This window comes from Camponotus vicinus, unplaced genomic scaffold, assembly GCF_025532165.1.
Source record: "Camponotus vicinus isolate PSW18456_S1 unplaced genomic scaffold, iyCamVici1.0 SCAF_10, whole genome shotgun sequence".
NCBI classification, from domain to species: domain Eukaryota; kingdom Metazoa; phylum Arthropoda; class Insecta; order Hymenoptera; family Formicidae; genus Camponotus; species Camponotus vicinus.
This window is the reverse complement of record NW_028141946.1, coordinates 12,038,011-12,101,454: the sequence shown is the minus strand read 5'-3', so window position 1 is coordinate 12,101,454 and position 63,444 is coordinate 12,038,011. Positions and strand designations below refer to the sequence as shown.

General features: G+C 38.8%; 3 protein-coding genes, 1 long non-coding RNA gene and 1 pseudogene across 4 annotated transcripts; 4 read left to right on the top strand and 1 right to left on the bottom strand.

The window, feature by feature from the left end:
• Positions 1 to 9,259: 9,259 nt before the first annotated feature.
• Positions 9,260 to 18,848, bottom strand: LOC145960286 (uncharacterized; annotated as a pseudogene).
• Positions 18,849 to 29,440: 10,592 nt separating this feature from the next.
• Positions 29,441 to 31,922, top strand: LOC145960665 (uncharacterized). Its single transcript, XR_014435440.1, has 3 exons — positions 29,441 to 29,564; positions 29,628 to 29,709; positions 31,895 to 31,922. It is a non-coding gene; the product is annotated as an uncharacterized LOC145960665 (long non-coding RNA).
• Positions 31,923 to 32,559: 637 nt separating this feature from the next.
• LOC145960664 (uncharacterized) lies at positions 32,560 to 35,179 on the top strand. The gene is made up of 7 exons (XM_083080277.1): positions 32,560 to 32,681; positions 32,773 to 32,874; positions 33,067 to 33,141; positions 33,273 to 33,535; positions 33,670 to 33,829; positions 34,171 to 34,273; positions 34,375 to 35,179. The coding sequence occupies exons 1-7, from the start codon at positions 32,669 to 32,671 to the stop codon at positions 34,466 to 34,468; spliced, it is 810 nt and encodes a 269-aa protein (XP_082936403.1). The 5' UTR covers positions 32,560 to 32,668; the 3' UTR covers positions 34,469 to 35,179.
• A 9,869-nt stretch (positions 35,180 to 45,048) lies between these two features.
• Positions 45,049 to 46,759, top strand: LOC145960051 (uncharacterized). The gene is made up of 2 exons (XM_083079322.1): positions 45,049 to 45,083; positions 45,157 to 46,759. Exons 1-2 carry the CDS (start codon positions 45,049 to 45,051, stop codon positions 46,757 to 46,759), a joined length of 1,638 nt encoding a protein of 545 aa, XP_082935448.1.
• Positions 46,760 to 47,530: 771 nt separating this feature from the next.
• On the top strand, positions 47,531 to 48,563 carry LOC145960050 (uncharacterized). The gene is made up of 2 exons (XM_083079321.1): positions 47,531 to 47,726; positions 47,779 to 48,563. The coding sequence occupies exons 1-2, from the start codon at positions 47,531 to 47,533 to the stop codon at positions 48,561 to 48,563; spliced, it is 981 nt and encodes a 326-aa protein (XP_082935447.1).
• The last annotated feature ends 14,881 nt before the right edge of the window (positions 48,564 to 63,444 follow it).

The window sequence follows — 63,444 nt, the reverse complement described above, 5'->3', positions numbered from 1 at the left end:
GTGTTTATTTGTGTCGTTGTTGTACAGATGGTTGTGTAACAATGTGTATGAGTGTGGTTGTGTAACAATGTGTATGAGTGTGATTGTCGGTGTGTGTATTCGCAGTTCACCTAATTCGCTAGCGTTTCGCGAGAATCGAGGATTCCGATATATATATATATATATATATATATATATATATATATATATTTCGCGGCTCTCGGCCCAGACGGCGTCTACGTTTTTTACCGCTGTTTTGGTTGCGTTTTTGCGGCTAGCGCGCGTGGTCGGAAAATCAGCTGGTGGTCTTTTAAACGCGTGTGCTTGCCCGCGATTATAATTCGATTCGTTAGCGGAGTAAGTGTAGGGACGCTTATTTACAATTATTGTACGTGACGGTGGACGCGCGGTGTGCGCGTTTTGTCTAGATTTCTCGGGCGCTATTATCGCTTGTGCGAGTAGCTGCGGCTACGCGACCGGTCACGGGCCTGTTTGGAGGCTGTCGCTAGGATACGCGGGAATCCCGTCCCCGTTAATGCGATTGGAAATGGTCTAAGAGGACGGAGCGTGTGGACCAGAACGCGGACGAGAACACTCGTCGGAGGCGCCTCTCCACCCCGTGAATTATTGCCGTTCTGGTGTGCGTGTGATTTAGTCGGTCGGTCGAGAACGCTCGGCAGGATCGAAGCGGCCCTCCGATCCTATGCGACGACTATGAGTAGATGGATGCACGGCTTATTGTCGAGAACTCTCGACGAAGGCGGAGGTACCCTCTACCCTCGGCTTCGAGTCGTGCTTCTTGGTCAGGATTCTCACACGATACCCGTGTGAGAGCGGATCAGGAAGAAGTGTCTTTTCTTGGGCCGATGAGCCCTTCTTATACTCGAGTTCTGGACCCGCGTCGGCGCAGAATCAGGATCCCTCTACCGAGTGTCGGAATCGGTACAGGGTACTCGGCGGGGGATGAGATGCCGAACGCGGGCTGTTCGCTTGTCGCGTCGTCGGGCCTCATCGGCCGTTTTCGGCGCTTTGTACGGCCGTTTATTATTTAAAATAAAATGTGGGCGCCCCTGCCCTTGCCCGACCGATGTTCGTCGGGCGGCAGCTTCCGGCTGGTGTACGCCGGGAATTCGTAACGATGGGTACATCGTTACAAGCTTCCATAGATCCAAAGTCTCGGCGTCCCGGGGTATAGCCGGCCTAGCAGGTTGCCCCGAAATATAAATTGGGAGACGAACCTCACTCGCCTGCAAGGGTAAGTCCCGCAGATCTGTTCCTAGAAAACAGAGAGTAAGAAGCGTTAGGACGTGACAAATAAATAAATTTTTGGTGGCAGCGGTGGGATCTGCCGAAAGGATCTAAGCTTTTGGGAGAGAAATAAAGTGCTCTGTAAACAAAACAAATAGCTAAACCCATTCTGCAGACTCGCTCAAGCTCAACAAGTTCTGTAGCCACTGGGGTTACCAAGAAACACTATACCGCTGAAGAAACCGACATTATCAAGCAGAAAATGAATGAAAAGGAAAGGCAGCTGAAGGAACAAGCTGAAGCCTTACAAGCCAAGCACGATCAATTAACAAGAATGCAAGAAGAAATTAATAAAAGAGAGCTCACTGGAGCCCAGGAACCGTCGGGCATGGATCAATTATTAACTTCCATGCACACAATAGCTAACCAAATTGAAAGGATTAATTCAAGGCTCACCAATTTAGAAGCTTCACAAAAGGAGGAGAGATATATTCTGCGTGAAGATCAACCGCTCTCGCATCAACCTTCTCAACACTATGATGTGGTGGACCAGCCTTCTCCTATACGACTTAAAGATGCTATCGATACAATCCCGAAATTCGACGGTCATAAAATGTCCGTATTTCACTTTAGCAAAATTTGCGAGCGTGCCCTTGAGCTAATACCACAGTATCATGAATACTACCTGGTACAACTCATCATTAATGAATTACAAGAACACGCCTATTCAGCTATAGAAGGAGCAGAATATTATACTGTGTTGGAATTAACCAAGCGACTGAAATTAATTTTTGGCTCAAACAAATCAGTGGATCAATATAGAGGAGAATTGGCAAACATATTTATGAAGCATAACGAGAATATTTTCGACAACATAAAGAGAGTGCAAGAATTACGTACAGCAATCATCGATGGAGAATTTGATATCGCAGGAAATATAGACGACATGACCGAAGATGCAATCGAAGCAACTACATTGAACAGCTTTATCAATGGACTTCCTTCGGAGCTACTAGTTAGAGTAAAACTTGAACATCCGCATACCTTCAAGGAAAGCATAAGCACTGCTATTCAGCTATCAAAAACAATTGAGACGGAAAATATACGTAAACGAACTATTTTCCGCCCTCGAACTTCCAACCTCGTGCCGACCTTCCGAATAATCATACTAACCGTCACGTCAAAACCCTGTGAATAGCAACGCTGATAATCGCTATCGTCCCGGCAACGGCAACACGGCTTCTTAACCACCGTTCCCTTCAACACCCGCTAAACCAATATCTTCCGGACAGCCTCAGCTGAATTATCAGACAAAAATCTGTAGATACTGCAAAACCCCTGGACACCTCATACAGGAGTGTCGGAAATTAGCCTATAGAAGAGCTCAAGAAGGGACCCAGCAACCTAGGAATTCGGGAAACGCACAAAGCGTTCCGATAAGAGCCGACGTCCGCCGGAATGACCTACAAACAGGACGTCCGACTTTCCATATCCAGAAGCAAGCCAACTTGACAACTCCTCAGGAGGCACCCGCGCAAGCCTTCGGATCTGCCAACTAAATAATAATCAACAATCCATGGAGTTACCTACAGTAACTTTCTCTTCTCCTGATTTAACGACGAAATGCAAATTTATGATATTGTTACGTCCTGCAACAAAATTTTTATTACTTATTCAAATACGCAAAACTTGCCTCTATAATCTTTAATCTGTAATCCCATCGGTGAACATATCAATCTCAATCCCACCGCGTTACATATTATTGTCAATATAATTTCTATTGTTAATTATAATCTCACCGCGCGATATATTATTGCCAATATTTCTTATTATATCATTCCACCGCGCAATGTATTATCGCCAATATTCATAATACATCAATAGTGTTCCACCGCGCAGTATATTATTGTCAATATTTCTGAAAATAATCTTTCTTTATTAAGAAGCTTGCTATATATAACATAACCTCACTTAAGAATAATAGAAATAATTTTAAGGTAGTATTTACCCTCACAAAATTAGTAACATTACCGACGTACCGATATAAAACAAAAATGTTACCAATGTTACCTACATAAAAGTTACCGACATATGATAATTTAGTTTCTTACCTTACCGACAGAAGATAACATTAAAGTTACCGACATATGATAAAATAGTTACCGACAGAAGATAATGTCATTACCTACCTTACCAACATATAAAATTACAAACGTAGGATAACGATGTTACCTATCTTACCAACATTAGATAATGATGTTACCTACATTACCGACATAAGGCAATGATATTGACATAAGGTAATTTATCCGCTTACCGACATACCGACAAGAGTATACCTCCTTTATTGGGATGTTACCCTGATACTATAAAACTCAAATGCTGAAATTCAAAGGACTTTGTTAGGTTATATATACATATATGTGTATATATATATGTCTCAACGCCGAATATGTCAGTAAAGCATATTTAACCATATTAATTTTAATAATTATACTATATATATATCATTATTTTGAGACATAGTAATACAGATACAAATCTCGTAATAATTTTTACTTAAAGAGCATAAAAAACTAAGTCGATACATACATATATATACAATATATATATATATATATGTATGTATCGACATATATATATATATACAGGGCGATCCCGAAAAACGATCCGTCTATAAAATGACGTATTCCTGACACCATTCTAAGACAATTTTTCCTTTACCAAAATTTGATTTGAAGCGTAGGTTTTGAATTATTAAAGGAAGTAGTTAACGTATGACGGGTCGAATACAAGAGGCAGGCAAGGATGGCGCGATTCACCGTCAGACGCGGGTGCTTACGCGGGGCGCCTGCTGCGATCAGCTGGTCGCTATACACATACAGACACACATGCGAATACATACATTCTCTCTCTGTCTGTCTGTCTGTCTGTCTGTCTCTCTCTCTCTCATTCGCTCACTCACCTGTAATTTTCTATTTTTTTTTTTACGAGAGGGGAAAATGCATTTTATGCATACCCACCGGTCGATCCAGTGAGATATGTGGGACTCGAATACCAAGTCGAATTACCAACTCGGTACTCCCTACCCACTAAAAACCCCTCTCTTTTCACGAATTTCCTTTGACACACTGTCCCTCTGACTTCCCGAGATCTGTTTTCACATAACGTCAAAAAATAGTTATCATTACCTTGTTCGATGACTTTTGATGTATTGCTGTAATTGCTTGAAGGAGAAATGAATTTTCCGATAGATCGTACGTTCTCAAATTTAACGTAGATATCACGTTGCAAAAGACAAGAAATCCACACTAAATTATTAACTGAAAGTTTTTCTTCTTTCATGAACTGTATTCTTTTATAAACTTTAACGTAATCACATTTATTTACTCACTCGATGAGACGAAAAATTTACTAATGACTCTATCACTAATCACTAATCACTGTCGAATAATAACTGTTGGCGATTAAAAATCACTCGATGAAAGAAACACGCGCGGACACGTTACTACACGACGCGACGACGCGACAATGCGACGATAATTACTCGGCGACTGCAAGCAGTTTTTTGCCATGGTAGGTTGCGGTAGGTTAAGGTACTACTGGCGCTATCGAACGCGATCATGTGTTCGATTGAAGAATGCGGTAAACATAATAAACATTTAACATATTAATATTATTACTATCATGAATGTGTGTGATATCCATACATCGTATGATATCTATTTAAAAATTAATTAGATTAAATAAGTGTTTTTAAAATATTTATTACTTTTACTATTATCATATAAAATATTAATATTAAATATTTATTTAACTATTTTATTTATTTATTTATGTATCTATTTCATCTATTTATTTTTAACTATTTATTATCAATGATCGAAAATCGGTCATTGATAATAAATAGTTAAAAATAAATAGGTGAAATAGATAAATAAATAAATAAATAGATAAAATAGTTAAATAAATATTTAATATTAATATTTTATATGATAATAGTAAAAGTAATAAATATTTTAAAAACACTTATTTAATCTAATTAATTTTTAAACAGATATCATACGATGTATGGATATCACACACATTCATGATAATAATAATATTAATATGTTAAATGTTTATTATGTTTACCGCATTCTTCAATCGAACACATGATCGCGTTCGATAGCGCCAGTAGTACATTAACCTACCGCAACCTACCATGACAAAAAACTGCTTGCAGTCGCCGAATAATTATCGTCGCATTGTCGCGTGGTCGCGTCGTGTAGTAACGTGTTCGCGCGTGTTTCTTTCATCGAGTGATTTTTAATCGCTAACAGTTATTATTCGACAGTGATTAATAGTGATTAGTGATAGAGTCATTAGTAAATTTCTCGTCTCATCGAGTGAGTAAATAAATGTGATTACGTTAAAGTTTATAAAAGAATACAGTTCATGAAAGAAGAAAAACTTTCAGTTAATAATTTAGTGTGGATTTCTTGTCTTTTGCAACGTGATATCTACGTTAAGTTTGAGAACGTACGATCTATCGGAAAATTCATTTCTCCTTCAAGCAATTACAGCAATACATCAAAAGTCATCGAACAAGGTAATGATAACTATTTTTTGACGTTATGTGAAAACAGATCTCGGGAAGTCAGACGGACAGTGTGTCAAAGGAAATTCATGAAAAGAGAGGGGTTTTTAGTGGGTAGGGAGTACCGAGTTGGTAATTCGACTTGGTACTCGAATCCCACATAACTCACTGGATCGACCGGTGGGTATGCATAAAATGCATTTTCCCCTCTCTCGTAAAAAAAAAAAAAAAAATTACAGGTGAGTGAGCGAATGAGAGAGAGAGAGAGACAGACAGACAGAGAGATAATGTATGTGTTCGCATGTGTGTCTGTATGTGTATAGCGACCAGCTGATCGCAGCAGGCGCCCCGCGTAAGCACCCGCGTCTGACGGTGAATCGCGCCACCCTTGCCTGCCTCTTGTATTCGACCCGTCATACGTTAACTACTTCCTTTAATAATTCAAAAACTACGCTTCAAATCAAATTTTGGTAAAGGAAAAATTATCTTAGAATGGTGTCAGGAATACGTCATTTTATAGACGGATCGTTTTTCGGGATCGCCCTGTATATAATCATATAAACTTCAATTTTACTAATTCTATAGGCAAAGTTTTTAAGCGTTATAACATATTTTATGTCTTCTTATAAGCGCTCAAGGCTAAATGCAACGTGCTATTTTCGCTTCCCAGAAGCGCCCGAGCAATTGCAATTCTCAGAAACGCCCGAGCTCGTCGCATTCCAAGCTCAAGGCCAAGAAATATTCCGCTCGAATATTATTTCATATGAATATTATTAAGAGACATTTTATATTCTTAAATGAATTTATATTTAATACATATTAATACATACCGTTAATACATATATATATTAGAATTAAGCACATACAATAATTCTTATTAAATTCAAGAACTCAATGGTTATAAACATTAAAATTAAATCCAAAGAATAAAAATTGTTGCATACTTACTTAATGAATAATCTTTATTACTAAAATTATATTCCACCGCGTGAATTAGCTGCACAACTAACAATTTACTATCAATATTAAAGACAATTAATTAACATTACTTTATCTCACGGTGAATTAAAATTACATTCATATGAAACGAAATTAAAATTATATTACTCTTTTAAATGTATCCCACCGCGATACAAAGTAAATTATTGCACGCTAAAATATGATTTGTTCATATATACATATCTATATCCCATCGCGTAACTATATATATGCATATGTTAAAATAATTGTAATTATAATAATTATGGTATCAGAATTTATTAATACATAAGGAAATAAAAATGAACTTTTGAACGGAGCATGCTAGAAACTCCATCGACATTTCTACAGTTAGAGCTTAAAATTCTACCTCAGAAAATATATGCATATGAACTGCAAAGAAATTCTGATAGCTTAAATAATTATTATAAAACTTATATGTCAAAATACGATGTAACCAGTATAGCCGATTCTATACTGACCGCACCGCCACCCCCACTCCAACTCGGAAGAGTCCCACCATCTACAAGCCCCACTACGCCCAGCGACGCGCGCATCCAGCCCAGTCTATGCCCAGCGGCGCGCGCATCCAGCCCGGAGAAGGGAACCAATAGCGACCGCGTCGCCCACGCCTGAGGCGCGCGCATCTTCCGAGGCGCGCGCATCCAGCACGTCAGAAGGGGCCAATCACAATTCGACGTCATCTTCCGAGGCGCATGCATCCAGCACGTCAGAGGGAGCCAATCACTAATCGACATCGAAGCACGTCTTCCAAGGCGCGCGGATCCAGAGCAAAGGAGGGAACCAATCACAATTCAACTCCCTCCACATCGAAGCGCATCCTCCACCATTAAGCCCCAGACGCAAAGTAGGGACCGACGACTATATAAACCCATGCAGAGCGGTCCTCCTCGTATTTGACCCTACGCTCTCGAGAAGACAGTACCTTACATCTACGGAGCCAGACACATAATCCAGAGAGCTTGTCAAATATTGTATACCAGTCTTCATTTAATAAAGTGTTTAAAAATATACTGAGGGATAATCTTCTGCCAGTCATTCATCACCGGCTCCCTGAATCTTCTCCAGAGACATCGCCGAGGCTGATAGTCTTCCACGGAGACCAGTCGTTCTCTACGCATTTTGACAGCTGTACTCCTGACTTCTTGGACTGCAACCCTCTTCCTGAGCCATCACCGAGGTAGACGGCATCCAGTGGAAGGAAGTAGTTTCCACTCATCAACGTACAGCAGATTTTGGCAAGTACACAGCCGAATGTCATTTATCTAACTTCTTTATTCAATTTCACTCAAATCTACTACTTATACTAATCTGAATAATTGCATGATAGTTTTAATTATTCGGGAATCTATACCTTCAACGATCCATATCCCAGCATCCATACATTCAATAAATTTAAATCTTATCTCGAACTTGAAAGACTTTTCTATGGGACTTGTCTCCTTGATATGATAACTCGATGTACAGTGAGCAGATTCGGCAGGACGAAACTGCTTCCGGCACAGTGAAAAGGCAATTATCTTGAGGGATTTATCCTGATGATAGAGGTTTCCTTTTGACTCGGAGCTGGAGACGCTTAAAAAAACAGGCAAAGGTAATTATCCTGAGGGATTTATCCTGATGAGGGAAATTGCACTTTGACAAAAAGGAATAGAAGCCTCCTGTCACCGATGTTTGATTGCTAGGCAAAATACAGCAGAAAGCAGGGCGAAACTGCTCTTCGGCCCGGTTAAATGGAAATTATCCTGAGGGAAGTTTCCTTTTGATTTTGGAGCTGGTTGACGTGAATAACGTCATGTTGAATCTAGCCTTGAATTCAAGACACGTGACACATCCCAGAGATTCGCGTAAATTAAGAGCTTAGATACAGTCACAAGGTCGAAAAAAAGCAGTTTTTTGATAATTTTTTTTTAAGTTCTGAATGGATGTATTTATTTAAAAGTTTTCCTACATAAAAGAGCAATATTTACAGAATATTTAAGAATTTTTTCTTAAAAAAATATGGATAATTAATCCACTGGTAGTAGATTTTCGTAGACGCTTCAAAAAAAAGATGACTTGCGGTGCGTAAGATAACTCGTCACAGGATTATCTAAAATAAAAAAAACAAAGAGATTCTGTTAGTAGATTAATATATCTCTCACTTGAACGAATTTATTTCAAAAATTATTGAAATTTCAATTTTTGGGACTGCTTTGAACCAAAAATGACGATTTTCACCCAAAAAAATCGGCCTACTATTGCTTGTAAAATAGGTTAAAAATAAATAATATAAAAAAACCATCGTTCAAGTGCGAGTTTTATTCATACTAAAGATGTGTGTAAAATTTTATCAAGATCGGTGCAGTAGTTTTTGAGTTACTTTACGCACGGGCTTCAAAAATGCAGTTTTGAGATAAACGCGTTGAAAGTTTTCGGTGTTGATAAAAGTATGATAATTATTTTTTTTTTAACTTACATAGAATTATCGATCCCAGGGCTATACTGGGTATCCTCAGCAGCAGTTTGAGCGTCCAAAGATTTTTTTTTCTGTTGCCTAAGAGAAGTTCTTCCCTTCTTGGTGCTCTGCAACGCCTGGCGCTCGGCCTCTCGTACTCGAGCATCGTCCTCTTTCCGGGCATATTCGTGTGCAGAATGACCGACCTTGATTCCCATGGAATGTAAAATAGCTAAATGAGCACTGGTACCTTCATTGAATTGTGTTGTGCCCGCGCCGTGGGGGACGGAACTTCAGGGTTATTCGCCCAAAGGATTAGGACCCAGGCAACAAATGTAGACACTCCGTACTTGATAGTAAAGGAATATATTTCGGTCGTTCTTCTTACACTGGCCTTACACTACTCTTGTGTTTGTCTTATACGCTAGGGTTAAGCGTAGCGAGCCTACTTTAGTCATTGCGGCGGCTTATATTGTTGATGACTTCAGATTTCTTTCTGCCACCCCGTCGTGATGATCGGTTTATATATCGTTGGGTACAGGAAGGATGAGGTGTCCCTGGGCCGGAGCGCGGTTCGTGCTCCGTTTTGTTATGCTTATTCAGATTTGGCCGTGACTTGCTTTTCTTTTCGTCACGTTTTATTTTTATTTCTTAATATCTTAATATCTTATTTCCTAATCTCTTTCTTTTAGTTTAATTAAATTATTATTTCGTCGGGTTACGACATCCTTCCCTACTTGGGGAAAGAAAATTTACTGGCGGTAAATTTTCTTTACCTGTTTTCAATTATATCTATTTTGTTTAGTATAATATTGCTGTGTTGTTTGTCGGTGAGTCTGGTTGGTAGGGTCTGTCGTAGATATGTTCTCTTGATACTCGCGGTATGCTTATTGGGTTTAATATTGCGTTGACTGGTGCTTTCTTTTTCGCTTGGTTCTTTTTTATCGCATAAGTTATCGCTACAAGGCTGACTATTATTACCGTCCCTGTGATACTTAAGATCGCCGGGTATAGTATATGTTCTCGAATCTGTAGGTTGTCTTCGTTTATTTGTTCGTCTATGTCGGTCAATGTTTTGCTGAGTTCCATTAATTCTGATGGGTTTTTTATTATTTTTCGTAACTTAATTGTCTCGATTCTATTTAGTAGTCTGTCTGTTTGTTTTTTGGGCGTTAGTGTTAAATTATAATCTGGTATGTGTGTTTTGATGTACGTTACTAGTGTAGATTTTTTCGTTCTTATTATTACGTCGGGTGTTACGATTTTACATTTCCCTCTAATCGTTAACTGTCCCGTTCTATCAATCTCGACTTTCCGTGTCGTCTCGTTCTCGCACGTTATCTCTACCTGCTGTTTCGCTCGCGTGGAATATATCCATGTGTTCGCGTTACTTAACGTTGTCCATATCGTTGTGTTCGTGTGTACGTATTTTATGTTACAGTTGTCTGTGTGTTTTTCTAGTTATACATATGTCTGTATTTCACACAACGCTTGGTCATCTACATGATGTATCGGATAGTTTTGTTCGCATACATATTCGTTGTTATTTCGCATACATTTTTCTAATTCGTTTTCCGTGGTTGTAAAATATGTTCGGCTGTCCATGTCTACCGCTATTATGGGTTGGTTTACCTCTATACATATAAAGGTGTTGTTTTGTTTGTGGGTGGGTAGGTGTTGCCTTTATTATATCATATGTGGGGTACATAATTAGTGGGAGTTTTATTACCGTAATTATGCCTTCGTTATCGTAGTATGCGCTAATCGCTATAAATTTTTCGATTGTTCCCCAATTTTCCTGTGTTATTTGAAAGGGGAAGTGCGTTCCTTGTGGTACTTGTGTCGCGATTTCCTTAAGGTTATCAATAATTGTTTCAATCGGTATTAATCTTATGTTTATTATTCCACTTTTTGTGCTGGTTAGATGGTCAATAATGTCTGTAGTATCGATTATTAGATCTCTAATGATTGCATTTAATACGATGAAGTGTTCGTCCATCTCTTCTCTATCTCCAAAACTTGCTGTCGTTCGTAGCCAACTTTGTCTCATTTTTTCCGTTATATTTAGAAATCTTTCTTCGTTTTCTTGTATAATTTTTTCTGATTCGTCCACATGTGCGATAGTTGCGTTTAATCTATATAATAAATCTAAATAATAAACTCTTACTTGATTTTTTAATGCGTGCTGCAGCGTTTGTTGTTTTCCCTTTATTAATTGTAATTGTTCAGTGATGATCTTTTCATCGTCGGCGTCCATTGTGCCGAATAGCGTTTGCTATTGTTCCGAGGCCGTTTATTAGCCCTCTTCGTGTTTTCTTCGTTAATTGGTAAGTTTTCCTTAATCGTGTCAATAAGGTTTCTGCTTTTTTATATTCCTTCTCTGTTACTTGTAGTAATATGCTGGATGTTTCTTTCATTTTTTGTTCTAATGGCTTGTCGTAGCATAATGCTCTTGTTTGTGCCATATATCCCGTTACTTGTTCTTGTCGGTGGTCCATTGCTGTGATGTCTGCTCTGATCACCATTTTCCATGTGGACTCGACTTGATTAATTTTTCCTATTTTTTAAAAATATATGCCTGGTTCGTGCCGGAATTTTTTTTATTTGCCAGGTCTTATAGGTGTCAGGTTCTTCTGTCCTGCCTCCGCTCAGGGCAGTGAGACTCCTGCAATATATGGGTATCATATTACGTCGTTGCGTTTTCCTAAAGAGTTTTATGCTCTCGCTGTCTTTTATCTAATTCTTTCTTAGGTTTGTTAACGTTTTCCTCCCCCTCTCTCTCTCTCTCCTTTTTTCCTTTTTGTGTGTTTAATGTTCGATAAAGGCTTTTAATCGGTTCACGTGTACGCGTATTGTTCTTCTTCCCATTTTGATCGTGTAGTTCACGTCGGAATTTTTCCCGGTGATTACGTAAGGCCCTATCCATAGGGAATCTAGTTTTTTCGATCGTCCTCGGCGAACTGTTTCGTCGTGTAATAGGACTTTTTCTCCTACTTCGAATTTCGTTTCACGTGTCTTCCTGTCATAGTTTCCTTTAGCCTTCATCTTTTCGTTGCGTATATGCTCTTTCGCAACTTGTTGCGTCGCGCGCAATTTTTCTTTGAGTTCGTTCGCGTAATCTTCGTACGTATATGTGGGTCTTGGAGGTTGTGATAGCGTTGTCGGTAGAATCGCAGTATGCCCGTAAATCAGTTCGAATGGGGTGAATCCTGTTGCTGTGTGTGGGGTTGTATTATATGTAAACATTGCGTATGGAATCCACTCGTCCCAGTCGGTCTGATCTGCATTTATATAATGTCGTAGGTATTCAGCTAGTGTCCGGTGTGATCGTTCCAGTGCTCCGTTGCTTTCCGGATGATACGCTGTCGTCTGTATTTTCTAGATTTTCAATAGTTTGCAAGTATTCTTGAATATCTCGCTTAGGAAATTTGTTCCTTGGTCGGTTAGAATTTTTTCTGGTATACCGTGCTCGAATATGATTTTAGTTGTGAATTCCCTCGCGATTGTCGCGGCTTCTTGGTTCGCTATCGGTATCGCCTTGCTAAATTTCGTCAGATTGTCTTGGAAGGTTAATATATATTTGTTTCCCTTATTTGTAATTGTTAATGGTCCTACTATATCTAATGCGCATTTCTCAAATGGTTTGTCGGCGGTATCTGTTAATATTAATGGCGCTTTGTTTTTTCTTGACAGTTTATTTTTCTGACAGAGTTCGCATTTCGTTATATAGTTTTCGACGTCCTTCGTCAGCCTTTTCCAATCGTGGGTCCTTCGAATCCGGTTTATCGTGCGTTCAATTCCCTGATGTCCTCCTAAGGGTGCGTCGTGATATTCATATAGTATTCTTTGCTTTTCGTCCTCTGTATATTCTTTCTTTGTCGTAACGTCGTCTGTCTCTTTCTCTTCGACCGCGTTGATGTCCGCCACATGCCGACTTAACGCGTCAGCATTTCTGTTTGCTGTCCCGGGCTTGTGTATTATTACATAATCGTATTCTTCTAGTTTAAGCCTCCATCTGATTAATCGGGATCCGGGGTCGGTGACATTGAATAGCCATACAAGCGATTTGTGATCCGTGACAATGGTGAACTTTGTTCCATATAAATACGGTCGGAAATGCTTAACGGCCCATACTATAGCGAGTAATTCTTTCTCGGTCGTGTTATAGTTTAATTCGGCCTTTGACAGTACACGGCTTGCATATGCTATTGGCCGGTCTTGCCCTATCTGGCCTTGTGATAATATGGCTCCGATTGCGTAGTCGGAGGCATCCGTTGTTACTATAAATTCTTCCGTAAACTCTGGATACTTTAATACCGGCGCTGTCGTCAGCTTTTCTTTTAATGTCTCGAAAGCGTTTTGTTGTTCTTGCGTCCACTCGAAATTTTTTCCTTTCTTCGTTAGTTTCGTGAGCGGTTTCGCTATCTTGGAAAATCCTTCGATAAATTTTCGATAATATCCGGCTAGTCCTATAAATGCTTGTATGTCCTTAACCTTCTTTGGTATAGGAAAATGTTTTACAGCTTCTAATTTAGCTGGATCCGGTGATATTCCGTTTTCCGTTATTTTATGTCCAAGGTACGTAACTTCTTTCCTCAGAAATTCGCATTTGTCAGGTTGCAATTTTAGTCGATTTTCCCGCAATCTTCTCAATACTTCTCTCAATCTTTTGTTATGTTTAGGCTGACTCCAAAAATTACGATATCATCTAAATATACTAGACATTTTATTCCTTGTAGTCCGCTTAGCACCGCGTTCATTAAACGTTGGAATGTGGCGGGCGCGTTTTTTAATCCAAACGGCATTCTATTAAATTCGTAATGCCCGTATGGCGTGGAAAACGCTGTCTTGCATTTGTCGCTCTCTTCCATTTCAATTTGATGGTACCCTGATGCCAAATCGAGGGTTGTGAAGTATTTTGCATTTCCTAGTTGGTCTAGTATGTCGGTGATATTCGGTAGAGGGAATGAATCGCCTACCGTTAGGTCGTTCAATTTTCGAAAGTCTACTACCACTCTCAATTTTTGTTTTCCAGACGCATCTGGTTTTTTCGGGACAACCAATAAGGGTGCGTTCCATTGGCTTACGCTTTTTCGAATTATTCCATTTCTTAGCATCTCTTGCACTTGTTTATTCACTTCGGTTTTTTGTTTCTCTGGTAGCCGGTACGGTCGTATGTTGACCGCTGCGCTATCCGCTTGCGTTGCAATTCGATGTGTCACTGTATTTGTGCATGTGAGCGACTCTCCCTCTGTGTGGAATACGTCGCTATATTCTTCGCAGATTTCCTTTACTGACCTTTCCTCTTCTTTGTTTAGATGTCCAGTGCGGAGATCCTGCAATATTTTCTCAGCGCGCCGGGGGATTTTCCCCTCCGCTTTTGTGCAAGTTTTATTTACTTCTGCTGTTTCTTCGGTTTTAATTTCCTCTAGTGATATTTGAGGCATTAGTATTTCGACCTCGTTTTCATTCGTGTTTATTACGCTCGCGGGGCATAAAAAATTTTCGGGCTCTACTAGGCAGTTCCCTATAAATACTCCTGGTATTATTTCTTCTGCTCTGGTTATCCCCATCATGTTGATTGTAGTTGCTACTTGCATTATCGTCTCGCTCCGTGGTTGTAACGTGATCTTCCGATAAGGATATAGTCTTAGTATATTCCGTCCGATTCTTAGCTGTTTTGTGGCGTAATTACATATCGCCTTTTGTTCCTTAAGGAAGTCTATTCCCAATATTCCTTCATATTCCGAAGGGAAATCGTCTTTCACGACATACAGTCTGTGTTTTATTTTCCCATCTCGTAGGTTTATGGTGGCGTTTATCCGCCCAATTGGGTGGATCTTGTGTCCGGTCACACCTGTGAGGACTATTTTATCCTCGGTTATCATTGTCTCTCCTTTTAACTTTCCTACTTTAATAAGTGAAATGGCCGCTCCTGTATCGCATAATAGGTTTATTTTTCCTCCTTTTGCCTCCTGCATGGGTAATGCAACTAAATCCAGGCCTGTGTGTGTGTGAGGTGTTCGTCTTATGTGCGATACGTGATACTCGCTGGCGGGCCTCTGTTTTTCCTCTTTCTTGTTTTCTTCGTCACTCTCTTGAGCGTAGTAGGTCTTCCTTTTCTTTCTGTCGTGATTATATCGATTTTTGTTGTCTCGCGCCGTTTGATTCGGCTTTTGGCGGTTAGGTCGATCTCTGTTAGGTCGTCCGTGTAGCAGCCAACATTCTTCGCGATTGTGACCAGTTTTCTTGCAATGGTTGCAGTATTTGTCAACGGTATTTACGCGCGAGTGTCGCTCTGGTTTCGGTAATGAAAACCGTGTAGCGTAACGGCTCGTACGGCATTCTCGCCCATGATGCCCTAATTTTCCGCATTTTTGGCATTGTATGACATTTCTAGTGTCACGGTAATATGTCGGCGTCGCAGCGCTCTTTGGTCGTGTGCTGACTATCGCCGGTCCCTTGATCTTCTCTTCTGCGCTCGCAGCCGATATTGCTTCTTGCTGTGTCGTATAACCTCGGGATCGCACTACTGTTTTTATATCATCGTTTAATCCGATTTGGAAATTCTCTAAGGCTTGTTGTTGGATAATATTGAGTATTACGCGTTTTTGATCGGTCGTATACTGTTGTCCGTCTAGCATTGATTCGTATAGTTCCATCGCTAACTTGTCTGTTCGAAGTCCGTATGTTCTCGCGTTTTCGCCGGTTTTCTGTTTTAACGTATTGAAATCTATTTGTAGATGTGTCGTATTCCTTTTACTAGCGTAACAGGCTTCTAATTCTTGTTTCAATTGTGCAAAATTTTGAATCTTTCGCGTTTGAAAATCTAGCATCGCTCTGCCTTTTAGTTTCGTGCATAATACTGCGCCTAATAATGTGACTTCATCTAACAGGTTAATATTTTCAACCGCGTACGTTGTTGCACTCACGAATTCCTGTAGTTTGTTTGCTGATCCGTCGAATTCTGGTATTAAACCGCGTGCTTCTTTCAACGATAGATGTCCGCGTCCCCGATGATGTCGTACATCGTCGAACGAAAGGTCGTATGTTGGTTCGCGTCTAACTTCTAATGGCGTGAGGCGTCCAGTACTCTGTCTTCCTTGCCTCTCTCTGACATCATTTATTTCGACGTGCAGGTTTCTAATCTCCTGCATCATTGCTTGCATCATATCTCTGAATTCGTCGGGTGGATTATTTATTTCTTGTTGCGATCGAGCATTCGTGATATTGTTATCCAATTCTTCTCATAACCGATTGATTTCTCTATTTACTTCTACGGAAGTGATGTCTCGCGATGTACCCTGTGGTGCGTGTGTCATGTCTCCACGTTCGCGATATATTATTTCGGGATTGAAAATACTCGAATCGTATGATGTTAATGAAAATTCGCGCCTATGTGTTATTCTACTGGGCGAGCTAACCGCTGACTCCGCGTCGTCGGTGTTCGCGATTAAACTCGGATCTATTTCGCCAAATGAATATTCGCGTTCAATTATTACGTTCGCTCCGTATTCGTTTTCGGACGAGCTGTCGCTTGAGTAGTATGCTTCTAAATTTTTACGCACATTACTACTGATATCTTGAAGCGCGGTCTCTGCTATTCTTTGCGAGCTTAATAGACTACGTGTTATCGCTCTTTCCGCAGAATCGCTATGTAGCCACGATGCGTTCGTTCTATTGTTTGATCGTTTGTTTTGTCCTTCCGACATCCACGCGTTATAATAATTGCTTCGTTCGACTTACATTAGTGCGATGAGCAGCATTCTCCTTTGGTCGCAGTTCTCGCGTTGTCCTCCGCGGTTGAGGTAGGTCGTCTCCTCCTTGGGTTGCAGTCCGATCGTTACCTCGTTAAATCGGGTGTCCGGGAAGTTCCTAGTTGACTTCTCTGCTTTTCGTTGTAGTAGCGGGTGTGTGCAGTCACGACGTTTTTTATTTCCTTTGTCTCACTTGATGCAGGCGAATCCCACCGCTGCCACCAATTTATGTTGTGCCCGCGCCGTGGGGGACGGGACTTCAGGGTTATTCGCCCAAAGGATTAGGACCCAGGCAACAAATGTAGACACTCCGTACTTGATAGTAAAGGAATATATTTCGGTCGTTCTTCTTACACTGGCCTTACACTACTCTTGTGTTTGTCTTATACGCTAGGGTTAAGCGTAGCGAGCCTACTTTAGTCAATGCGGCGGCTTATATTGTTGATGACTTCAGATTTCTTTCTGCCACCCCGTCGTGGTGATCGGTTTATATATCGTTGGGTACAGGAAGGATGAGGTGTCCCTGGGCCGGAGCGCGGTTCGTGCTCCGTTTTGTTATGCTTATTCAGCTTTGGCCGTGACTTGCTTTTCTTTTCGTCACGTTTTATTTTTATTTCTTAATATTTTAATATCTTATTTCCTAATCTCTTTCTTTTAGTTTAATTAAATTATTATTTCGTCGGGTTACGACAATTGGCATGCAGAAATATTTGCAGCCATTTCGACCACCGATAAGCCAGCTGGAAGATGTTTTGGAGTGATTTTCCAAATAATTTAATTGAAGCTTTCATTGCTGTTCTGAGTGAATCCACCAACACATCGCTCTAATAAAACATCTTTACTCAAATCTTCGTACACAGGTTTCATGGTTTGTAAAACATAGTTTGGTAGAGCTTGATAGTCGTGTTTGAAAGATGTCAAAGTACCGGCTGCAGAAGCTCGCTGCCAAGCACACCAGGACTCCGCGCCGATCGGGCATTTCTTGTGCTGAGGATTTTCGTCGGTGGAGCTGTAGTGATAATAGGTGGCCCATATTGCATCCCTCATTTTGTCGACTGAATCAGAGTTTCTTCTTATTGCCAACCCATAATATACTGTCAGTTTATCAATCATTTTACCTGTTAGTTTATTTTTTCCAGAAAGAGTTTTTTTCTGGATTTTTTTTCCTTTGACTTCTTTTTCTTCTACAGTTTTTTTTACCAAATCTCGTAAACGGGTGCCCATCTTTTGCACATAGCCAACACATTCTTTTTTATTGATTACTACATGTTGACCATAAGGAGCAGCTTTGATTATACCACCGTAGGTCTTCGAGTCACCATCTCCGATAAAGTTTATATACCTTGCTCTATATTTTTCTATAGAGCGCTCGAACATTGCAATCATCGAATCCACCTCCATTTTACCGGAAGATCCTTTATGATTAGCAGTACATTCATTTTGACTCAAATGCTTTTGAAACCACTCTTCAAACTTTGCAGAATTTAAATTTTTTTCCCAAAACACATTTTTTGCAATAGCCACTTTTCACAAATAAATCTAGGACTTTTCCTGTATAGTATCCAATTAGCGACGTAACACCATATAACGAACTGAAACCTCGTTTTTTCCACGTACCATCTCCAGAAACATTTAAATCCGACGCGTTTTGCACATTAGTTTCTTTCGAAGTCATTTCTTTTTCTTCTCGAACAGCAAATGATAAATATTTTTCTGTTACAATATTCACACAAGAACGAATATTTTGAATAAACACATCGTATGTAGAGTGACCTTCAAAAAAATTTCCCATGTCCATCAGACCACAAAACTTTTTACATCCTGCAAATCCCTGGTTTAGTAATCGCATAACATAAATAAATCGACGGTTTATCTCATACGAGTGGCCGATAAACGGGCTTGAATTGATATATTGTGGCAAATTGCAGTGCTGTGTGACAATTATCACACAGCACTGCAATTTTAAAACCAAGGCCACGCGATTGACATTCTTGAAATGTAATATTTCTATTGCAGCCTTCTTTAGAACACTTAACTAAAGTAGATAGAGTCGTAAAAACAGTTATAAAATTTATAATACGATATCCGATTTCATAATTGTCCGGCATTATCATTTCATCGCACTTTTGGATTTTTTTCGCCGACGCGCTAAAAGAAGTCTCATCGGTCTCGGCCGTACTTGGATTAAAATATTGTTTTCTTTTCCTTGGTCTTGATTTATCAGCGTAATTATCTTTCCGATCTTGTCTTGTTACTTTTTGTTTGCCACTCATTTTGTTAAAATTAATAATTCTAATCACAAGCGTACAACCGCACCGTTCGGCGTTTCAGACTACACTGTTACTTTCTCTTTCCAAAAGGTATAAGTTTGTCGAAACGTTCCTGGAAAAATAAGTAAATCTTTAGAAATACTAACACAAATAAAGGCCTTTTCATACTATACATAGGTTTGCTCAAAAGGGATTAGGAGAGAGAGAGAATAAAGATAAACAAACAGCTGCCGCCGTATACCTGCACCGAGCGCTCTCGACGAGTCGGAGGGGCGAAGATATAGAAACCAGTCTCTTTGCGAGTTTTACTCCGATCGTTTTGAAACTTTCACATAATGTTTCTGAGATGTTGTACTTTCATATAAAAAAATTTCAAAAAAATGATTTTTTTCGACCTCATGACTGTACCTAAGCCCTTAAATACACTGGCTTAGATTTAATAATTTTCATTATTGTCTTGAATTTTAATACATTTTACTCATAACCATCAATTATTAGATGATCAATACTAAGCCAGACGTTTGACAGGTGGATACTTCACCAAGGTATCCAATCTCCTTATTCCTCTTTAATTTTCGATCTTCAGCAAATCAAATCAAGAATTAAAATCAAAATCGAAATCAAAACAACAAAACTAACCTAAAATCATATGAATGATAGCTTCTTCATTACCACAAGTCGATACATACTAGCAGTCGATAATTACTTACAGTCAATAACTTACCATCGGTCGGTAATACAGAAACCGACAATACCATCGGTCGGTAAATACAGAAATCTACAATACCATCGGTCGGTAATACAGAAACCTATAATACCGTCGGTCGATAATTTTCGCGAGTCGATTATTACCCCTGGTCGATGAAGACTCTGGGTCGATAATCTTTTATTAACATATTACTAACACGAATTATTCTTCTCCGACTATACTTTAGCCGCAATTTCAACCGTTTCTTTGGACTTTAACGATCCCCTCACTCGAAGGATCTTGGAATAACCTCACTTTAAACAATAAATAAATACCAACAACATTCATACAACTTGTAAAGGAAAGGAGAAAATAAAGAAAGAAATAAATAAAGAAATCTTGTATAAAAATATATATTTATTCTCATTCCTCTCTGAATCCTCTCTACGAAGCACAACAGACCTTCAATCTCTCGGAGTCCCAGGGTATAGCCGGCCCAGCAGGTTGCCCTAAAACAAATTGAGAGATTAATTGCGTCCAACTGAAAAAGTAAGACTTCCAGACCAGTCCTGAGGAACTGGGGACGAAACAAGATTCAGGATCCGGCCTAAATCTTATCAAACAAAAATATCTAAGGCCACACGTCGAACTTGATAAAAGCAATCCCTTATGTTTACAAGGAATAGCCTCCGAGACTATCGTTACATTGGGAGCTGTTTCCATATCTGTACTCGGAAAATTATCCGAATTCTACGTCATATCTGACTCAATAGGATTCTCACAAGATGGAATTTTAGGCCATAAGTTCCTGAAGGAACGGGCTGTCATAGTAAACTACAAGGACAATTTTATACAGTACGAGGATACGAAGATTCCCTTTTTGAAGTCCAACACAATACGTCTCAAAGGAAGGACCGTAACTCCCTGTTCTTTTTATATCGCTAACCCAGAAAGGCAAATCGGATACGTACGTTGCCACACTCCTGCCGAAGGCATATACTTCGGAGAGGCCATCGTTGTTAACAATAACGGAAAAGCTTATATGCCCGTATTTAATACTTACGAGGAAGAATTAATCTTTAACATTCCGACTGTTGAATTACAAGAATACGATACTTGTGAGACAAGTAATGATCCCACCGGAACCCGAGGGTTTCCCAGAGGATTAATTCGAATTATTAATTCAAATAATCTCACGGGATTAGACGAACCCCGAGGGGAACTCATTAAAACCATAGATAATCCCATTTACTACAATCAGGCATCGCCAGAACTAACAGAGAGAACTGCTGATGTTATACAGCTTCTTTGTTCAGAACATCTGAACTCCGAGGAGTCAGAAAATGTTCGATTACTAGTCTTCAAGCACTCTGATAGATTTCACCTGCCCGGTGAACATCTTCAAGCGACGAATGCCGCTCAACATTTTATTCCTACTGTTAACGAAGTACCTGTCCACACGAAACAGTATAGATTTCCTCCTGTGCATAAGGAAGAAATTAATAGACAAGTAAACGAATTACTGTCTTCAGATATAATCGAACCTTCTACTTCCCCTTATAACTCCATTATGGATAGTTCCGAAAAAGTCAGATTCCCTAGGGAATAAAAGATAGCGAATGGTTATTGATTATCGAAACCTCAATGAAAAAACGATAGGAGATGCTTACCCTCTTCCGAATATAACTGATATATTAGATCAGCTCGGATCTGCTAAATATTTCTCCATACTGGACTTAGCTTCCGGTTTCCACCAAATACCTATGGCATCAAAGGACGCTCATAAAACTGCTTTCTCTACGCCTTACAGACATTATCAGTTCAAAAGAATGCCATTCGGATTAAAAAATGCTCCTGCAACATTTCAAAGATTAATGGATAATGTTCTTTCCGGACTACATGGAAACGAATTATTTGTTTACATGGATGATATTGTCATATATGTTTGATCTTTGAAAAAACATGAAATCAAATTTGAAAAATTAATGCAAAGACTGAGAGCCGCAAATTTAAAACTGCAACCCGATAAATGTGAATTTTTGCGACGCGAAGTTATGTACCTAGGACATATAATCGGATCCGACGGAGTCAAGCCTGACCCCGCTAAGGTAAAGGCTATAATGGAATCTTCCTAAACCCAAGAATCCAAAGAATATCAAGCAATTCCTAGGATTAGCCGGATATTACCGAAGATTTAATCCAAACTTCTCCAAGGTCGCAAAACCATTGACTGATCTTTTAAAAAAGGATAAAAAATTCGACTGGCAAGAAAAACAAACAGAAGCCTTTAACATTCTGAGAAATTCACTATGCTCCGAGCCTATTTTACAATACCCCGATTTCGCTAAACCTTTTATATTGACCATCGACGCGTCTGGATATGCAGTCGGAGGAGTGCTTAGTCAAGGAATAGTAGGAAAAGATCTGCCTGTAGCCTACACATCTCGTATTCTAAACTCAGCAGAACAAAATTATTCTACAATAAAAAAAGAATGCTTAGCTATCGTCTATTGTGTAAATCACTTCAAGCCATATTTATACGGAAGAACGTTCATTATTGTAACTGACCATAAGCCATTAGTATGGTTGCATTCTATCAAAGACCCTTCATCAAGACTATGGAAAAGGAGAACTAAAATATCAAAGTATTAATATGAAATACATTATAAAAAGGGAACCTTGAACCATAATGCCGATGCTTTATCCAGAAATCCACCCGTCAACGTAGCTATTCCGTTGTTCGTCATCGACAAAGAAGGATACTCGTCTGATGAATCCATATTCTCGTACAGGCCTCAAGGTCCTCGGAAAAACTCTGAAAGCAAAAATAAAAAATCGAGTCAGGAAAATACAAGAAATAACCAAGGACGTGCAGGAACCTCAACTGCCACAGAACACCAAGAATTAGAAAATTATTCCGCCGAACATGAAGACAATGATAATGGAGTTATTATTGAGAAAGTCTCAGACTCCGAAGAAGACTCTGATTATACGAAGATATTAGACTCTGATATCGTACCTTACCAATAATAACTCCCTAAACCTCCACTATGAAGTCGTGCTCAAATACGGGAAGTCAGAGACAATCTGCTGAAACAAAAAGACAACCATGTAATATTCGTCTATCTAAACGGAACACCTTATGATAGCGGAGCAAAGCTATATCAGGAAGCCGAATTACTTCCCAAACGACGGATTAACCTACGAAAGAGCCAGAGTATGCACCGTGAAGACCAACACACTGATCGCTCTTCCCATTAAACAAAACAACCGTACTCTCATTGAAGCGCAAACTTTAAAAAATTGTTTGCGTTCTCTCGTAGATGTAATTAACGAACTCGACCTTTCTTCGATAAGTCTTAGCAAGACCGAACGTTTCGACGATTTACCATGGTCATACATATCCAACCAAATTAAAAGATACTTGCAAGAACTACCGGTTAACATAACGATATGCCTGAACTTAATCCAAATACCTGAAGTCGAAAAGCGTCAATCTCTAATCCTAGAAAGTCACGCCTCAGCCCACGGTGGACATAAAAGCGTAACAAAGACCTATAATCGAATCAGAACACGTTATTGCTGGAAAACGATGGAGAAAGACATTCAGGATTTCATCAGAACCTGTCGAGAATGTCAATTAAAAAAATTAACATAAGTAAAGACCAAGCAACCCATGGTCATCACCGATACACCAGGCACCGCTTTCGACAAACTTTCCTTGGATATCATGGGACGCCTTCCTGTCACAAATAATAATAATAACCAATACATATTGACCATGCAAGATTTATTAACAAAATATTCCATCGCCGTACCGTTAAAGGAAGCGACATTTTTAACAATAGCCGACGCTCTCACCAAAGAATTTATTTGCATTTATGGCGCACCTCGTGCCATATTAACCGATCAAGAAACAAATTTCTTATCCGCCTTACTACGGCAATTGACGAAGAGATTCCGTATCCAACACTTCAAGACTACCGCCTATCACCCTCAATCCAACGGATCTCTGCAACGCTCACACCATGTCTTGATCGAATACCTGAAGACTCAAATAGATAAAGAGACAAATTGGGATGAATACATCAAACTCGCTATGTTTTCCTATAACACCAGTGTGCACGAAGGCACAAAGTATTCGCCTTACGAACTAATATTTGGTCGTATAGCACGTCTACCCTCCGCACACCCTATTATTGAAGAAAATATTGAACCTACTTATCACGACTACATCACTTCTCTCTTCAACAAAATAAGAGACTTGCAAACCCAAGCCCAGCAAAATCTCATACGCGCTAAGGAAAGGAACAAGAAATACTATGACCGCCGCTTAAACCCGCAACAACTCCAAATAGGAATGTACGTGTTTTTATTAAAAGAGCCACGAAAAGGAAAGCTCGCCGATCAATACACGGGACCACATGAGGTCGTTGAATTATTACCCCCCAGTAATATTAAACTTAAAATAGGAAATCAGAACCGGATTGTCCATATAGATAAAATAAAGTTATCCCATTGTCAGCCAGGATAAATTACTAACTTTGAATTTTCTGTTGCAGATGCTTTGGCACAAAGAGCCAATTCGACCTAGGCCTGCTTCATCATTAATACAGCAAATAAAGCAGTCATTCTTATTTGCACACTGCGTGCATGTAGTGGGAGCCATCTGCCTAGCAGACGATACTAATTTGTGCAACACATGCTGCACAAAAATCCGCACGCATATCGTCCATGAACAATACCGACCGATGAAAAGACCTTTTCATCAACAGTCACGTCGCCAGAGACGAATCCTGTGCCAATTGCAGTGCGGGAGTGATAAAAACACAGCCCATAGACAATTGTATTTCATGCGTCATAACTGCCAGTGAGTAATTGCGCCTCCTTGAAAGTACTTCGACACAAGTCAACGAACTCAAGTGCCCCCTAGTACTTAACGTATACGATCGACCTTCCATATTTTAAGGTATGCCTTACACTGGCACAGCATGTTGTGTAGAAATCAAGGGACACCGCGATCCCACTCTAAGCACTCTTGTTACGTCCCCAGTTCCTCAGGACTGGTCTGGAAGTCTTACTTTCCCAGTTGGACGCAATTAATCTCTCAATTTGTTTTAGGGCAACCTGCTAGGCCGGCTATACCCTGGGACGCCGAGAGATTGAAGGTCTGTTGTGCTTGTAGAGAGGACTCAGGAGGGAGTGAGAAAAATATGCGTTTTTTATATAAGGTTTTTTTATTTATTTCCCTTTCTCTTTGATAAATATTATTTGTTTATTAAATTTAGTACATAATAATTGTGAGTTTATTCCTCACGAGAGTAACCATACATTTCTGGGAGAGGATACGAATATTCGATATCGATAATTGCAATAGGTATCTCGGTTTCTATTTGGGGAATCTCTAAGGGTGCGAAAGGGTCTAGATCCTCGTAAGTTACTGGTGAATAGCTTGGGGGAGGATAGAAATCGCCTTCTTCTATATGGCGAATAATTCTACTGGTTTGGTATTACTGGATTTGGCGCTATCTCAGCGTTTCGCTCTTCGGCTTCCAAAATAAAGTCGCTCAGTTCTTCAGGAAAATCCTCTGTTGTTTCTGGGATGGTGTAGTGATTCTCCGTAGGTGGTGTTATTGAAGCGAAGATATCTGGGTGTCGAGGGGTTCCTGGACTTGTATATTTTCTTCGGTTTCAGGAATCGGAGGGGGAACCGGATCGTTAGACGTTAAAAGATCTATGTCTATGATTTCGGTGGTTTGCGTTATGATTTCATTGTTAAGCGAAATGAGAGTATGCGGTAAGTGCTGTGCACGTCTATTCCGGCGTATATGACGAGAGGTTGCGCGAATGGAATGTTCGCGTCGAGTACTTGGGGTTGAGCGTCGCACGCGGACCATCTGTTAATTACATAGATTGGTAACAATTTATTTAATTAAATAAAGGTGGAATAATATTGTATAAGGACTCGACGTTACTTACGTTGATCAACACCTGTTAAATGAAAAGAAAAAGGCCCTGCTTTAATATTTATTGAGTGAAAGATAATTATTATCCTCAGAATAAGGAGAAAAAGTAGACAGATTCAGTTATCAGAGTTTTATTGCGGCTAATGTATAGTCGGAGAAGAGTATTATGTTAAAAATGGATTACCGACCCGGGGTAATTATCGACTCACAAAAATTACCGACCGATGGTAATGTAGATTTCTGTTTTACCGACCGATGGTAATGTAGATTTCTGTTTTTACCGACCGATGGTAATATCGGTCTCTGAATTACCGACTGATGGTAAGTTATCGACTGCTGGCAATGAAGAAGCTATTTTTCATATGATTTCGTTAAATTATTACGTTAGTTTTTTATTTTAAATTTCGATTTGAATATCTAGAGTTGGCTTGCTGAAAATCGAAGAGGCTTGAGGAGGAATAAGGAGATAGGATACTTTAATATTGTATCCGTCTGTCAAACGTCTGGCTTAGTATTAACCTTAAAATGTCAGGTTATAATTAATAAAATGTACTAAAATGATAATTGAAATTATCGGAAGCTAAGCCAGTATATCATAACTACGCGAATCCCTGGGATGTGTCTCATATCTTGAAATCAAGGCTAGATTCAATCTGACGTTTGCGTCAACCAGCTACAAAATTAAAAGACAATCTCATAATAATTGCCAATTAACCGGTCCGAAATTGTATCTTTGCCTAATCAAACGTCGATTGACAGGACACTTGGTCAACAGCTCCAAGTCAAAAGGAAGTTTCCCTCAGGATAATTGCCCTTTTACAGTGCCGCCTTGGGTTCGCCCTGCCAAAGCAGTTTCGCACTCGCTCACTGTCAATCGAGTCGTCTTATCAAGAAGACATGTCCCAGTAAAAGTCTTTCAAGTTCGAGATTAAATTGATTGAGTGCTGGGAAGGATTTACTTGTCAATGTCTATCCGTCTGCTGATTTAGTTTCATTAAGTCAATATTAATTCATTATGCTATACTAAATCAGAGCTCAAATTCTATGATTCGACCTGTCCTTAAAGAGTGCGTCCCGTGCTTTTTCGAGTAGTTTCGATGTACAAGACGTCACGTCACAACGGCTCAGAATTCAAAAGGAAATCTCCCGAAAGAAAGTTCCTTCCGAAAGCGGCAGAGGAATAGCTTGGCTACTCAATATACATTAAGTGACTACTCTAAGGCGACATTTCACTCTTGTGGTTTAAACCAAAGACCGGTTGAACACTCAATAATTCAATAAAATCAAAAGATAATTATATTTGAAATAAAGTTTTAAGATTTAAATCAATGGAGAGTAGGGATGCGGAAATGTGGATTGTTGAAGATATAGATTCCCGAATTGAAACTATTATGCAGTTTAATCTTGTTAGTATTGAGTTGAAATGAAATTGAATTAAGACTTTAGATGAACGACATTTATCTAAATATTTACCAAGAGCTGCTGTATTTTAATGTGTGGATGCTGCTTCCTTCCACTGGATGCCGTCTACCGCGGTGATGGCTCAGGAAGAGGGTTGCAGTCAGGTAATGAAGTCTCTTGGTGTGTAAAGATGATTCCTCTCTGCTGGAGACCGACTGCCTCGGCGAGGTCCCTGAAGAGAGGTCGGGAGCCGTTGGAGAATAAGTGGCAGAAGACCCAGATTGTAAACTTGAAGACACTTTATTTTAAAGTATACTTGAATATAATATAATATTTGACGGCTCAGATGTACGGGGGTGTCTTCTCGAGAGCGTAGGGTCAAATGCGAGGAGGACCGCTCTGCACGCGTTTATATAGTCGTTGGTCCCGATTTTGCACACGGACCCAATGGTGGAGGATGCACGCTGATGTGAAGGGCAGTCGATCTGTGATTGGTTCCCTCTGACGTGCTTGGATGCGCGCGCCTCGAAAGATGCTTCGTTGTCAATAGGTGATTGGTTTCCTCTGACGTGCTGGGCGCGTTTCGGACCATGATTGGCTTTCCGTGACGTGCTGGATGCGCGCGCCTCGGAAGATGCGCGTGCCTCAGGTATGGGCGGCGCGGTCGCTTATTGGTTCCCTTCTCCGGGCTGTATGCGGGCGCCGCTGGGCGTTGCCGCAGGGAGTGGGCGTAACTTGAGTTGTAGATGGCGCGACTCTTCTGATTTAGAGTGGGGGTGACGGAGCGGTCAGTATAGAATCGACTATACTGGTTACATTGTCTTTTGACATATAATTTTTATAATAATTATTTGACTATCAGAATTTCTTGCAGTTCACATGCATATATTTTCTAATGTAGAATTTTAAGCTCTAACTGTAGAAATGTCAACGGAGTTTCTAGCATGCTCCGTTCAAAAGTTCATTTTTATTCCTCTGTTTGTTATAAAAAATGCTTTTAAAAATTATTAATAAATTCTAATATCATAATTATTATAATTACAATTATTTTAACATATGAAAATATATATATATTTATGATTACGCGGTGGGATATATATATATGTATATATATATATATATATATATATATACCCAGACAGCACAAAACGTCCTCAGGATCATCCTGAATATGTCCAGGACATCCTGGGAGATTTATAGGACATTTTAAATTTTCCTGAATATGTCCAGAACATCCTGGGAGATTTATAGGACATTTTAAATTTTTGTACAAATATTTATATAAAGATTTAATGTGCATATATGATTACTTTTAGTTATATAAAATATTTAATTTAATTTTAATCGTCAATATATATATAAATATCCCATAAAGATCTATATTTTTTCCTTAAATACTGTGTAGTCTAATTAAAAATACTTGTATAATAATATAATTTAATAAGAACCTGCAAAATTATTTGCAGTTTACTTTAATATAGAATATTTATAGAATATTTGCATATATAAATATAATTTTATTATGTCCCATAAATATCCATAGGCCATCCATTAGAAATGCACTGGATGCTTACTGGTTACTCACTGGATATATATTATATCAGCACAGATCTTCGAAAAACGTTCAGAGGACATTCAGAGGATATCCAGAGGACATCCAGAGACCATTCAAAGGACATCCAGAGGACATCCAAAAAATATCTTCTAGATGTCCTCTGAACGTCTTTCAAACATGTATGCTCCTGTTAAAGACTCAATCTTTTAATTTAATAAAAGCAAGAAAAATAATAAAAAAAATATTCTTATACATATATGAGCAACATATAACAAATATATATTAATTATATATATATATATATATATATATATATATATTTATCATATATTATATATGTTGTTCGTATATGTAAAAGAATATTTTGTTTTTTTATTGTAATTTGCTTTTATTTAATTGAAAGATTGATGATATATTTATATATTTTTTAAAATCAGTAAAACGTGTAAGAAATGCTTCAACTGTTGGATTTGCAAGTAACAAAGATATTGCGCATGCGCAGTATCTTAGCAACGAAAGTAATGAAATGAACGTTCCCGCTTTTTTATATCATTGTGTGCCTGATGATTGTGCTTAGCAGTGCCAGTGCTTCGATTGACAATTTTTTATTAATTGTGCCTGTTCAGTGTATAAGTTTATTTTCAAACATAATAATTTTTGTGAATCCTCAAGGAGGAATCAAAAGGTAAGATTATAACATTTACAGTTTTTTAGAAAAAAAGAAATAATATATAATTTAATATTTAAGGTTAAGATGCCATATCCTAACTATAAAAAAACGTTTCATACAATTAATTCTCCAACCCAGCGAAAAATAAGAAAATTAGAAGGTAATATAATTAATGAAACTTTAAATTCTAACATATCATCTAATAAATCAATATTATCTAATGAACCAACATCTGAAATTATTGAGAATGTTTTGGATATATCAATGGATGCAAATTTATCAAACGATAGTGATCTTGAGAAAATAAATCCTGCTTCAAGCAGCGAAAATGAAAACAATGAGTTTTTACCTTTATTAGAGCAAGAATTTTTGAATAATAATGATGATGATACAGATACTGAAAAAAGTGATTTTAAAAGATTTCTTGCCAGTTGGGCAGTTAAAGAAAACATTGCACAGGCATCATTACGTAGTCTTTTAAAAGGAATAAAACAATATACATGTGTTAAATGTCATCATGACATACCATCTGATCCTAGAACACTTTTGCGCACACCAAGAAGTACAAATATTAGAAATTGTGGTAGCGGAGAATATTATCATTTTGGTTTATTAAAGGCAATAGAAAATAGGTGTTCATCTCTTTCAACAAATTTAAGTAATATAAAAATAAGTATAAATATTGATGGACTACCATTAGCAAAGTCTTCGCAACAATTATGGCCAATTTTGGGTTCCGTAGTACAATCAAAACAAGTTTTTATTATTGGTGCATATTACGGTAGACAAAAACCTTCAAATTCACAAGAGTTTCTAAAAGAATTCATAGAAGAAGCAAAATTATTATGTAATGATGGAATTTTTATCAATAATAAACACATTAAATGTAGTATAGATTCAATAATATGTGATACTCCAGCCAAATCATTTATATTACAAATTAAAGGACATACTGGCTATTCGAGTTGCACTAAATGTATAACTGAAGGTGATTTCCGTTGTAATAAAGTTTGTTTTCCTGAAATAAATGCTTCATTGAGGACAGATCTAGATTTTAGATTAAAGACTGATGAAAATTTTCATATTGGAACCACAATTGTTGAAGAAATTCCAAATTTTGATCTTATAAATAATATACCATTAGATTACATGCATTTAGTTTGTCTAGGCGTTACGCGACGTTTATTATATTTATGGCTATTTGGCGATAACAGATTTCGTTTAGAAAATAGAAAGTGTCAAAGCATATCATTAAATTTAGAAAATATTTTTAAAAATAATGTACCATGTGAGTTTGTAAGAAAGCCTCGATCACTAACTTATGTGAAATTGTGGAAAGCAACAGAATATCGAGAACTGCTTTTATATACAGGACCTGTAGTTTTTAAAAATTTTCTTCGTAGAGATATATATGATCATTTTGTAACTTTACATGTAGCTATTAGAGTATTATGTTCCAATAAATTACAGGATTTATTTAATTATTGTCAAGAATTATTAGAACATTTCGTTACAGCATTTGCATTAATTTATGGTACACATAACGTTTCTTACAATGTACATGGTCTTATTCATCTTGTAAAAGATGTAAAAAAATTTGGTCCACTAGATAATTTTAGTGCGTTAAAATATGAAAATTATTTACAAACGTTAAAGAAACTATTAAAAAAATATGATAAACCTTTACAACAAATTGTAAGAAGATATTTTGAACATGAAAAAAATAAAGTAGCAGAAAAACTTATGACAAAAGAAACTAATCATTTTACAGTAGATTTGAAATCTATTCATACATTTGGTCCATTAATACATGGCTGTTGCAATCCACAATATAAAATAATAAGAAAAGAAAATATGACTTTACGTATAGATGTACAAGCTGATAGTTGTTGCGCATTAACTGATGGAACTATTGTGTTAATAGAAAACATAGCACATAATAAAGATCTAAATGTAGATGTAATTATAGGTCGAAAATTTTTATACAAGGAAGATTTTTACAACATTCCATGTTCCTCATCGTTATTACAAATATTTAGTGTACATAGTTTAGGTCAATTACAAATGTGGCCAATAAAAAATATTGATACAAAATATGTTAAATTACCACTATTAGAAAATAAATATGTAGTACTTCCATTGTTACATTAATAAATTGAATTTAAAAAAAAATATATATATATATATATATATATATATATAGATTTTAGTTATTGTAATTAGATAATGTATATTTAATATTTTAATATACTAATTTAACACTTATATATATTTTGTATGTTTAAACGGTATATTGTATATTAAATATATTTCTAAAATATATTTAATATATCTATTACTGCTAGTTTGGAGCTATGGAACAGTATGCCATAGCTGAGCCATAGTAGAGTTCATCGATGGACTGCAAATGATACCCTCTTCTTGGATAACCAAAAATAATAAATATGCATATTGGCCTACTTTTACATCAAACGAAAAATTTAGAAAAGCTGTGCAAAAATGTATTTCAAAGATGGACAATTGGCCGCAACATGAAATAAAAAGTATTTTAGCAACTGCAAGTAAGTACATACAAAAAGTAAATTAAATAATTACATTAATATACATAAATAATACGTTAATATAGATAATTAATTGTATTCTTATTTTGTTGCTCATTCAATATTCTTCAATATTAAAATAGTATTAAATATAGTATATGTTTGTAGCATAACTTATAGACAATTTTTCAAAAAATATTTTTACAAACTTATAATACTTACACTTTAGAGTATAATTGTTAAAGTAAAATATATAATTAAAAAGCATTTTTTTTATTTAAAAATATAAAAATTTTTAATTTTATATTTACTATTTGTTATATATAATTTTATTTTTTTAAGGTACATATGAAAAAGGAATTAAAAAATTAAAAAAAGCAGAATTTATATCAGATTTAAATTCTGAAAGTGAAGATAATGATACTTTAAAAAGGAGTAGAAAATATAGAGCCAAGACTGTTATGAAGTAGTGAAGAAAGTTTGAGTGAAGAGGAAAAACGTGTTCGTGTACCATCGTATCCAAAGGTTCCACACAAAAAAAATCTTGATAAACAGTCGTATGAAAATTCAACAATTAAAATGCCATTGAAAAGTTAGTAAAAAGATTTATAGCGTATATTAATATAGTAAAAATATTTATAATATATACATTACAATAATAATTTTACTTATCATTTATATAGATAAAAATGTATCAAAACTGACCGAATATGAAGATAACAATTCAAATATTAACCTAAACAAAACAAATGTAGAAACATTTTCTTCAATAAATAAAAATACAGGTAATCGATAAAAATATGTATAATAATTTTTACAACAATAATTTTTATAATAATTTTATTTTTAGTATCGCGCTTTCAGTATTTTTATATTTTTAGTATATTCAGTAAATTATTATATTTCAGTATTATTAAAATAGTTATAAAATAATTTCATTTTAATATTTCACATTTTTTGTTTTTTTATTCTTATAGGACGTGATTTTAATCAGAATTATGTCAAAGAAAAAGAGTTCAGCTCTGAAACTTATGAAACTGATTCTACAATTTGTAAGTATTAATTTGTATTATTTTGTAATGTAAATTTCCATGTATTCTATATCACATTTGTATGTATTATATATATTTTGTTTTAAAACGTATTTTTTATTATTTTATAATATATTATATACTATTTACAGCAACAACAGATTTTCAACGATATGTTGTACGAAAATTATTGGATATAGACTTCAAAATATCAACAGTACATGAGGAAGAGAAAAATATAAACACTAAATTAGATAGTATACAAAATCAAATCCAAACTTTTGTATTAGATGATGGAGTGAAAAACAAAGATGTTGAAGTAGATTACATGGAATTCTTTCCGTTACAAACATTAGAAGAGCTAGAAAAATTTGAACAACAATTAGTTGAGAATAAAATAAATCGTAAAGCATTGGTATGCGTATTTTGAAAAATAATCTTTAAAAATAATTGAATCGAAAAAATTACTTATTTATATTTTTAATTTCATTTATAATTATAATTATTTTATTTATTTATAAAAAAATTTATTATTTATTTCATTTTTAGATTACACAAGTGGCACGAATAGGTGGAACGGATGTTAAATCACTTACATTTAACATCTTACGTAGACTTCTGAGTGATTCAGTTGGAAGTTTATATAGCTACATTGGCGGAAAGAAAAAACATTCATTTTTCGATTTATATTTACGAAAAATTATATTTGGTAAATACAATTTCTATTTATTATTTATAATATTTAAACTACTAAAATAAGTACTTGAGATATTTTTCTGCACATAAAAAATATTGTTAACAAATTCAATTATTTTTTAAAGATTATTTAATTACATCAAATTGGATTTTTCAAAATTATTAAATATTTATTTATATACATATTTATGTATTACTGTATTTATTAATGTTTTATCATGTTTTTTACTCATTCTTATAATCTTACTTTGCTTTTTCAGTTCAGAGAATATTTTATTTTTTGTTAATATCTATTTTTAAATATTTTACTAAATATTTTTTTTTAATACTATTACCTTTTAACATATATTATAGGTGCTGTACGAATCTATTTTCCTGAGACTACCGAACAGAAGATATCAGAACCAATTAAATCCTGGTTAAGGCATGCAAGTGAGCGTAGCATGAAGAAAAAAAAGTATGCATGATATTTTTTATAAATTTTATTGAATAATAAAATAATATTATATATTATTTAAAGTTTTAAATTTGCTAAAAAATTTTGCTTAAAAATTCTAGCATGGATAAGAGAGCAGATACAGTTTCTACACAAGAAGATGAGGACCAAGCAGAAGAGATGACTTTAAATGAATTAACTGGTCCAAATATCTAAGAATAACGTCTATGGTCCAGATATTTGAGTCGTTGAAGAAACGATTGCTGGCTTTGAAAAAATTTGATATTTAATACACGAAGGCTTGATGACCGAGGTTACGTCCAACATTTCGTCCATCGATGGTGTTGATTATATCTTGACAAAAAAGCAAAAAGCAGTAGCTAAACTCGCGCTAGTAGTAAGCTTACTAGGCAGTAAACTTGGGCTGCGATCCGAAATGCACTCACAGTGCTGAAAGCATCGCTCTGTCCTCGTTTGATATTCGTTATGAAACAAAGACAGATGATGCTTACAGCGCTGTGAGTGCATTTTGGACCGCAGCCTTGGTGGTAGTAAATTTATTAACCAACGCAAGTTCTGCTTATCTGCTTTCTGCGTTTCTGCCAAAATGTGAATTCATCTTTATTCTTTTATATTCTATAAGAATATAAAAAACTAATGTAAAATGAGATTTCCTATTACTTTAAGATGCTAGTATTTTTATTTTATTTTATAGATATAGGTTCAGTTATTTTATAATAGCTATCGATTCAGTTATTTTATAATAGATATAGGTTCAGTTATTTTTCAATATTTTCTCAAATTAAAATAATATCTAATGCGAACAAATTTATAAGTTTTACATAATGCTTCATTATCAGTGCAAATGTTTGTTAGTTACTCAAAATGATTATATTTTGAAATATTATATTTTGTTATATTTAACATTCATTATATATTCTATATACAGGGTGTTTCATTTTAATCCGACCAGTCGAATATCTCGAAAACCAAGCCCGGGAGAGAAAAATATTTCACACAAAAGTTGTTTGGTTTCGAGGGGGCCATAAGATGGTATCATTGGTTTGACCTTGAAGAGTCATTTGAAGGTCACATGAAGGTCACTTCAATTTTTTTAAATGGAACACCCTATATATTTTTGCACATTCTTGTAGCTTATCTCGAGAGCTTTCCAAAACACTATAATTAAGTACCTTTTCGTTAAGTACTTTTTGAGTTATGAGGCTTAAAATAATTTCTTAATTTTACATAAACCGTAAAATATCTTGTAAAATATTCATTTTTCGATTATCTTACCTTAATACTTTTATGTACAAAATAATGAGAGGAATCAATTGGTGTAAAGAAAACACATAGTTGTTTTAAAGAAAAAATATGGAATTGTTAATTGCAAATTACATATTTTTTCTTCAAAACAACTATGTGTTTTCTTCACACCAATTGATTCCTCTCATTATTTTGTACACAAAAATATTAAGGTAAGATAAACGAAAAATGAATATTTTACAAGATATTTTACGGTTTATGTAAAATTAAGAAATTATTTCAAGCCTCATAACTCAAAAAGTACTTAATGAAAAAATACTTAATTATAGTGTTTTGGAAAGTTCTCGAGATAAGCTACAAGAATGTGCAAAAATATATAGGGTGTTCCATTTAAAAAAATTGAAGTGACCTTCACGTGACCTTCAAATGACCTCTTCAAGGTCAAACCAATGGTGCCATCTTATGGCCCCCAAAGAAACAAACAACTTTTGTGGGAAAATTTTTTCTCTGTCATGCTTTGCCAACGAGATAATTGCGATTATAGATTAAAATGACTCACCGTGTATATAACATATCTTATATAAATTATATTTATAGTGTATCAAAATTTAATTTTAATTATTCATTAAATTGCAGAATGTTTATTTCATTAAAAAGAATTTTGTTTTTATATGTTTCAACAAATTATATATGTGCATACGGAAAATATGCTCTTATATATACGTATATATGTGCGAAAATAAAATTAAAATTAGTTAAACAGAATTCATGTATGTGTAAGTCTAAATTTATCCTTAAATTATCCTATAAAGTACCTCAATAACATATTCAGGATGTATTATGGACGTTTAAAAAATTACAACGTCTTATGGATATCTTATGGACATTCGTAGGACTTTGAAGTAGGATGTCCTGAGGATATTTTTAGGCATAGCATGAGGCGCTCATTTGCTATTCCTCAGGACATCCTGAAAAAGTATGAGGAATATAACAGGATATCCTCTGCACATCCCGCAAAGAAAAGAGGATGTCCTTAGGATATCCAGAAGATATCCATGTGCTGTCTGGGATATATAAATAAGAATATAATTATTGTTAATAAAATTTTGTTTTAGCGTGCAATAATTTATTTTATGTTGCGGTAAGATAGTCAAAAGAGTAATATAAATTAATTTCATCTCATAGCGCAATAAAGTATTGCAGCTATTTTATATATGAATATAACTTTAATTCGCAGTGGAATAAATTAATGTGAATTAATTGTTTTAAATATTAGTAATAAATTATTGCAGCTATTTCATGCGGTGGAATATAAGTGAATATAATTTTAATTTACGGCGGAATAAAGACTATTAATTAATTATTTCAATAAGTTATGCAACAATTTTTATTCTTTGGATTTAATTTAATATTTATAACCGTTAGGTTCTTGAATTAATAAAAATTATTGCATATGCTTAATATTAATATTTAATAATAAATTCGTTTGTCTCTTAATAATAATATTCGTACGCAATAATATTCGAGCGGAATATTCCATAGCCTTGAGCTTGGAATGCGACGGGCTCGGGAGTTTCTGAGAATTGCGATCGATCGGCGCTTCTGAGAAGCGCGTTGCATTAGGCTTGAGCACTTTATAGCGACTTATAATATTGCATATGTGAAATCATATTTAAAACTTTACCTATAAAGTTAGTAATATTGAAGTTTACATGATTATGCATATATGTATCAATTCAGCTTTTTATGCTCTTTAAGTAAAAATTATTACGAGATTTATATCTATATTATTTTGTGAGTTAATAAAGAATTAAAGATTTTTAGGTTTAAAACTATGTGTTAAAATAATGATATACATATAGTCGGTGTTGAGATGTATACATATATATATATGTATATATAACTTATTAAAATCCTTTAAATTTAAGTTTTTAACTTTTATAGTATCAGGGTAATATCCCAATAAAGGAGGTATACTCTTGTATGTCGGTAAGGTTAGCAACATCATTATCTTAGGTTGGTATTACCGTCAGTCGGTAAAGTAGGAAGTGACTTTATCTTCAGTCGATAATGTCGGTAACTGTATCATCATGTCGCCGGTAACTTTTTCTGTCGGTAACTTTTACTCTGTCGGTAAGGTAGAAAACCATATTATCTTCTGTCGGTAACTTTTGTGCTGGTGACATTATCTTCTATCGGTAAGGTAGAAAACTATTTTATCGGTAATTTTTATGCAGACAACATTATCTTATATACTACCTTAAAATTATTTCTATTATTCTTAAGTGAGGTTATGTTATGTATAGCTAGCTTCTTAATAAAGAAAGATTACTTTCGGAGACATTGACAGTAATATACCGCGCGGTGGGATAATATTGATGTGTCCCCCTGGAAGGAGACGAGACTGGTCCTCCTCCTTAAGGGGGGAAGGGACTCCGCGGAGCCATCGGCCTACCGGCCTCTCTGTTTGCTGGATGAGGTCGATAGGCTGATGGAGAGAATCGTGGTGAGGCGGCTCAATGAGCACCTGAGCGGGAGCGGGGGACGCAACGCGCGACAATTTGGGTTCCGGGCGGGCCGGTCGACCATCGACGCAGTTGATGATCTGCGGGCCTGCTCGGAACGGATGATCCAGGGGGGTGGGGTGGCGTTGGCTGTGTCCTTGGACATAGTCAATGCCTTCAATACCCTTCCGTGGGATAAGGTGGACGCGGGTCTTCGAGCACACGGGGTCCCCGGATATCTGGTCAGGATGGTCCGGGCCTACTTCGTGGGTAGAGGGATAGTCTTTCGTGACGCGGGGGGGGGTTGAGGGGGGGAGATCCTTCGCGGGGTTCCACAGGGGTCCGTCTTGGGGCCCCTGTTATGGAACCTCGCGTACGACGAGGTCTTGGGGAGAGTCCTTCCCCCCGGCTGCCACGTCATCTGTTACGCAGACGACACCCTTGTGGTGGCTGGGGGGAGGAACTGGGAGGACGCGATCGTGGGAGGGAATATCGCGGTGGTCGGAGGTATCAAAGGCCTGGGTCTGGGGGTGGCCCCTCTCCAGAGAAAGATAGGGATATATGTGGGAGGAGGTCGGACGTGTCTTTACGCCCATTTGATCAACGAGCGACAGAATCCATCCGTGGCAACGGCATTGACGCATATCCTGTGGAGAGAGCATTCACACATTTTTTCAGCCTAACGAATAATTGCTAGAAAACAATATTCGCAGACTAGAAAAATATGTGAGGCGCAAGTGGCTGGATCGGGAATCGAACCCGAGTCTTTCGCTTTCCGGGCAACTGCTCTAGACCACTGAGCTATCCAGACCTCACACCTAATGCTGCTTTTTAACACAGTGATATGCGACTCCAGAGCGATGTTGGTATCTTGCTCGATGGATGCAATGCCGATTGCCATGGAGGATCCTTGAAAAGGTCGCTCGCTGACCAAATAAGTGCCGGTGGAGGTATTCGCGTACATGCTGGCTTCCGACTGGCCTTCCGTATGAAACGGCACCGACGAGCACAACGCCGTAGAGTGACCACATCCCCCAAGATCCCTCTAGTATATACTAAAATCCCCACTGTACCAAATAGCAGTGGCGGATGGACCCTAACATAGGGCCGGGGCAGGCCTCCAGATCCCTCGGAAGACAGAAACTATCTTTTTTCATGATGGCTCCCGAGGAGCTCCCCCAGACTACCCCTGACGGTAGATGGACACAGGGTCGAAGTGGGGACACGGATGAAGTATCTGGGTCTCCACCTCGACGGTAGATGGGAGTTCGGGGAGCACTTTGCTCAGCTGGCCCCCAAAATGGGGAGGGTGGCGGCCTCACTCTCGAGGCTGCTGCCCAACCTTGGGGGGCTGGACGGCCGTGTCCGCAAATTGTACGTGGGCACGGTCGGTTCGGTGGCCCTTTATGGGGCTCTGATCTGGGCGGGTGCGGCCTCGAGGTTCACGAAAATTAGGGGTTTCCTGCGGGGATTACATAGGCCCATCGTACTGAGGGCCGCCCGTGCATACCGCACAGTGTCGTATGCGGCGACGGCGTTGTTAGCTGGGGCTTCTCCCTTGGAGCTTCTGGCTCAGGGCCAGTCAATGACGTACTGGCGGGTCCGGGAGTTCCGGGAGAGGGGATTACCGATGGGTCCGACGGCGAAGAATGCCATCAGACGCCAGGTGGTGGACTCTGTCCTCGTGGACTGACGGAGACTACTGTCTGGGCCGGCCTACGAGGAACAGAGAGTTGTGAGGGCGATTTTGCCGGTCTTCGCGCAATGGATGGGGAGAGGCTGGGGGCAGATGACTTTCAGGGTGGCGCAGGTGCTGACCGGACAGGATGTCCGCGGGGTGCCATCACTGTGGGGAGGACCGGGACACGGCGCAGCACACCTTCGAGGCGTGTGTGGCCTGGGGGGTGCAGCGCCGTGCCCTGGTCCATGTTATAGGTGAGGACCTCTCCTTGGTGGCGGTCGTTAGGGCCATGACGGAGACGGAGGAGTCCTGGAGGGCGGTAGCTTGCTACTGCGAGACCGTCATGACGGCGAAGAAAGAGGCCGGAAGGGAGAGGAGAGAGAGGAGAAGGATGCCTCCTCCTCCACCACGGGCACAGGGCCCCAGGAGGGTGTTGCGGGGGAGGAGGCTGCCAGTGCCTCTGGCCCTACCGCGGAACCCACCCTGAGGAGGAAGAAAGGAAGTACCCTATAGGCAGAGCGGAGGGGTAAGGGGGCTTCCGGGGACCGGGGAGCCTCAGCTTTAGTATGGCCCCCCTGCAGTGTCCCCCCCTCCTGCCCCCCTCACGGCACAAGAAGAGGCCCCGCCACCGGGGCCACGGCGAGCCAACAGTGGAAGAAGCCACGTCACTAGGGGCTGCAGCAAGAGGGAAGCAGGCGTGGAGCGGGGAAACTCCCGCCTGCATTTCCCCCATGGATGGTACCGGGAATGGAGATGTCCCCCCCCGGTAACTACAGAAGGTAAGGCGGTGAGGGGGTCGCAGAAGAATGCTTCGGCGTACCCGTGGCTACCCATCGCAAAACCGCGGTGGAGGACACCCGCAGGGGTTTTAGCCGGTAGGAGTCCGGCATAACCTCCTCTCCCTTCCCGGGGAGAGAAGGTATCCATGAGGATTTCCTCTGCGCAACGAAAAAAAATAATAATATTGATGTACTATGAATATCGGCGATAATACATTGCGTGGTGGGATTATATAATAAGAAATATTGGCGATAATAGATCGCGCGGTGGGATTTTAGTTAACAATATAAATTATATTGACAATAATATGTATCGCGATAGGATTAAGATTTATATGTTCATCGATGGGATTACAGTTTAAAGATTATAGAGGCAAATTTTGCGTATTTGAATAAGAAATAAAAGTTCTGTTGCGGGACATAACAGAGGACTGAGCGGTGATAATGTCTGGACGTGACGATCAACTGTAGTTGGAGTTCTTCATATCTCCGCGTTTCGCTCCCAAGCGAGGAGCAAGTTGGGTGGAATCCTGACCGTCGGGTCCTCAAGATCGTAGATGACTGTGGGACAGTCACTCAGGCTATCCGAGCTGTCGTCCGCTGCCTCAGATTCGTCTCCAGATTCCTCTCCGGCAGGTATTATTTGAATATCCTGCTGACTGCTGGCCTCGGGGTTGAACTCGGGGGGCAAGGGGGCGAAGGAGAGATTTGCGGAGATATTTTCGCGATTTTCCGCGGACGTTATTATGTCAATCGGAATTTCGTCCCTATCTACGAATAGACGGCGTACGACGGGCGGGAGGAGCGATCCCTCAATAATCGTTGCCTTAATATTTCTCGTCGTCTTACGCCCGCATCGCGGAGAGAGTTCTCGCGGCGAGTAATAGGATCCGGACGTCGAGCGCTAACCATGGTGAAAATTTGTGAGGGGTCACCAGTTGATGCACTGCTGCAGATGTTGGATAAAGATGACTGGTCTCCGTAGAGGATTGTCCGCCTCGGCGATGTCCCTTCAGGAGAGTCAGAGGAGCCGGTGAATAATCGACAGAAGACCCAGATTGCAAGTTTGAATGCACTTTATTTTAAAGTAAACTCGATACAATATTTGACGGCTCTAAGACGCTTGGTATATCGGTTGCTTCCTTCCTTCTAGAGAGCTGGTGGTCAAATGCACGGAAGACTGAGCTGCGCTCCCTGAAGTACCCTCTGGTCCCTACTCCATGCTAGGTGTCCGTGGTGGAAGGAGAATGCGTGCGCTCCCGGGCGTAGGCGGCTCGGCCGCTATTTGCCGCTATAGCTGCCCTTCTTCTTCGGACACGTTGTGACGTGGTGGGCGTGTCCTTGTGTGGGGATAGTGGGGGCGACGGAGCTGTCAGTCGCGTTTGTGCGTCGAGCTCGTAAATTTATTTTACAAAGGTAAACTTTTATAATAGTTTCTTAGCTACCAGAGTTCTTGCTATTTGCATGCATATATTTTCCATTGCAGAATTTTAAGTTCTCTTAAGAGAAATGTGAACGGTCTTTCTAGCATGCTCCGTTCAAAAGTAAAATATTACATTAAATATAATGGTCGTAATCGTTTAAAATTGTTTAAATAAATTCTGGTATCATAAACTATTATAATTACAATTGTTTTATATTATAAAATATTCGCTTTATATATATATATATATACATATATATATGTATGTACATATGGATAGGTATGTATATGTGTAGTACATATATGTATGTACTGTTAATTAATATTGAAAACTTAATTGTGAAGAGTAATATAATTATTTGGTACTAATAATTTTATTCATTATAGTTTTTGAGATGAAGAATGTGACTGTCGCGCCTGGCAGTCGCGTCGGACCGTCGGCGGTCATTTTATCTTATCGCCGCATGAGCTTATGGCTCGAAGTTTCGCTTGTCTCTTGGTGAGTGAATTTATTTTTATAAAGCTTTATAAGACGACTTAATAATTTCGCTTGTAACAATTCTTATTCACATAGCTTTTTGCTATTAGTTTTATTATGTAGGATATATATATATAGGTAGATATTACTTCCTCCCCGTGAGGACCACCTTGTCGTGGTGGGGAGGCTTAAGGGGTCTCGGTCGTCCGAGGCGCCTTGGGGGGGGCATTGCCCTCTCTTGGCGGCTTGGGCGGGCGGGGCCCTGAACTAAGAGCCCTCATTGTACTTCCTCGCTCTTTACCCGGTGGGTGCGGGGCTTGCCATGCCCCCGGCGGGTGGAGAGCGAGAAGGGGGGTTCCGCTCCCTCCGGGCACCTTGGCCTGATGCGGATAGGGGAAGGTAAACCCTGACTTCAAATACCCGGCTTCAGGGAACCGTTAGGGTTGGGAAAACACCCCGTCCCTATCTTCTCTAATTCATGTTCCGCTCCCCAAATATCCTTCCACGTTTCTCTTTCCTTTCACACCCATCCTGGTATCCTACCCATGCCCCATCCTTCCGTATGTGTGTGTGTGTGTGAATGATGATGAATGGCGGTGGAGGGTCCTTAACCCCCCCAGAGAGACGTCACTCTGGCCAAAAAAACGCACATCCTCAATGAACATGTCACAAGAAAAGAATATACCCTTACCTATCCCAGGGGTCTCGGATGCCCCAGGGGTCGGCGATGCGCGTGGTATTGTCCCTGCCACGCCTTTGTCGTCATCGGACGTAGGGCTAAGTGCGGTATTGCCAGCGGGCGCCGCGCCGGAATTGACTACCGCTGCTGAAGGAGTCGTCAATACGGATCCTGCACTTGGAGAGCCCCAGTTTACATCCGGGGAAGATGTGGCAATTGCGGACGCAATTGACATGTCGGTAGACATGACCACTGAAACTGTGGAACATACAACTCAGGTGCAGAGTTCAATAATTGATGAGACCTCTAAGTCAACAATAGTAGATGAAACTCCTAAAACAATAATAGTAACGGAGGATGAAAAGATGGATAGTTTCTCAAATATCGGAGGACACAAACTTGGAGGCTACACAACGACCGCCTAAGCAGAAGCTTGAGAAAACCTCAGATCGTGAGTCACAAGATGGTGACGAGGATATTTCGAAGCCCAAAATATCCGTCAGAAATCGGAGACGACTGACTAACGAAGGGGGCATCCGACAGTGTACATTCAACCCCGATATAATAGAAACGATAGCGAAAGAGCAGTTGAGGAAGGTGGGTCGTCCCAAGAAGAGGACCAAAGCGATCGATCCGGAAATTGCTGAGAGAGCAGTAATAGCAAAAACGGGTATAGCTCCGGAGAAGCTTGAAGAGGATCTGCTCAAAGGCATGACTGCCTCAGATATTAGTGCGCAGGCACTAGAATATATCAGTGACATCGAGATAATCCGGGTAAAGAGTGATAGGCTACAAGGAGGACTTAGCGGAGAACTCCGTAAAAGAGCAAGCTGCCTAGAAGACATGATTAGAGCCTTACAAGCTAAGGCTGAGTCTAAGGGAGATCCCACATCCCTCAAATACAAGATAGAAGAATTATTGGAGGAGATCAGGACAAATAAAAAGGAAGAGGAGAAGCGAAAAAGAGAAATGATTGAAATGAGGGAGATTATTCGTGATCTAAAAAAGGAAAATAAGAAAATGAGAGAAGAAATGAGAAAAATACGAGAGAGTGTAGAAAGGAAGGGAAGTATGGACAGAAAAAGGAGTTTGGAAAGAAGTGAAGGAAAGGACTCCTTGAGGAAGAAGAGTAATGATTGCCAACCTGAAAGAAAGGACTTACCTGAGTCTTATGGCGAAGTTCCTCATGTCCAGGATGGAGCAATGTTGTCCCACGATGGCTGGCTAGTTGATCCTGAAGTTGGCTGGTCCCAAAGCGAGGAGGTGGTGATGAGACCATCTTTAAGCGGTAAATCCGTTCCCATTCCTGTTAACCTAAAACAAAAAGAAAAATCGGAGGTAATAAGTAGACAGATTAAGACCCTGGAGGAGGTCAGGGATAAAATCCGACAGATAGACAAGGAGAGGGTACAAGGAAGGAACACGGAAAGAACTGGAAAGTTGCGGGTACTGGAAAATATACAATTGGTCAAGCCTAGAGAGGAGGAGTCAGGAACAACGCGTGTGGAAATGAATAAAAGAAGGAAGGTTGGAAACGATGACCAGCAGGACAGGAAATCGAAAGGAACGGAGGAAGGTGTATGGACACGTGTAACAAGGAAGGACAAAAGGAAGGGAAAAGGGGAGGGGGGAGATCAGAATCCCCATGGGACTCATGATCTCCACTTCCCTCCCCCGAAAGGACAGGGAAAAGGTAAGGAGATTCCCAAGAGAAAACTGCCCAAGACAGCGGCCGTCAGTATTAAGGGCAGCGATACTAACTTTTCCTATGCAGAGGCGCTCAAGAAGGCGAGAGCCCAAATTTCCCTAACCGAATTAGAGATTACTGCTCCTAAGATCAGGAGGGGTCCACTATTATCGAAATTTCGGGACCTGATAATACAGAGAAGGCAAATAAACTTGCGGTTAAACTGCAAGAAGTGCTTCAAGGAGAAGCTCTTGTAACCCGACCGGTTATAAAAGGCGAGCTTCGTATAACGGGCCTTGATGAGTCCGTCACCGAGGAGGAAATACGATGGATGGTAGGTAAAGAAGGCAACTGTGACATCTGGAATGTCAAAGTGAGTAAAATTAGAATGACTAGAAATAGTTTAGGCATCACTTGGGCCCGTTACAAGCTGCCTTAGATATCGCCAAAAAAGGCAAGATACTCATTGGTTGGTGGATGGCCAAAGTAGAGCTGTTAAAAGCGAGGCCACTGCAGTGTTTCCGTTGCTGGAGGCAAGGACACGTAAAAAACACGTGTCGGGCGGAGACGGACTTGAGTCACTGTTGTTTTCAGTGTGGTCAGGAAGGACACACAGTAGCCGAATGCAATAACAGGCTAAAATGTAAATTGTGCTCAAGTTTAAAAGTAGACGACAATCACAGAGTGGGATCTACGCGTTGCGTAGGTGTAAAAACCCCTTCTGTAAAAGATAAAATGAATTTACCACCTGCTAAAACTGATGTTAATTCGGAGCGGAGGTCCGAATATGAGGAGATGGACATGACTATGGCTACGACGACTAGAACACTGACTAGAAATGGCAAGAAGGTTGCTAAAATTAAAGTAGTCCAGTGCAATCTGAATCACTGTCGGATTGCTCAGGATTTACTAATGCAATACGAGATAGAAGAGAGAGTAGGAATCAGTGTAATTTCAGAACCATATAGGATTCCCGAGGACCCCACATGGGCCAGTAGTGCAGACAATAGGTCTGCAATACATTGGAATCAAGAACACGTCAGAGGATCTGGTGTAATAGTCAGGAGAGGGCAACGTTCCGTTGCCATGAAATGGAGCGAAGGCAATTTTAGTGTCATCGCATGCTACATCTCTCCGAACTCGAACGTTGACGAATTTGCTGATTTTCTAGACGAGATGGAGGAGATGACGCGAGAAATTGGTAGTAGCGTGATCATTGGAGATTTTAACTCCAAATCTAAATTGTGGGGATCTACCAGTACAGATTTTAGAGGAGAGAGACTAGAAAGATGGGCGGCTGCCAATGAACTAAATCTAGTAAATGAAGGCAACAACCCAACGTGTATAAGACCACAAGGTCGATCAATTGTTGATCTGACATGGGTCACGGCTGATATGAGTAAGCGGATTGACGCATGGGCGGTATTATCTGAGTACACTGCGTCGGACCACTTATACATTGGCTTTATAATACGAGGCTCTGAAGAGAAAAATGTACATAGAGCTAAAAAATACATAAGATGGTGTCACAAAAAGATAGATAAAGACATATTTAAAGAAACTCTGGAGTGGAGTTGCAAAAGAACACCATCCCAAGAATTAACAGCAGAAGAATCTGCACATGAAATTAGAAATATTATCACAAATGCATGCGACGCAGCCATGCCTCGTGCTAGGCGCGTACATAGAGATTCTGTGTATTGGTGGAAAGACCACATCGCAGAGCTACGCAGGATTTGCCTGGGTGTGCGAAAGAAGTGGCAAAGACTCAAAGGTAGACGACGCTCCGTTTTGGAAACGATACTGGAAGCAGAGCTTGAATATAGAACAGCACGATCCAATTTGAGAAAGGCCATAAACACGGCGAAGGCGCGAGCATGGGCGGAATTAACCGCCAATATAGATGCAGACCCATGGGGTCTGCCATATAGGTTCGTCCTCAAACGATTAAGGAGAGCGTCTCCGAGCCTCTCTGAAATACTGGATCCAGAGGTTCTCAACGACGATTGATCGGCTGTTTCCAACGGACGAGAATTGGGATCGAGAACGTAATACACAGATTTTACCCCTAGATGATGAAGACAAAATTACAGCATTAGAGGTGCATCGTATAATGAGGAAAAGATCTACGCCGAACACTGCCCCTGGGGCGGATGGCATCAAGGCTCTTTACCTCAAGAAAGTGCCGGACATTGCGATAAGCAGAATAACGGACTGCTTTAACAAATGTCTCGAGGTAGGTAAATTTCCGAAAGAGTGAAAACGCGCAATTTTAGTACTAATCCCCAAGGGGAGAGTCCTTGAAAGAGTGTTGGCGCGCAGAATAGAAGACTGGATGTATAATAACTCCGAGTCCAGACTAGCAAACAATCAGTTTGGTTTTCACAGAGCGAAATCAACGTGCGATGCTCTATTATATGTACAAAATTATGTTATGGATGCTTTTGATAGCAAGGAAATGGTCATCGGAACTAGCTTAGATGTGATGAATGCTTTTAATTCCATCAGATAGCCACACATCAGGAAGGCGTTGCGAGATAAGGGCTTCCCTAACTATATTTGTCGGATAATTGATGATTATTTATCAGATCGAAGTATCGAGTATAACACATGTGACGGGAGAATGATAGTGCGCCAAAGAAGTGCTAGAGTACCTCAGGGCTCCGTCTTAGGCCCGGTTTTTTGGAACATTGTGTACGACTGGGTGCTTCGCACACCAAAGAGAGAAATAGTGTCGTAATTGGCTATGCGAATGACACGTTGATACTGACTCGTGCGGCAATGTTGGTAGTAGCGGTGAAGAAAATGAACCTGCAGATTAGTAAAACCATTAGGCGAATCAAAGATCTCGATCTGGCTGTGGCGGAGTCGAAGACAGAAATTGTTGTCTTCCATAGACAACGAATTCCAATAAGAAACCCTCACTTGAGGATCGGAAATGAGTTGGTGATATCTAAACCAACAATGAAATATCTTGGTATTTACCTGGACCAAAAGTGGTCATTAAAAAAGTCATGTTGACTATGTAGAAGATAAGGCATCGAAGATCGTCCGTGCTTTGAGCAGGTTAAAGCTAAACCTACGTGGTCCAGGTGAAAAGAAAAGGAAGTTATACGCTAATGCGATTAATTCGGTACTTATGTACGGGGCACCGATTTGGAGTGAGGCAATTAACGGCTCACCCAAATTACAGAGCCAATTGAGGCGTGTGCAGAGAACACTCGCTATACGGGTGGTGGCTGGCTACAGAACGGTATCGGCTGATGCCGCGCTACTTCTTGCGCGCATGCCACCTGCCAGTATCCAAGCTACATACTTTAAGAGAGTGTACATTCGAATTTGTGACCTCAAAGAAAATGGAGAATGGTCTAGGAAGTCTGAGAATGAAATTAAGAGCGACGAGCAGACTCTTCTTGAAAGACAGTGGAAGCTTTATCTCCAGCGGCCGGATACCGCTGGCAAAAGAACGTGTGAGGCAATTGAGCCGATCCTTGCCAGATGGGTGCGCAGGAAGCATGGAGAAATAACGTTTAGGATTACGCAGCTGGTGACAGGTCACGGCTGTTTCTATACCTATTTATATAGGATAGGAAAGGCTGATAGTCCATTGTGTCCGTATTGCGAACTGGACAACAATTCTCCGGAACACACGCTTCAAGCGTGTCAGGAATGGCGGGAGCCTAGGCGGAAGCTGATGGAAAAGCTAGGACCGGACATTAGATTACCCATAATCATGCATAAAATCTGTGAAGATAAGGATGCTTGGAAAGCATTCTTGAAATTTGCCGAAGAAGTAATGCTTAAGAAAGAATGAGCGCATCCGACAGCGAGCAGCGTTAGAAATAGAGAGTGATTGAATGACGTAGAGACTTCTACTTCTATTTCTTATTCTTATACCTAGAATATACTAACACGATGATGACTTACCTGGACTTGTGGATTCCAAATGTTTCATTTGCTCTCCGCCAGTATCGGGGCACTCGGATTTGACATCAACCATCGGAGTTGACGACGCCTAACTATCTGAGACATAAAACTGAACAATTGGTGCGCGTGCGCATTGCACACCTAGATACGATTCACACACGCACACATACAATACGCGGGGTGTGTTGGCTTGAAGCCAACTCCCCGCGTTCAGACGATCTCACCCACACAAATACACAATACATGCACAACAACAAAACGTGTAGACGATACAGAATAACATACGCTATAGCGTTCTTACACGGCCACACGCACAAACAAATACACACACTACCCTGACAGGCAAACAATCATGCACACATACACGCAAACATGGAGGTGAGCGTGCAAGCGACGCGCGCGCGCACACACACACACATACACACACACATACATACATACATAGGTATAATTAATTATACAATACGGGGGAAACAGACAGGGGAACACTTATCTCACATACATATACTGTACAGGGAATATACATGGTAGGGAGGCTGGGTGTGGAATAGGAGAAATGGGGGATGAGGAAGGGGGTAGGGGAGAAAAGAGGAGGGATAAACAACAAATGGGGGGAAGGGTAGGTAGTTAGGAAAGGAAGAAAAAATCCGGAATAGGATGGAGTGCTATGCACCTGAGGTCAAATAATCAGTAGGCCGGGGATTGTGAGAAACAGGCACCGGTCTCCTGGTTGGGCCAACCTGAGGAAGGACGCGATAGAGAGGAGTTTTTAGCAGGTAAGGGCCGTCAAATAGGCCGAGTCCCGCACTACCCCTCCACAATGCCAGGGTGGAGGGGTGTGCGTAACAGCATTTTCTCCTCTCTCGTATAAAAAAAAAAGGTAGATATTACTTGATTTTAAATCTTTAAAAATTTCGTAAACGTAATTCGTTAACTTTTAACCATGTTGTTAAAGTTATTTAATAATTATTTAATAGTTTGATATGTATTAATAATTTCCTTCTGATGAAATAAGAGGTTGATTGAAAATTATTACTGTTAACTTCTTAAATATTCATGCTTATTTGGTGTTACGTCCAGTGGACTCCACGATTCTTTTCTTTCCTCGAAACGATTTCGTGGAAGAAGGAAATCAAGGATCGACTTGCATTCGAAATGCAAAGCGATTCTTCTTAGAAATAAAGATAGCACTTAGAAGAACGCAACCTCACCCGCGGGTACCGTCATTTAACTTTAACAAATCTAATACTGAGAATGGCCAGTCGAGATAGCGTCAACGAAACTCTAAATAAATTTACGAGTTATATGATGAAAAGTTGTTATGAGAAATTCTAACTGTCCCGTATCTATGGGTACGGCTTTATGTTCCAAGCCTCTCTATCCAAAGAATTTTCAAAATAAAGATCTGGTCCTCGGAAGAGTGACAAATAATAAACGTAAGACAAAACCTTTCGAAATTGATAGTGCACGTGCGCTCGTTCGACAGGCCACCCTCAAACGTTCTCCGAATCGCCAAATCATCAAGCGATAAGATAATCAGCTCACTCCCACTCTCTACTGGATGGAGCTAAGTCTCGAGCCAAAGGGCTTAACCAATTAAAATCTCAAGAGACCTCTCTCCTTTTAAAAAATCAAGCTCCTTGACCTTAGGAAGGGAGTAATAGAAATCATTTGATTCGCCTAAAAAGATTCCCCACCATCCAGAAGGGAGGAGGAGTAAAATCCTTAAAACTTGCGAGCCGAAGACGCGGACACACTTCAGTTCACAGTTCATAGAACACAGTTCATTTTAAAGAAATTACGACACCTCTTTCGTGCAGCACAGAGTATCTGTTTAAATTCAATCATTGTCAATAAGTAAGTGAAGTGAGTGAGGTGAACTTTGGATCAACTGAGGATTCTACTCATCTTCAACCAACAGCCACCCACCTGCGCTTTCAGCTCCGGTCGGATTAAATTTCTTTTTCAACACCTTGCAACGTTCACAATAAGTAGTAAGTTTAAATTTCTCTCTCTCAGTTCCTATTTCTCTTTCCCATTCGACTGGCGATATCAAAAACGATCTTTAAGTAATTAAAGAGTTTGAACTATAGATCCTTAAAATAATAAAAATTTAATCAATAATACTCTCGATCAGTTAGAATTTCATAATAACCATCAATAGTAATTTATCCTTAACAATTCAATTCCCTTTCCATATAACTCTTATCTATTCGTTGCGGATTTCAGAATTGGAATTCACGAATATTCCTCCTATCTATTCGTTGCGGATTTCAGAATTGGAATTCACGAATATTCCTCCTATCTATTCGTTGCGGATTTCAGAATTGGAATTCACGAATATTCCTCCTATCTATTCGTTGCGGATTTCAGAATTGGAATTCACGAATATTCCTCCTATCTATTCGTTGCGGATTTCAGAATTGGAATTCACGAATACTCCTCCTATCTATTCGTTGCGGATTTCAGAATTGGAATTCACGAATATTCCTCCTATCTATTCGTTGCAGATTTCAGAATTGGAATTCACGAATACTTCCCCACTCTCCAAAGATTCTTTACAGCAATCTATCCCATTAGTTCCCTTTAATTTTCTTCTCGATATAAATATATATATATATATGTATATATATATATATATATATATATATATATATATATATAATTACTTCTTCAAATTGTGATCGGATATATTTCAAATGAAAGGATTGAATGATAAATAAACCTTGAAGATCGTTTCTTGATAGAGACCTAATATACCTGATCGATCATCTATCTTCATCAATAATTACCGTATTTAAATCGCGTATCTTAAATTTTACTAGTGTCGCCTCATAATTCGCGGTCAAACAATAGGCGTTGGCGGAATCGCCGGAACAAACGGTTAAGAGAAGGGCTGGCTCAGGCTATCGGCGGTCCAGTAAATCGTTCGACCACTAGTATAGACAGTAATAAACTCGATACCTGTTTAGATAGCAAATTTTAAATTAAAAGTAACAAAATTGTAATAATCTCCAGCCAGGGTTAATACTTAAGATTAGATTTACCACTTTTATTCCTGGCTGACGTCCTCCGAACCAATGTAACACCCGCGGAAATTCCCTCACACATACAAACAACACACATGTAAAATTTTCAACTATATTTTGTATTTTTAGAAAAGATCTTTATGTAAACATTTCATATCGCTCAAACGACTAATTATTGAATAAATGATAATTTATAATAAAATCTTCATTTAATTTTGCTACCCGTTCTCATTCCTTGAAGTCCGAAATCGCACAGGGTCCCGTCCCGAGTAAAAGAGATTCGATTCTCTTACCGAAAAGGGACCGACGAGCGTAACGGCCTGGGACACTCACAGAGTTAAAGGGACCATTCTGGTCACTGACCTGTGCCAGGCCCCTGACAGTGCGCTCGACCCGATCTATACACACGCCCGAAAAGTGTGTCACCGGGTAAGTAGGTTGCGTCTTTCCAGACGGCCCGACCTTTTAAGGGTCTGGACGTAACATTGGCATATGTATATGTCCTTTTAACAATTTATAATTTTACAGTTGTTACGCTCGCAATAAGAAGTGCTCTTTATAATATTCGTGCATGCATTATTCTCGAGTCCCCTTTGTCTTGAGGCTCGGGCGGGGGGATGACATGGCGCGCTCGACTCAGCCTGGGGCGTTTAAGAAGACTCAATATGTTGCGTGTATAAAATCATATGCTTATTGACCTTATTAAATTTTTATAATTTAGACTCGTTCCAATTATTGAATTTTATTTATTGCGTTATTCTTATTTTTGCAATTGGCATTTCACTTTGATTTTTAGTTTTGGTTTTTAATTTTAATATGTATATATATATTTGCATTTATAATATATAAATATTCCTTGTGATTTATGACTTACAATTTTAACAGAGCGTGATGCAAAATGTATTTTATTAATGACCATATATACTAATGGTCCGAGCAAAAATCGGTCTGAATTTATTTCATGCTTTTTTCTTATAAGAATATTATTTTAGAGTCTCCTCTGAAGGCTAACGCGTAAACGTCACATGCATTAGGGGAGATAAGACTGTTGGCGCGTTCCAACAGATAACACAGCGCGCTGGTTTAACCTTGAGCGCTTAGACTGACCAAGAGTAAAGTATATTAACGCAATTAGTTGCTTCGATTATTTTAGTCTTAAAATGTTTCCCTAATTTGTTGCTCGAAGAATATACAATATCGAATTTGTTGCTCGACAATTAACGTGAAAAATTCGACTCGAACGTGTGGTGGGACTGGCTTGCCACCAAGAGTAAAGTATATTAACGCAATTAGTTGCTTCGATTATTTTAGTCTTAAAATGTTTCCCTAATTTGTTGCTCGAAGAATATACAATATCGAATTTGTTGCTCGACAATTAACATGAAAAATTCGACTCGAACGGGTGGTGGGGCTGGCTTGCCACCAAGAGTAAAGTATATTAACGCAATTAGTTGCTTCGATTATTTTATTCTTAAAATGTTGTCCTAATTTGTTGCTCCAAGAATATACAATACCGAATTTGTTGCTCGACAATTAACATGAAAAATTCAACTCGAGCGGATTATTTTTATGCATACGTATATCATCCTGCGTTTGACATTAATTGTTATGGAATTTTATACTTTAATTTTGGCTTGGCTATTAATTAAAATTTCTCTTTACTTTATTTAGGTTATTACAGTACATATATATATATATATATATATATATATATATATATCAGAATAATTGAAAGGACATAAGCCAGTGGATATTTCATGGACAATATGCAGGCCTAGAGCATATGAGAGTATGCTTCATTCAAATGGATTTAAGGCTGCTGCATAAAGCATTTATAATACTACGCGTGGAAGTTCATTTGGTACGTTCGTTAATTTTTATATTTAATTGTATACTGCATTTAACATTAATTTTGCATATATGTATATGTACTTTTTATTACTTTAATATATTGTGCCTCGAAATTTTTACTAATGAATATTCTTTTATTCACGGCGTAGCACATCCGTCGGGTGATGCAAGCGTTGACGCATACCGGACGTAGGGGAGATAACAGAGCGAATGAAGGTTAACCTTGGACGCTTATAAGAAGACTTATAATTCTGCATGCAGTAAAGAGTTATGTATAATATTTTATTCATTTTATTTTACCAAAGGTCTATAAGAATTATTATTCATAAGTATTAATACTTTAACTAATTTAATATATTTATTTTTTGGTCTTCTTATATTTTCTATATGTATATGTATATAGTCGTCTATAAAATATTAATTTAACAAATCTTCTCAATGATATTAGCATTTATTAATATTCTATATCAATAATTTCTTTATATGAACTGGCTTCTAAAATATTTGTTAGCATTTTATGGTAGGTTATATTTCTATAGGACCAAATATTATTTAATTATTATTTTTCAGCTTTCAATATCCGAAATTACTGCAGCTATTTATGGCAAGCTGGCCATATTATTATGAAGGGAATACATGCAGGATCATAAGATTGTCTATTAACAAGGTTCAAGTATATATTACTTTTATGAATATTCTACCTTATAATATTTTAAATAATTTCCCTTTTACATTGTTATTATATTTTTCAGGTGTCGCTATATCAAGGTTCGAGATGGCCAACGGAGATGGACGTCTCGATTTTTACCATTAAAGCAATAGCGAACATATACGTATGTACATCTCTCCTCATGGATTTATTTCTACTTCGAATATTGAATAAGAGTTACGCGGATTATTTTAAGATAGAAATGATATCTGCGCTTTCCGGTGTTACGTCCCCAGTTCCTCAGGACTGGTCTGGAAGTCTTACTTTTTCAGTTGGACGCAATTAATCTCTCAATTTGTTTTAGGGCAACCTGCTAGGCCGGCTATACCCTGGGACGCCGAGAGATTGAAGGTCTGTTGTGCTTAATAGAGAGGATTCAGGAGGGTGAGAATAAATATATGTATTTGTATGCAAAATCTTTATTTACTTCCTTCTTTATTTTCTCCTTTCCTTTACAAGTTGTATGAATGTTGTTGGTATTTATTTATTGAGGTTATTCCAAGATCCTTCGAGCGAGGGGATTGTTGAAGTCCAAAGAAACGGTTGAAAATGTGGCTGAAGTATAGGCTGAGTAGAATAAATGCTATTAGTACTATGTTAATTATAGATTACCGACCCGTGGTATTTATTGACCTGAGGTAATTATCGACTCCCGGAAATTACCGGCCAATAATGGCGGTAATGTAGATTTCGAGTTTACTGACCGATGATAATGTAGATTTCTGGGTTACCGACCGTCGGTAACTTATTGACTGATGGTAAATTATCGACCGACGGTAATTCATATGATTTTGTTAAATTATTAGGTTAGTTTTGTTTTAAATTTCAATTTGAATATCTAGAGTCGGTTTGCTGAAAATCGAAGAGGTTTGAGAAGGAATAAGGAGATTGGATACTTTAATAATGTATCCATCTGTCAAACGTCTGGCTTAGTATTAACCTTACAATGTCAGGTTATAATTAATGAAATGTACTAAAATAATAGTTGAGAGTATCAAAAGCTAAGCCAGTGTATCATCGCTAATTTCTGGGATGTATCTCGTATCTTGAAATCAAGGCTAGATTCAATCAGACGTTGTCAACCAGCTCCAAAATTAAAAGACAATCTCGTGATAATTGCCAATTAACCGGACCGAAATTGTATCTGACTAATCAAACGTCGATTGACAGGACGCTCCAATTTCTTTTTCAGAAATGAACAGCTCCAAGTTAAAAGGAAATTTCCCTCAGGATAATTGCCTTTTCACTGTGCCGCACGTTGGGTTCGCCCTGCCGAAGCAGTTTCGCACTCACTCACTGTCAATCGAGTTATCTTATCAAGGAGACAAGTCCCAGTAAAAGTTTCAAATTCGAGATAAGATTCAAATTAATTGAATGGATGGATGCGGGAGTGTGGATCGTTGAAGGTATAGATTCCCGAATAATTAAATCTATCATGCTGTTTAATTTTGTTAGTATTAATAGTGAGTTGAAATGAAATTGAATTAAGAATTTAGGTGAGTGACATTCGGCTGTGTACCTACCAAAAATCTACTGTACGTTGATGAGTGGAAACTACTTCCTTCCACTGGGTGCCGTCTACCTCGGTGATGGCTCAGGAAGAGGGTTGCAGTCCAAGAAGTCAAGAGAATTCGTCGTGTAATAATTGCTGAGTTTATTGGTTAAATATAAGTACAGAGTTGTAAGTACAAATGTCGAAATAAGTGAACTGAAGTTAATACTTGAAAAATATTCAACCGAATGCGAGGAGGACCGCTTTGCACGCGTTTATATAGTCGTTGGTCTTGATTTTGCACACGGGCCCAATGGTGGAGGATGCACGCCGATGAAGGGCAGTCGAGCTGTGATTGGTTCCCTCTGACGTGCTTGGATGCGCGCGCCTCGGAAGATGCGCGCACCTCGAGTGACGTGCTTCGTTGTCAATAGGTGATTAGTTTCCTCTCACGTGCTGCACGCGTGTCGAATAATGATTGGCTTCCTCTGACGTGCTGGATGCGCGCGCCTCAGGCGTGGGCGGCGCGGTCGCTGATTGGTTCCCTTCTCCGGGCTGGACGCGCGCGCCGCTGGGCGTTGCCACAGAGAGTGGGCATATTTTGAGTTGTAGATGGCGGGACTCTTCAGAGTTAGAGTGGGGGCGACGGAGCGGTCAGTACAGAATCGGCTATACTGATTACATCGTATTTTGACATATAATTTTTATAATAATTATTAAGCTATCAGAATTTTTTTGCAGTTCATATGCATATATTCCTTGAGACAAAATTTTAAGCTCTAACTGTAGAAATGTCAACGGAGTTTCTAGCATGCTCCGTTTAAAAGTTCATTTTTATTTCTCTATGTATTATTATGAAAGATGCTTTTAAATATTATTAATAAATTCTGATATCATAATTATTATAATTACAATTCTTTTAACATATGAAAATATATATATTTATGATTACGTGGTGGGTTACATATATACAGGGTTATATATATACAGGGGACCATTTTAACCTTTAATGGAGAATAACTCGACCGGTAAGCGAAATAATAAAAAAAGTTTTATACAAAAGTTGTTGGGCAAGGAGGGGGACGTATGACCATGACCTTGAATTTGACCTTGACCTTGACCTTAGGGGTTATTTGAAGGTCAAATAAAATTTTTCAAATGGAAACGCCTATTTTCGACCTCGGATTCGGAAAGAGCGGGAAATTTTACAATAGAATATGTATGATTGATAAGGTCAAATGTCATATTTTGAGGTCATTTCAAGGTCAAAAGGAACTTGTACGTGTATTCATGCGAAAATCGTATCTGTATACGGGGATTTCTAAATAATCTTCTACACCGGCAGAACTCGAGGCGTCGATCAAAATCGGCAGGTAATAATGCTTGGGTCAAAGTGATATGATAAGCATGGTACTTCCGAGCCTTCAAAATCCGCAAGATTGTGGACTTCGGTATTCCTGTGGATACCTTTAGTCTACGGCTCGAAATACATATGAGGATCGAGGTAGACCGATGCCAAAATAGTCAGCACTCGAACGTCATTCTCGTCATATTCGTGATGACGACGTTGCCGTGTCATTTGCCCAGCACGTGCCCTCGTGGTCAAATTCCTGATCGTCACGTTACACGGATGTCGTCTCCTCGGGAAGCGCTGAGCGTAAAGCTGCGGCATCCACATAGACACCTCGACATTCTCCTAAAATCAAAATCATATCAACGATCTCATTGGGTGTAAAATCTCCTATTTTAATCACACCAGATCACTGCTTATTGATACTAAGAGACAAGCTGTGTGATAATAATTATAAGAAAACACATAGTTGTTTCGAAGAAAAAATATGTAATATGTAATTAACAATTACATATTTTTTCTTAAAAATAACTGTTTCTTTTACACCAATTGATTCCTCTTATTATTTTGTACATAAAAGTATTAAGGTAAGATAATCGAAAAATGAATATTTTACAAGATATTTTATGATTTACGTAAAATTAAGAAATTATTTCAAGCCTCATAACTCGGAAAGAACTTAATGAAAACTAACTTAATTATAGTGTTTTGGAAAGCTCTCGAGATGAGCTACAAGAATGTGCAAAAATATATAGGGTATTCCATTTAAAAAAATTGAAGTGACATTCACGTGACCTTCAAATGACTCTTCAAGGTCAAACCAATGGTACCATCTTATGGACACTCGAAACCAAACAACTTTTGTCTGAAACATTTTTCTCTAAAATGCTTAGTTTTTGAAAGAAAAGGGGTGTACGGATGGTCTAGGACACCCTGTATATATATATATATATATTGTGACGCTTTTTATTTTTAATTTTTCCAATTCCCCTCGGGTGTTAGAGAGGATGATGTTAAAAGGGGAGCGAAAACGCCGTCAAAAAAAACACAATGCGGATAGAGATACTCGCGCACGGAGGAACTAAGATGGAGGGTGTTCTCGCGCGAGCCGCGGCGAAGCGAAGGCCGTCTCGAGATGTCGAAGTTGGGCGCCAGATACGGTCTTTCGCGTATCAATTCGCAAAATCGTCAGAATAACGCGAAAAACGTTAGCCTGTTTCGCCACGGGCCGACTAGCTCACCTAACGGTAGAGGGGCAGGGTCCGTTGAAAAGGATATTGAATTATTTTATGCGAGGCGGTCGGTGATTACGAAAATTGACGAGCACAACGGGATTTAACGCTCACGACAAACGAACACTCAAATAAATTACGCGAATTTAATAGAAAAGATAATATAACAAATTTATTTAAATAAATGAAATATAATAGAAAAGAATATAAAGTAAAAGAAATAACGAGTCCCAAAAAGAAATAATAATAATGACATAAATTAGCGAGACTGAATTATCGAAATATAACTGCGGTTAACATAATTTCGAAGATTTGAAATAGCGGAACGTACCACAGAAAATTCTTCGACAGCGGTGATAACAATAACAATACGAAGTCGAGACCATAGGAAAGCTGTGATATTTATCGTCCTCTGGGCCCGTTTTTATGGCCGGACTTTGCGAAACCGAACGGCGTTTCGAGATCGTAACGGAAATTTCGACAATCTCATTAACGACTCAATTTTACCGATCTTTATGCATTATTCTTTCGCTCGCTCATTTAGTCGACAGCAATAGGTTCGAAAAGAGGCTTAACATTTGAGCGAGAACAATCCAGCAATCTGCGAAGACGAGAAATTGTCGCTCGCGACGAGCGCGTTCGATTCGATCAATATTCGATAGCCGTCGGACGCCGCTTCACTTCGATTCGGCGTAACGCTTTTTATCTATGCGAAACCTTCGAATTTCGACACTTTCTTAATTCGCTGAAATTTATTATACACCGCGACACACTCACACGTACGACAAATACCTCGCAATACACGCCGATCATACCACAAGCGCGACAAAGACAGCACGACAGTTGCCACGTCACGATACGCACACGGTCACGCACTCACATACACGCTAATTACTAATGAAAATCGCCCGAAGATCGATTGCGGGGATGTCTTACGCGGCTTCGACAACTCTTTTCGACAGCATGGATAGCGAACGCATTCCCCGCGATTTACCGCGTGGTCGATATACGAGAGCCGGTCGCTACGCGTTTCACGACACCCCGAATCCCAGCGAAAGACGAACGGTTCCTTATCAGCTACGGCCTACGTTACGATCGTCCTGGATGCCTCGGTCGCTTGTCTCCGGTCGCAAAAATACACGAAAATCGCGAACTCGGTACAATGCCCGAGCGACAACGAGACACGAAAATGGCGACGGCGACAGAACGGCCGGTCCGCGGACAGAATCGCGTACGTGGCTTACAATTAGCGATGGGCAACCTCACCGATACTTGCTCCCGCAGCCAGGGGGATGTTCCTCGGCTTCGTCCTCTCGATCTCGACAGCGACGGCAACAACAAGACGACAACGACGACACTTCGAAAAGAACGACTATAGTTTTAGAGCGCCCGCACCAGAATGATTCCCTGGATCTCGCGATCCAGGGTCGATAGCGGCGTCAATCCTGCGCGCAGGGGTGCACGGATTCGCGGCCAATAGCGCCGCGACACGCGAGGTATCAATGCGCCCCGTGACAACGCCGTATCGGGGGCCGTAACGGCCCCGATAATTTGAAATTTGTAATTTGTGGCGACCCTGCTATCTGTGGTCTTCAGGAGGTAGATTTTTCGTCCTCCGTCCTCTGAGGGTGACGCCGATCCGGTCCGGTTATCTCGGCCTAAGACAGCTGTTTCTTTGCTGCTTTTCCTCCTTTATTTGAATGGGGCGAACTCCACCCTCGACTCTGCGCTGTCCTGATTCTCCGGCGTTGTCTCCGTTCTCGGCTCGAAATCCGTGAGCGCCGTGTCGGTTGTCGCAAAAGAATCCCTCTTCTTCTTCTTCCGGTAGTTTTCCGGCGGGTTGCCCGACGTACAAAATGATACAGAAAAAAGAAAAATATAAATTAATAGTAGCGCGAAACATAACACGAACTCGTCTCTCCGGGGATTTCGATACGGCTCTCGCTATTTCTTTCTGGCGCGGCCGCTCGGCTCGCGCCCCGTAAAGATTTCCGGGGCGGATGGACGCGCGTCGGAACGGTAACGTCACAATATATATATATATATATAAGAATATAATTAATGTTAATAAAATCTTGTTTTAGCGTGCAATAATTTATTTTATGTTGCGGTAAGATATAGTTAAAAGAGTAATATAAATTAATTTCATTTCATAGCGCAATAAAGTATTGCAGCTATTTTATATCGCATATGAATATAACTAATTCGCGGTGGAATAAAGTAATGTGAATTAATCATTTTTAATATTGGTAATAAATTATTGCAGCTATTTCACACGGTGGAATATAAGTGAATATAATTTTAATTTACGGCGGAATAAAGATTACTAATTAATTATTTCAATAAGTTATGCAACAATTTTAATTCTTTGGATTTAGTTTTAATATTTATAACCGTTAGGTTCTTGAATTAATAAAAATTATTGCATATGCTTAATATTAATATTTAACGATAAATTCGTTTGTCTCTTAATAATAATATTCGTATGCAATAATATTCGAGCGGAATATTCCATAGCCTTGAGCTTGGAATGCGGCGAGCTCGGCATTTCTGAGAATTGCGTTACATTTAGCCTTGAGCACTTTATAGCGACTTATAATATTGCATGCGTAAAATCATATTTAAAACTACCTATAAAATTAGTAATATTGAAGTTTACATGATTATGCATATATGTATCAACTCAGCTTTTTATGCTCTAAGTAAAAATTATTACGAAATTTATATCTATATTATTTTTTTGAGTTCATAAAGGATTAAAGATTTTTAGGTTTAAAACTATGTCTCAAAATGATGATATATATATATATATATATATATATATATATATACGGCGTTGAGATATATATATATATATATATGTATATGAATCTCTTGTCTGGTTCCGCGCGCCTCGCTGTTGTCTCTTGATTCGGTTGCTTTGGTATATAGCCGACGATTATATCTAAAATAATTGCTACAACGTGGATGTAAAATATCAGTAATTTTTAATATATGCTCATCAACAATTATCTCACCATATGTGATATCATAAACAAGACATGACTGACTTCATTGTTTGAGATATAATATAAAGGAATATAATAAATTCTTGATTACAATACTTTTTGCTGTTAGATAAAAATACATAAAGTAACGTAAAAAATAACACTCGTATTTTAAGATAAATTATATAAAAGAATAGTAATTTAAAACAGGAATCAATACTCTGTTTAAAACCATAAGATTAATAACGTGTGATGCTATATCCTCTAACAAATCAAAAGAATATCAGAATTGAGATCCATTATTACTAAAAATATTGACATTAATAAAATAAGATCACAAATATAAAGTAGTCATAATGCACAGAGTAAATAAGTAAAAAACGAGTTTCGTTATATACTAAAGAACGTAAAATAAAGTAGGAACTATCGTTCTTTGTACTTGTAAATTATCAGTCATATAATAATCTATAGTATCTGCTTATTGCACTAAAATCTTAATCTTTGGTAACTAAAAAATGCTGAAAGTTATTAATTAGAATTAAGCTAGAGTGAGTCTTCCGACTCTTTCTTCCCATTCCACTGAAGAAGCGGGGGGAAGATTCGTCACACCAAATGGCGTCGGATGTGGGAGTCGAACTCGGACGTTACTCATGCAGATAATAATGAGAGAATCGAACTGGGATTCTGTTACCTCGTTGTTGAAATGCGGATGAGTCGAACTGGGACTCGTACACCTCGCCCCACAACGGGGGTCGTCGGCAAGGCTCAGTGAGAGAGAGAGTCGAGCGAGGACTCTGTCACCTTACGGCAGGGCTCAGTGAGAGAGAGAGAGTCGAGCGAAGACTCTGTCACCTTACGGCATGGCTCACTGAGAGAGAGAGAGAGTCGAGCGAGGACTCTGTCACCTTACGGCATGGGTGGGCGAGAGAAAACCTTACGAGAATCTTGTCGATTCTCTATCACCTTTCGGCTTGCCCTTCGGAGGTGTCTGACTAGAGACGGTAATCTCCGAGCTTTTGTCCCCAATTGGACGAAGGTTGACCTTCCCGATTCGGCGTAGCACAATAATTATACAATGTTAGAGCGCAGTATCTACGGACGCGAAACGGACAAAGCGCACAGGCACACGCCGTCCCCTCCATCTCGAACAAAGGGGCACGCGCCACGCACGCCCTCCGACCTCTTAGGAAAAAAAGGAAAGTAAAAGCGCTGTTTTATCACGAGTAGCGCGTACGTCCCATACGGGCCTCTCGCGGCCTTCAGGTCCCTCTAACTGGGACTCGTATCGGTAACACAGTTTCCTTTAACAATATATATATATATATATATATATATATATATATATATACAGGGTGGACCATTTTAACATTTAATGGAGAATAACTCGAAAACCAAGCCCGAGAGAGAAAAATGTTTCAGACAAAAGTTGTTTGGTTTCGAGGGGTCATAAGATGGTATCATTGGTTTGACCTTGAAGAGTTATTTGAAGGTCTCATGAAGGTCACCTTCAATTTCTTAAATGGAACCTACTATTTGTCATTGCATATTCTTGTCATTGCATACTCTACCTTTTCGTTAAGTACTTTTTGAGTTATGAGGCTTGAAATAATTTCTTAATTTTACATAAACCGTAAAATATCTTGTAAAATATTCATTTTTCGATTATCTTACCTTAATACTTTTATGTACAAAATAATGAGAGGAATTAATTGGTGTAAAGAAAACACAGTTGTTTTTAAGAAAAAATATGTAATTTGCAATTAACAATTCCATATTTTTTCTTAAAAACAACTATGTGTTTTCTTTACACCAATTGATTCCTCTCATTATTTTGTACATAAAACTATTAAGGTAAGGTAATCGAAAAATGAATATTTTACAAGATATTTTACGGTTTATGTAAAATTAAGAAATTATTTCAAGCCTCATAACTCAAAAAGTACTTAACGAAAATGTACTTAATTATAGTGTTTTGGAAAGCTCTCGAGATGAGCTACAAGAATGTACAAAAATATATAGGATGTTCCATTTAAAAAAATTGAAGTGACCTTTACGTGACCTTCAAATGACTCTTCAAGGTCAAACCAATGATACCATCTTATGGCCCCCTCGAAACC

Coding starts and splice junctions, on each gene's coding strand:
- LOC145960664 (XM_083080277.1), top strand. Junction 33,142..33,272: donor TGAAACTGATTCTACAATTT/GTAAGTATTAAT, acceptor TACTATTTACAG/CAACAACAGATTTTCAACGA. Junction 33,536..33,669: donor AAATAAATCGTAAAGCATTG/GTATGCGTATTT, acceptor TTTCATTTTTAG/ATTACACAAGTGGCACGAAT.
- LOC145960051 (XM_083079322.1), top strand. CDS start 45,049: ATGAGTCCGTCACCGAGGAGGAAATACGATGGATG. Junction 45,084..45,156: donor AGGAGGAAATACGATGGATG/GTAGGTAAAGAA, acceptor GAAATAGTTTAG/GCATCACTTGGGCCCGTTAC.
- LOC145960050 (XM_083079321.1), top strand. CDS start 47,531: ATGTTGGTAGTAGCGGTGAAGAAAATGAACCTGCAGATTAGTAAAACC. Junction 47,727..47,778: donor ACCAACAATGAAATATCTTG/GTATTTACCTGG, acceptor TTGACTATGTAG/AAGATAAGGCATCGAAGATC.